This window comes from Meleagris gallopavo, chromosome 1 (assembly GCF_000146605.3).
Source record: "Meleagris gallopavo isolate NT-WF06-2002-E0010 breed Aviagen turkey brand Nicholas breeding stock chromosome 1, Turkey_5.1, whole genome shotgun sequence".
NCBI classification, from domain to species: Eukaryota; Metazoa; Chordata; class Aves; order Galliformes; family Phasianidae; genus Meleagris; species Meleagris gallopavo.
Genome location: NC_015011.2, coordinates 187267172 through 187328774, shown reverse-complemented (window position 1 = coordinate 187328774; position 61603 = coordinate 187267172). Strand labels below are relative to the sequence as shown.

The window sequence follows — 61603 nt, the reverse complement described above, 5'->3', positions numbered from 1 at the left end:
TTCCTCACCTTTATAAAAGTGACAGGACCATTTATTAAGCCACAGATGTGCCCACACAGCAGCTAAATTAATCTTTGATTTGATGTTGCCAAGACACTCTTCAAATGTAAAGAATCCTTTCTGAAGCAGTCTGGACCAAGGATGGCAGCACAGAAGCAGTGGCCCAGTTTATGTTGTCTTGCACATTTCCTTAAGTGTGACCTTAATGTGCTGTTACAAGGTAAAGAATGAGTTTGTATGAACTGATCCTCTTGATCCCTGCAATATTGATATTTAGTGGACATGGCCCTTTCTGCAAGCAGCCATCCAGACCTGATGGTGAAGAACTTGAGCCTGCGCTGGATGTGTTCTGGTCTCTAATGTAGCTGAGATAATGCTTAGGTTGGCCTTGAGTCCTGGAACCTCCGGTGGTATGGCATCCATTGGAACAACTCCTTCCCCTCCCATGTCTCTTATATGTGTTCAACTCATAAGTGATCTGGATGTTCTTTTCTTCAAACAGTTAAATCATAGAATATCTCACGGATCATTGAGTCCAACTCTTAGCTCCATACAAGACCATTCCAATCCCAAACCCAGTGTCTGAGAGCACTGTCCCAACGCTCCCTGAGCTCCGGCAGCTCAGGGCTGTGCCCATTGCCCTTGGCAGGCTGTTCCATGCCCACCGCCCTCTGGTGCAGACCCTTTCCCTCACCCCCAGCTGCCTCTCCCCTGTCACAGCTCCATGCTGTTCCCTCTGGTTATACAAACAGCCTGGATGACTGTGAGTTGAGCAGGCAAATCGTGTTTAAATATTACCAGTCAGTGTTGGAAGAGTCTGGTCAAATCTCCTCCCTTCTTTCAGATCCAGTTCCCCGTCATTGGTTCATCAGCTAAATTCGTTAGCTCTGGAGTAAACATCTCTTTTGTTCTCAATATATAAAAAGCAAAGATAAGCAAAATTTGGTGTCAATTATGAATAAAAGTGAAATTCCATCCGCCTGCCACCATTTCTCATCAGCAGGTAACTAACATGGAATCTTTTTTAGCATAGTAACGCTTCAGAGTACAACTAGGCTTTAAGGATTAGCCATAATTGCTTCTGTGCACTCAAATAATTGAATATAAATCAATTACCACCATTTTAGGTATTTTAACAGCCAAGCCTGCTCTACAAAGAAAAACCTTTCTTTCCTGTCTAATAGCCAGACCTTCAGCTTCTTTGTTTATCCTCCTATCTGGGACAAGTGATTCAAAGTCAGTCATTAATTAGTGATTTTATCAAGATTTTCCTCTCAGGACTTAAAGGTCAGCACACCCTTGAAGTGCTAGCAAAGCAAATGATTTACACATGAAGTCAAGGCTTGTGAGGAAGAAGCCTCATAAAATGACTTTAAGAACAGAGGTTTAATTTGGGGCGACAGCTTAGGAACATGCCAAGCACCAGCGTGATGGCTAGGTAGCTTGAATTTCATCTTAAAAGACTTCAATCCACATTTCTTTAAAGGTTAGATTAGCCCCACGGACATAGAGCCAGCTGACAAACACCAGGCACAAGGTTAAAGTAAAAGGAGCACCAAAGGAGCATGACTCTGACCTTGATGTAATTTATTTGTGCTGCATTGTTCAGGGACCCTTTGCTTGGTTGAGTGGTGGGCTGGCTCCTGGGTGCTGGGGAGCAGCTGCTGCTGGCTGCAAGCTGCGTGCTGGCTTGGCTGATGGATGGCCACTGTACTGGAAGCAAGAGTATGTCATCTTATGGGGCAAACTACTTGACTAATCCAGGCCAGTGGATGCAATGTTGTTAAGCAGGAGTGAGGGAACAAAGAGAACTAAAGGGTTTTTCCTGGCAGTGGTCCTTTGGATAGCAATCAATTGCTAGGCTTAGCATCACGTTAGGGTGCTGCAGCAATCCTTGAAATAGTTATCAACATTGCCACATTACTTTGTGCCATTTTTATCACTGGTTTCAAGTCAGAGCATTATTTTTCAAAGAAAGAGAAAAGGAAGAACTGAGGGATAGAGGATTTGTTCTGTTGCTGTTAGAAAAAAGGGGAACAGAGAAATCCAAAGCGATCTGCTACAAATATCCTTGCATTAGATTAGAGCACAGAACACAAACAGCCAGTAGCTTCAAGTCCCATGGTATTCAGCTTGTGTTTTTCTCTGACTGATCGGATCTGCTGTACTGGTTAATGCATCCCATGGAGCAGCCACGCAGCAAGTTCAGATTTTGAAGGAGAGTCACTCTACAGGAGTTTTTTCTTATCCAGGAAGAAGTGCTCAATGCCACTGCTTAAATTTGAGACAGAATGTGATGTACTGCTACCAGTCCATCTCAATGAGAAAAACACTGCTGTTAGAAGTCCTCTACAGCCCTCAAGTGGCTCCCTGTGAGCCCTGCACACCCAATGATCCACTGCAAATGGTCAAACCAGAGCTATTCACTTTTCTCTTTTGCAGTACTCAGTTGGCCCCATTTTCCACCTGTTACCGTGTCACCATATATTAAAACTGGTTTGTAGCAAACATACACAAATACTGCAGCTTCTGTGGTATCTGCTTCATAAAAGAGACCGTGTCATACAGAGATGCAAAGATGAGAGGGGACTCTATAGCAACACCCCCCTGTTTCTAAGAAGATGCTTAATGACTGAGCCAGGTGCGCCATGGTGCACAGTGGATGGACAACAGAGGATAGGCACAGGGAAGGTTCAGAGCTACTGTCAGGAAAGCTTTTCTGCCCTTAGGACAGGCCAGCACTGTGACTGGGTGCCTTCAGAGAGTATGGGGTCCCTGTCCTTGGAGGTTTTGAAGAGCTGATGGACACAACCCTGAGCTCTGCCCTGGTGTAACCCGCTCTGGTCTCAGAACTGATGTTGCTCTGAGCCCTGCTCTTCTCAGACCAGAAGAGGTGGCTCAGTGCAGCTGTAGAGAACCACAAAGCATCTGTGGCTGCCTGCTGTGAGCTTCTGCAGCATTTCAGACCTGCCTGTGCACTGGCTGGAGGGGCAAGAAAGCAATGGCAGCTGATGGGACACATGTCAGGACCTGTGATGGTGAGTCCTCCCCCACCTTATGCCCCCAACTCCCTCCTGTGGCTTGGCCTTGCACACAGGGCCATGCACTGAGACACAGCAACAGTACTGATAACGCTCTCACAAAGACAGATCAGCAGCCACAAATCTGCCTCATACTACGGGGCTGAAAGAACTCAGCAGACACCTGTTTCAACAGCTGGGAGCCAACTGAGCATGCACCTAAAAACCAAGCATGACTATGAGTCAGTTACCTTACCCTATAAATAATGAGCAGCCCAGGAAGCTCCTGAGCTGGCTGAGTTGCATGATAGCATTTCCCCATGAGCAGGGATGCCTCTTGAGTTTGCACCTGTGCAGAGATGCTTAAACCTTAATGCCATGATGCCTTGCTGATACAGATCCTCAATAAGTGACTAATTCACCGAGATCACATCTTAGACTGATTGTAAACATTGTCATCTTAGATTGATTGTGCACAGGCATAAACCTGCTGTCACAGCAGGTCCAGAATTACAGAATTACAGAATCACAGAATCGTAGGGTTGGAAGGGACCTCCAGAGATCATTAAGTCCAGAGGGCTGGAGAACCTCTCCTATGAGAAAAGATTGAGGGAACTGGGCTTCTTCAGCCTGGAGAAGGGAAGACCAGGTTGGATGGGCCCTGGCCAACCTGATCTGGTGGGTGGCAACCAGCCCACAGAACGGGGATGGAGCTTTAAGGTTCCTTCCAACCCAAACCATTCCTATGGTTCTTTGATTCTCTGACAGGATGGGGCCTGGCAGGGAAACAGGGAAACAGTGCCTTCTGCCAGCAGGAGACAAAATTGGGTCTGCCTATACTGGCAGTTATGGACTTCTGCTGGACAGAGAAGGGTTTTCTTTTCCATGATCACCCCTCTTCTCGTGGCTCTGGCAGTCAGGCATGTCGCCTCTGGGGACAGGTCTCTGGCCCCTGGGCTCAGACACTTGCTAAGAATTTGGGCAGCTGTAGTGTCCAAATGAGGTGGGATGGCAGGAGGCTCCTTGAGGGGATGGCTTAGGCCTGGAGTTTGGACGGAATCCTTACTGTTCCCTGGGCACCTGAGCCAGCAGATTGCTTCGGGCAGTGATGGAAGATGCTTCAGAGACATCATTTTTTCAAATTAGGCAGGGATTTCCAGGTGAAAGGTGCTCACTGAGCAGCTTCTGCTGCTTCGAAAGATGGGTTAATGCTAAAGCCAGCAAGCTCTACCAGTGGGAAGTTTTCTGCATGGGCAGCCCAACCACTTGCTGCCTTTGCTGACAAGAGAATCCCGTCCTGGCCATGCTCTCACCCAGGGCTGCCCTCTTGCAGAGGCCAAGGACCATGGATTCAGCCACATCTGGCAGAAAAATGCCTCCTCACGGTGTATTTCTGGCTGTGTCATCTTTCCCAAGGACACAGGTTTGGTACTGCAGCCCCTGGCTGCCTGGCAGGCACTTGGAGGAGCCAGAGGGGAAGGGTCCCTCAGACTCTGGGTACACTATGGAGAAGATGGGAGCAGCAGGGGTAGAGGAAGACACTGAGAGAACAAGGAACACAAGAGTTGGCTCCTGGCTGTGCCTGTACACACAGCTGTTGCTGTAACTAGAGAATTGCCTTATCAACCTGCAACTTTTCTCACTGTTACCCATCTGATTCTCTCACCCACTCCACTGCAAGGGAACAGGTGAGCAGCCGTGTGGGTCATTTGCTGGGGTTGACTGACCACAGATGGTGACATCGTTCCTGGCTGACCAAAGTTCTGGAAGATACAGCAGTGCTCTGTGAGATTCTTCTTTTTGATAAGAAGTCATTGAGCATCTCTTGTTGAGGAAATGAGCCACATGATTACTTTCTGCCTCTGACCTTCCCTGGAAAATTCTGCTTCCTCTTGTACCTGCCTCTGTACAGACTAAATGTAGTGTTTTCAAATCTGGAGAGGGAACACCGATATTCATGGTGTCTGTGGGGCTTTAAATGATGGCAAAAGCTGCAGTGCAGACTGGAATGGACTGGAAGCATAGCCTCTCTCTCTCATCAGGGTACTGACTTCTCAGTGTGGACTCTATTTTGCCTCCTCTTGATATGCTCCCACAAAGAAAAAGCAGTGCCAAATAATAATAATAATAAAAAAGTACTTTGATTCAATTATTTTTATAATTCCTCAAGCCTAATATTCATTTTATATCAGCAGTGATATGGACCATGGGAACCGATGGAAAAAATGAGGAAACAGTTCTCACAACAACTTATACATCTTGTGTCTGCATGGCTGCAGCAGGCCACGTGTAATCATCCATAACGAAGGAATCGTAATCAGGACTATAAACAAGCTGTTTCACAAAGGCTTCTTTGTCTGCTGGCTCAGGGTACCAAGAAGCAAGACCATGCTTGTAGGCCCAGTTAACAATCTGCAAAAAGACAAGCAGCGTGAGCTGATGAAATAACACTGACACATTATGAAGTTGAAACCAACTACTGTTCAGCCCTGGTTGCATCATCCAATTTCATTTTTTTCCCCCTTCAAAATCATATCCCGTTTTGCTTATTATTCTTCTGACTCCCAAGCTGGCTGCACTTCATCCCTTGGGAATGCAAGCTGCTTGCAGCTCCTGTGTTGTGCAATTGAGGAAGGTGAGCAGCCCTTCAGCCACCTCCACTTGTACTCTTAAGCTCCCAAGTTACAATATGCATCTCTCAGTAACTCCTAGCAGGCCAATGTGATTCTCAGTGGGTGTCCCCTGAATGAGAGTTATAAATTTGATGTACACAGAGCATAAATCCCATCATTAGATAACAAGCCTAGATCTGAAAGAATATTTAGGTGCTTAAGTCTCCATCAAATTCAAAAGGAGTTGCCAGAATCTTCTGGCAACTTGATACATGTTTGATGTCAATCCTAAACCTGATTTTTCAAGTGCTGAGAAGTCTCACAGCTCCAAGCAAAAAAGGAGATATTTGAGAACTGTGAGGCATTCAGAATCAAGAACAGATCAAAGCAGTAATTCTGTCTGGAAGAACTCCTGAGAAACATTGATTTAGGCTACAGAATGAGATGGATTAAAGAATACACAAAACAGTAACAATGCCAGGGCTGGTCCTGCCCTCCTTATCACAGTGAAAATAAATGAGCACTTACTTTGACAGCGATTTTGAAAGATACCTCTCTGATGCTGTTCAAGGGGGGATAGAGTCTTCCCTCTGCAAGATTCTGCTCTGTCACCTCAGCAGCAATAGACTAGAAACAAGAGGAAGGCAGTTTATATAGATGGTCTCAAGCATGTGCCACTTTTGCTAGGAATATACAATACATGGTTGAAACCTAAGCAGCAACGTAACCTGCAAAATTATTCAAAATATGTGTGTTTATGCACTTCAGTATAGACTTAAAACTGGAGCCCAGGATGATAGAAATGCTGTGCAATTGAGGAAGGTGAGCAGCCTTTCAACCACCCCCTGTGGTTGACCTGTACAAGAGTACAGGTAATAAACAGAATCACAGACTGATTGAGATTGGAAGAGGGGTCTGTGGAGGCCATCTGCTCCAACACCTGCTCCAGCAGGGATACCCAGGGCAGAGTGCTCAGGACTGTGTCCCAGTGGCTTTTGGAGATCTTCAAGGAGGAGACTCCCTGGGTAAAGCTCCTAGAAAGGGGAGCAGCTGTGGTGATGGAATGTAAATAATGTAATGAGGGGAACTTTACTGCCACTCCTGTAGATGCATGATACAAAGAAGCATGAACTTTTTTTGAGACTAGGAATAACAATGACTTTTTTTCTGATGCTGTGCAATTTCCCCAAGCCAATTTCTCGAATTGCCCCTTATAGCTTTTTTAAAAAGTTGTCATTAGCCCATTGGAAACCTGTGCTGTGATGAGGAAGATGTCATCAGAGATGTGCCGGACTCCACAGGCTATGACTCCCAGCGCCACTCCTGGGAAGACGTAGGCGTTGTTTCCTTGGCCAGGGAAGAAGGTCTGACCATTGGGCAGGGTAACCTTTGAGAATGGACTCCCACTGGCAAATATACCCCGGCCCTGAGCAAAGAGAGAGAAAGAGGCATGAAAATTCAGAAGAGCCATTTTATATTTCTGCTGCTCTCCATGGTGTATACTCAAGAAACTCCAGCAATCAGGTAGACAAATCTCTGGGAAAGCCATCCCCTGCCGTTGATACTTAGGAAGGTCTGGTCCCCAGAGCCACACATGAAGTCATGAACAAGGCCACTGAGCACTGAGCAGGTGTTTGCACTGCCCAACTGCAAGTGCTCTGCAGTTGCTGAGAAGGCATTTTTCTTCCTATTGCTATCAACCATCTATGGAGCAGAAGGGCTTATGTATGGAGTGAAGATCTGGGGGCTGTGTAACTACCCCAGCCAGCAGCACTGAGACAAAGAAGCAGCAGGTAGCAGTGGGGCATAGGGGAGAATGAGACAAGGCCTTCTCTCTCACCCCAAATCAATTCTTGTGACAGTTCTTCAGTGCTACTGAGCATGAGTTGGCTGACAGAGCTGTTACACAAACAGATAAGGTGGCAAAGTGCAGGGGACAGCAGTCTGAGAGACGAGGGCATCTTGTCATTGTGAGCTTTATAGGCTCACAATGGATAGGCTCACAATGTAATTCAGGCTGGTAGGGACACTAAGGATATCTATAGTCCAAACTCATGGCAGGGTCAGCTGTGAGGTTGGAATAGTTCTCAGGGCTTTATCCAGTCTGGACTTGAAAATCTGCAAGGACACAGACTACATGAGCTCTCTGCCCCCTGCTCCTCCTCCTCACAGTGTGGACAGTTTTTCTTTATGACCAGCTTGAACCTCTCTTTGTTCCCCTTATACTTACTACCACTTGTCCTCCCACCATGCCCCCTACGGTATCAGCAGCATGCCTGGAGCACCCATCCTCCCTGTGCTGAGACCTGGTACCTCAGTGAGGCGATAGCACTGCTCTGCTGTGCACTCTGCTTTACTCGTGGGGTTGCTCAGGGCAAACACGATGGGCCTCTCGTTGAAAGCTGCCATGTCCTTCAAAATCTTCTCAGTGAAAGCTCCTGCAATGGCTGCGACACCTAAAACAACAGCAGCAGAGTGAGCTGGTGCTTTCTGACATCAGAGCATTGGACTGATCCCTCTTGAATGCCTCTTATCACTTAATGAACCATGGGAGAGAGCCGGGATCCATTTCTAGAGATGCAGGTGCAAATGTTGCTTTGTTATGCTCTGAAGAAATTAGAAACCTGCCTCAAACTGAAGCCCCTTTGCTCCTCCAGGTAGGGAGGTGGTGTCAGTGCTTGGGCTCAGTGCTTTGCCTCACAAAGTCCTGCCTGAGCTGCCTGTTGTCCTCATCCTGCCCTGCTTGTCTGGGCCCCAAATTCTGATGCAGTGGCACCTCCATTTGCAGCTCATCTGGGAGGGCTTTAACAGAGAGGAAGACTCCATCCCACGGCTGAAGGGAATGATGTGGAGAATTCAACTATGGGCAAAAGAAACCCAATAAACTCATTGCATTTTGACTCTGAGAACAAAAGGAGGCCCTGGAAGAAAGATAGGAACTCTCCTAAAAATTGAATTGACATGAAAAGGTCATGTTAAGGGAACTCCACCTATAATTGCTGTCGGCTTCACTTTCTGCACAACCTCTTCTAGTGTGTTCACACTGGGATGGTCCTGGGCAAACATTTCTTTCTCATGGTTCAGGTGGCTCCTGCCCTGTGAGGGAAAAGAAGGAATCGAACTTTAGGGTACTGGCAATAGGTAGAAAGATATTGGAGTAACTCACCAGTTCATTTCACCTTCCTGCCCTTCTTCAAACAGGGATGGGGGCAGGTGCCCCAAGGACACAGGTTAGTGGGCATGGTGGTGATGGGTTGATGGTTGGACAAGATGATCTTAGTGGTCTTTTCCAACCTTAATGACTCTATGAGGAGCTAGGGAGGGCAGAGCAGGGCTGGTCCAGGCTGGATCACCAAGCTGTTGTGATGTCCCATATAAGTGACATGCACAAGTTCCAGCGTTACTTGAGATTGATGCCACTGAGACATCATCCTACAACTTCAGGGGTCCATAGCAAAGTGCTGCCTTTGGGACAGCCAGTGCTGCTCATGCTGTTACCATGTTACCATGTTACTCATGTTACCATGAGATCCAGCTCTCTGAGCAGGAACAGCTCTGCTGACACCAGTGAAACAACAGCCTCTGTGCCAGAGCTGAGCAGGGTTCAAGGTGTCTGCCTGCTCTCGCCTCTCTTTAGCTTGCAGGAGGTGCTGAGGAAGTGGAGATAGCTTTGGAGATGAATTTACCTTGACTATCAGTCCCTTGGAGTCCACCATCCATATTTTTTGATGGCATCTGCTCGTGAAATTCCTTCCTTTTCCATGGCCATGAGGATGAGGTGAGCTATGCCCATTGCAGCCTGGAATACAGTAAATAATCATTTCATTGGGGTATCAGCATCTTATGGGGGAAGATTTTAAACAAAAGATGTATTGGGTCACCCCCCAGCACCGCTTAGAGCAGGAAGAATTTCTGCTCTGTGTACAATGGCACATATTGCCCATGGGCCTGCAAGTGAGAAGCTGTTGAGACCTGAACCAAGTGCACAGTCCAAGCTTTAGGTTTTTCTTCCTCCTCTCACTTTGTGCAAAGCACCAGACAGACACTCTGACTTATGCCCTGGAGGCAATGCAACTGACTGCATAAATTGAGGTCATGTTCTTACAGTTCTTTAAGTCTAATTCCTTTTGACTATGTCATTCAAGAGGGTCTGGTTTACCTTAAATACAAACCCTGAGGGCTCAAGCCAGCCTCACGTTGCCTCATAAGGGATGTCCTATTGACACATGGGCAGCCTTGGAGCATCCATGCCACTTGAATGCTGACAACTTCTGTGCAGCAGCAAAGTCCACCTGTGGGCCCACTCCTGACCAGTGACAAAGATCCTGCTTCTGTGCTTTGTCTTTGGGAAGCCAAACCTTGTAGGGTGTTTCCTAGTTGACTTTATTTCTCACTTAATATTAATTTAGATGGTATTTAGGAACAAACTCAAGAACATTCTTACCTCTCCAGCTCCCTGGAAGACAAACTTATGGTCAGAGAGCTTGTTCTTTGTGATCCTTAAAGCTGCAAAGAGGCCAGCGACTGCAACAGAAGCAGTGCCTGAAAAGAGAAAACACTGTGTGAGTGTCATCTTAGCAAAGGGATTCCCCATCCTACTGATAGAATCACAGAATGGTTTGAGTTGGAAGGGACCTCAAGGATCATCAAGCTCCAACATCAAGCAGGCAGGGCCACCAACCTCCACATTTAATACTAGTCCAGACTGCCCAGGGCCCCATCCAACCTGGCCCTGAACACCTCCAGGATGATACTGATAGCTGTTATAAACCTTGTGGAAGGAACCGTGCTCTTAAATCTTTGGGTGTTTGGCATTATTTTCTATCTGAGATTCAGCGTCTCTTTGACTCTGAGAAACCAGTATTCTCCTGCCTTGCAGATGTCTTCTGAGAATTAGTATTTCCAAGTAGTAGTGTTCATGTGTAGTGTTAATCTAATGTCCTATCCCGGGTGAAGCACAACAAGAATTCAAGTAAGGCCCAGGCTAGTGAGACCTCAGGCACTGCTGGTGCCTTTTAGGCTAAGAAGCCTGCTTTCACCAGTCTTCCAGTGTCTCCTATGATCCTGGCCATTTAATCAGGTTTTTAATCAGCCAGCAGCCTGGGAGCAAAAGGAGAGCAGCTCAGGAGCAAAGCATGACCGTGAGCAGTGAAACCAGCAGATGGTGCTGCTGCATCTGTTGAGATTCGAGAAAATGAGCTCTACCTGCTCCTTTTCTTTAGTGCCACAGCCACAGCTGAAGCAGAAATTTACTGGTATGTCACGGCGGTGGGGAATGATATTCTCTCTCATTATTTCCACGTAAACACAAAACCTAGTGGGAGCACAATTATTCTGGAGGAGAAGTAATTTCTATTGACATGAGTAATTTTGCATTAAGCTGCACAGAAAATCTAGAAGTTTTTGTCGATACCGTCATCTCACCACAGTTTTGCTTTTAAAGCTCAGATGAGTTCAGTTCTCCAAAAAGGAGTCATAGCTGCTACCTAACAGTGACTCTGCTTTAGCAGAGGTGGCAATGGCCACATCCTTGTAGCAAACGATGGCACCATGGTGTCACACAAGGCACCCAGGTGCAGAATGGCAGCAGCGTTCTCTCTTATTTGTGAGGGCATTGCAAGCATCCATGCCTCAGACATGGACTAATGGACAATGGACTAATCTGGTGGTTTAATGTTACAGTCTGTGGTTTCTTAAACCTCTTTCACTGAAACTTGCTTCAGCACTAAGGATGAGGTCCTTTTGTTAGCTCAGAAAACAATTTATTTCCAGGCTTAGACCAGCTGGGTCCAGTTAAAAAAAAAGGAGATGATGGGGAGGGAACCAGTCACAGAGTGCTCTGCTGCTTCAGTATTAACGATTAACAACTCAGACAACTGAAGGATGTACATGAGGAATTTCCTCTTGCTTTCCCTGCCTCATTAAGCCATGTGTACAGTGACATATTCACCTGGTAAAACGCCATGCCATCTAAGTAGAAAGATTGCAGGAGAAAACAGTGAGCAGCCAAGGAATTGATAGGAACAATAGATAATGGCATAGTTCTTAGATTTTGCTTTTTTTCTGGGTGTCCGTGCTCATTCTCCAGATTTTGGAGGTCTGCCACCAGCAGAAATGCTCAGCTTCTGCCATGCCACTGCTAGAGGTGGGACTCCCTGAAGAAACAGGGCTGGACCCATGCTAAAGTCTCAGAATCGTTTGGATTGGAAGGGACCCTTAAAGATCATATAGTGCAACCCTCTGCAATGAACAGGGACACCTACAGCTCCATCAGGTGCTCAGAGCCCCATCCAGCCTGACCTTGGTGTCTCCAAGGACGGGGCATCCACCACCTCTCAAGGCAACCTGTGCCAGTGCTTCACTAAGTGCATCCCAGCAGTGTCTGTGCCCCCACTGTTTTCAGAGACAAGATCACCCACTCTGGCAGACTGAACAGCAAAGAAGAGGGGAGAGTTCAGGGCCCCACATTCTCAGCAATACCAAGCTTGAGATATCTATGAGGATGTGAACACACTCATGCATGCTCATACACTATATCCCAGTCTCACTTTGAGAAATCCCCTAATCGCTGTGTGGGTGATCAGAGGAAAAGGTCCAAGAGTGGAACAATCAGAATGCAGCAATGTGTCAGGTCAAAGCGTGAGCAGCAACAGATGCCTTTAAAAGAAAGCATTTAAAAGAAAGAAGCATAACTGGAGAAATATTTTGTTTCTCTTGGTTCTGACAAAGGGAAAATTGCTTTCTATTCTGTGATTGCTGAGAAGGGACAAATGGTGTTGGCAAAACCATTTAAAACAGCAGGAAAATGTTGGTGGGACTTCCAGGAAAGGTAGTCTGTGTCAAAGAATCATCAAATGGCTTGGGTTGGAAGGGACCTTTAAGATCATGTAGTTCCAACCCCCTGCTATAGGCAGGGACACCTCCCTCTAGACCAGGATGCTCACAGCCCCATCCAGCCTGGCCTTGAGTGCTTCCAGGGAGGAGGCATTCTCTACCTCACTGGGCAACCTGTTCCAGTGTCTCACCACCCTCACAGTAAAGTGTCCTTTTAAAGGTGCTACATGCAGGGATTTGAGAAGCAAGGTGTACAGTGGACACTGTTTCAGCAGTGTGCTTTGCAGAGCAGAGCCTGGTGGGACAGGGTGTGCCTTTGCTTGTCCTCTGTGCATACATTGCAGAGAGACCAACAGCAGGGCTCTCCTCAGCTCTGCTCTTCCTAATCCTCCCTCTCTCTCCCCGCATCATGCTTCCAGTCCATCCACATCTTCTGAACTGCATCTCAGCCCCATTACTCAAGTAACAAAGTTACAGTACCTTGGCCTCAGCTCAATAGTTGTCTTTGATAATTACAATTTCTGAGTATGTAACAATAGAAGCATCTCTATGCAGGCGAGTGCACAGCTGGTTTGCATAAGGGGTTGGCTAATCATAGAATCATTGAATCATTAAGGTTGGAAAAGACCTCTAAGATCATGTAGTCCAACCATCAGCCCATCCCCACCGTGCCCATCAACAATGTCCCTCAGTGCCACATCTCCACATGTCTTAAAACATCTCCAGGAACTCCACCACCTCCCTGGGCAGCCTGTGCCAGTGCCTTACCACTCTTTCTGAGAAGAAATGTTTCCTAATATCCAAACAATCACAGTGCTTCAATTCCAAAAAGACCACAAAGCGAGACGTGGAAAAAAACCCCCCGTCACTACAAGTTGTGGCAAGAGAAAACCAAGTACCCTTCAACACATCAGTCAATCTGTTTTTCAAAGAGATTGAATGCTGCTATTGCAGAAAACTGCTTCCTCAAGTAATTAGCAAGAGCCAGCTTGGCTGGTCTGTATGTGATGTGAGATAGAGAAGGGCACACAGAGGAAAATGCTCACAAAGCATCCCGTCTGTGTGAGGCTCAGTGGGTGATCTGCACTATATCACAGGCCAGCGAGCAGCCCTTGGGAATCTCTCTGGGGACTCCAGACAAACAGGGCCAGCAAAGGAAAGAGCATCTGAAACTGTGGTGCGTTCAGGAAAATGGCTTTCACAGTAGGAATTTATCTCTGACACTCAGGCATGCTGAAAATATTGTAAACATTAGAGAACCACTCTCCTGAGGCTGATTTTCTGCTTGTTCTAGTGTAAGGCAGAACTAGCCCCATAGATGTCAGTGGAGCTGCACTGGAGCAAATTGGAGGGAAAGGATTTGCTCCGCAGCTTAGCAGAGATGGAAAAGGCAGAAGCACCTGGTGATGTTATCCTGCCTCCAGAGCAGGGGCAGCATACAGAAGTGGCACAGGTGCAATGAGAAAAGCGCTGCCAAGTGCTGATGCCAAGGCATCATGTGCTTGGCCTCTGGGCTGAACCCAGGCATTCTAACAGGAGAAGTGATCATAGAATCATAGAATCATTAAGGTTGGAAAAGACCACTAAGGTAATGTAATAGATTCTATGTAGTCAACTATTAACCCATCATCATACCACTAAAGCATATCCCTAAGTGATAGCAGCAAGCAGCCACACTGCTGCCCATTTCTCCTTCTGGCATCCGTCCGGATGGCATTGCAGTGATGGAAAGGATGGCCAAATTCAGCCCTGTCTTCCCATTTTTACCCTTGCCTGCTTGCCATTAAAACCATGCCAAGTGTTAGGGCCCAGGCAACAGCAAACACCCATTCAACAGCTCCAGTGAAGGGCAGCCAAGAAAATATATTTAAATTTATGGATGCAGAGGAAGCACAGAGCTTTTCCAAATCCTGGTTCACATGAACATTCAGCTTGTTTTCGGAAAGCAGAGCAGAGATTGTCCAGATGCACTCCAAATGCATAATAAAGTCAAATACAACAAAGCTGAAGCAAAAAGCTGTTGAAGCATTTGCAGCTCAATGCTTCACCCTCGTGTCTGCTGGCTATTGTTATCCTTCTCCCATAGGGTCTCTGTAAGACATTAAGAAAATAAATCTAGAAATGGCATGGAGCAAGTCATTGAGAACAGCAGTGAAATGCAAAGCATCAGTGCTCAGGGAAATAATTCACATCCTCCATGAACAGATCTAGGACACTGTCGACCCACATCTCTGGAGAAGGTAGTAAGGGTGAAAAGTCATAATCCTCAAAATAATGTAACATAAGGGCCAGATCTTTAGGGCCCTGCACTTCAAAGCCCAAGGCACTGAAGTCCATTCCTACCCAGGAGTTTGGACTGTTCTGATCTGGCTTGTTTTGCAGACAGTGAGTGATTTGGGATGAGAGATAATGGCCTTAGGATGAGAGGTAATGGTCTTAAGTTGCGCCAGGAGAGATTCAAGTTGGATAGTAGGAAACATTTCTTCTGAGAAAGAATGGTGAGACACTGAAACAGGCTGTCCAGGGAGGTGGTGGAGTCACTGTCTGTGGAGGTGTTCATGAACTGTGGAGATGTGGCACTGAGGGATGTGGTTAGTGGGCATGGTGGTGATGAGCTGATGGTTGTACGAGATTATCTAACTGGTCTTTTCCAACCTTTGTGATTCTATGATTCTATGGTTTTGTTATTCAGACACAAGTCTTGGAGCTGGCCCTTGAATAGTTAATGTAGTAGCAGCAAGGGAAGATACAGGAGCCTCTTCTGCTGCAGAGCACAGCAGGTCCAAAAGGCCTTGGCAATGGTGAGCCCCCAGAGGACTGAGAACATCTTCATGTCTATCTTCAGAGTGGGTGAACCCCCATGGGGGGAGTGTGCTGCTCTGGAGCTGCCTGGCAGGACACAGCCTGCTTTGTTCTGCATCAAAACTTCATCCAATGCTCCCTTTCTATTGTGCTCCCCCCTCCATAGTTTCCTGTGATAATTACTGATGCATTTTCCATGCCAGCTGAAACAACAAAGTAAGATACTGCGACATTTTAATCTGCTGAAATTTGTCTTTGCCTTGCCAAAAACTAGCCCTGCTTCTCAAAACACAAGGAAATGTGCAAAATGGGCCCAAATCTTTGAAGTTGCTCAGATTTGCAGTGCTGGAGTCAGCCTGTTCTCAACCTCAGCTACGGTAGTGAGCAATGTTCCTCCAGGCTGAGGCACTGCTGCCTGAAGGGTCCTGGAAGGCTGATGCTACGGGTGCTTAGTGGGTTAAGAGATATTTGGAGTCATACATTCAAGACCAGGTTAGATGGGCAACCTGATCTAATGCCTGATCTGGTAGTTGGCAACCCTGCTTGCAGCAGAAGGGTTGAAAGTGGATGATCTTTGAGGTCCCTTCCAACCCAAGCCATTCTCTTATTCTGTGTTCCAACAACAAAGGGGAACCATTGCTTCTACAAATGGGAAAAGATTGAGAAGTTCTCTGGGAAGAAGTCACTGCTGTGCACAGCTTATGGATCCCTCTAGTTGTGGAGGGACATTAAGGTTGGAAAAGACCTCTAAAATCATCTGGTCCAACCATCAACCCATGCACACCATGCCCACCAACCATGTCCCTCAGTGCCACATCTCCATGGTTCTTGAACACCTCCAGGGACGGTGACTCCACCACCTGGGCAGCCCGTGCCAGTGCCTCACCACTCTGAAAAGAAACTTTTTCTAAAATCTAACTTGAACTTTCCCAGACAGAGTTTATGCTTGCTTGCACTCAATCAGCCCTGTCCAGAGGAGGGCCATCAATGTGACCATGTTTTATTAAGCTGGAAGAGAGTAAAAGAGGGCATCTGATTTCTGTCTAAATCCACCTCCTGGAAGGATGTAGAGAAGGTTGGCTCAGATTCTTCTAGAAATGCACAGCAAAAGGATGAGGAGCAATGAACACAAATTGCACCTAGGGAAACTGCACTTTAGGGGAAAAATGCACAATGAAGATACATAAACTTTGGAATAGGTAGCTCAAAAATAATAGAATAGAATAGAATAGAATAGAATAGAATAGAATAGAATAGAATAGAATAGAATAGTTCAGGAATCTCAAATCTCCATCCATGGAGATACTGGAACTCATCAGGCTGGGTGAACCTGACCTAAAGCCAAAGTTGGATCTAACTTTGAGGGGTTGGATTGGATGATGTCTAGAAGTGCAATCCAAATTGAACTGTTAAATGGTTTTATTAACTTCTTGTATGAAGTAGGAAAGCAGAGGATGCCTCAGGGGTACACAGGGCTTGGCACTTCTGTTTTCAGTTGCCTACTTTCTGTTTAGAGCTGGGCACAATTTAGCGGAGCAAAGTTACAAAAGGAGCACAAAGAGCAGGATTCAAGGCAGTCTCATGTCCCTCCAATTTCACACATGCTGCACTGCCTGCCCTGGTACTTCACAGGGAGAAGGGACAATCAATTTTCTCCCACATAGCTGAAATTGAAGCTGTTGGCCCTTGCATGAACCCAAGCAAAGCTGGGAAAGGACTGATGTCATCACCCCACAGAGGAAGGAGAGCCTCTTCCTTAATGGGGAGCCCTTGTGTGCAGGCACTGCAGGCCAGCTCCTGCTAGCTCTCAGGCTAATGGCTTTCAGAATGAGAGCAATCACCTCGTCCCTATTTGTGGTACCTGGCAGGTGTCCCAGTCAGCATCAGGCAGGCTTGGGTTGGGTTGAGCTGGGAAGGGTCTGAATCATTTTGACTCTGCTGGGTTACGATAGATTTGGCAATCCGGTCGTTTGTGTGACCCAAAATAAAAAAAATTAGGCTTTAATATTTTAAACTGCTTTCTGTTTGTGTAAGGCCCTGGGACAGCAAGAAGGAGGCCTAAGGGAGATGAAGTGGAGTAATTTATCTTCTCTTCCCACATCTTGCCTCTGTGGGTGGGTGTTGGCACACTATATATTTAGAGTCCCACAAACCAATGGATGAGGACTTCAATTAGTACAGCTCAGGCCTGATTTACTTTGCATTGCTTGTGTCTAAGAGATGTTTTTAAGTCAAAATATACAGTGCCAGCTCAGAAGCTGGGATTATTCAGGCTTCAGGAGGTCTGCTCCTGTCTGACTTGAGCAAAATAAATGCAAGGCTTTGCATAATTCTCATTAATCATTTAAAGCACAGTTTGCATTGAAGTCTCCCACTTTTTTACTTTTTTTTTTTTTTAAGTTTGACAAGTCATGAAACACCAACATGTTAGAAAAGAGAGAGCCTGAAGGAAAAACAAAGAACAGGAGGGTGTAAGAGACAGAAGGGCACTGGCTGACTTTCTCTTATCAGCTAAGGATACAGAGGGGTATATTAGTGTGGGTGAAACAGACTCATCCCAAATTCAAGTCCATTAATGTCTGACATGACTCCAAGGCAGAGTTAACTGAGCAGATCCAAGTTGTATTACCTTCCTAAAGGTCCCCCAAAACTCATTCCTGACCATGCCTCAGTGTTCCCTTTTCTTTCTGACAGCTCAATAAAAAAGCCTCAAGCAGTGCCTTGCTTCCCCTGACTCCTCGTTTGTCAGCTCAAAGGATCAGAAAGATTTCTTTCCATACCTCCTACTGTGAAACCAGTGCCAGCTAGATGCTTTATCTGAGAACACAAGGGGCTTTAGTAAGATGTAAAATCCTACTGTCCCCTCAAGAAACCTACATCCAGCCCCACAGATCTGCCTCATCACCTGGCTTCTTTTAAGTGATGAGTTCCCTTTCACCCACATAGAGAGCAACTAATGCAAAATAAGCTTTTGCACTGTCTGCTTCATATTCTGGGGCTCCTCTGTTCATCTCCTGGAAAGTTTGAGTTCCTGGCACTTCCATTCAAAACTTCCATTCAAAAATGTATGCCCTGTATTCTGTTTCTCAGTGCTTCTCTGTCCACTGAAAGCCTTTCTGGGTAGCAAGAAAAACTAGCAAATCTGCTTGTACAGGAATATATGCCTCACCTTCTATGAAATGCTTAAACTCTGCTTCTAAACCCTCTTCATGAAAGTGTTTTTGAATGGGAACACACACCCCACCACACCATATTCCCACAATCCAAGTCTCACTCCCAGAAGAACTGGTTATTTCTAGTCACTTGGGAGATGCTGTCTCTGTTGGATGGGCAAACACAACTTCCAGTGGTTTAAAGCAAAGTGAGCACAGGCAGGAATGCCACCAATGAATCACCTGCATGTCTCTGCACACTTCAGCAATTCTGCTGACAGCTGAGCCTCCCCTGGCCTGGGAGAGATGCTGCTTCTAACCCCAGCTGTGATGGTGTCGTTGCTCTTTGGTGCTGATAGAGCAGTGTTAACCACTCTAGGGATGTTCTCAGATTACCCCAGCATTAGCATCCACAGTCAGGAAAGAAACTGGTTTTACCTTATCATTTCTGCACGTAATGGGGAGGATAACAATAGAGGAACGTTGCCAGGATCAGCTAATGACCACCTGGAAACTGGAAGGCTTGTGTAACCGCTAGAATGTCAGTATTGTTTTAGATAGATTATAAGAAAATTAATGGGACTCTCGAAGTTATCTTAACAACCTGAAGCACACGATCCATTTTCCCCAGAGAACAACATAGCTGCAGAGAACAACTAAATTATCAAAAGCAATGGAGACTCATTTTTCAACTTAACCAGCTGTGGTTTTGTCTTTTTTTTAATGCTTGTGTGTAAATGCTAAAACTTATCACACATCTGAGTAATGTGTAACAAACACTCCTGTGATCTTCATCACTTTCCTCATAAGAAGGTGAAGTTTGCACTTTTCTACTGTACTCACCCTGAATATCATCATTGAACGTACAGTATCTGTTGCGGTACTTGTTGAGGAGACGAAATGCGTTAGCATTGGCAAAGTCTTCAAACTGGATTAGGCAATTCATACCGTACCTGCAAGATAAGGGGTTATTAAAAATGCATGAAGATATTTCCACAACCTAGAATAATATATACACCTTTTACTGGGATAATGCCACTAGTAGAGACTCAAGCGCTGAGATGAAAGTGTAACAGTAGAAATGTACCATGGTAACATCAAACAGGATCACATCCTTTCCAACTTGCACACACTTAGAAATACAGAATCTCTAACTACTAGTTGTATTCATAATTTGCCTACTCAAGGGACACGAGGGGCTTCTTAATATATCCATATATATGTTTGTATATATGTGTACATATTGTACACATTTTTGGACTATCGTTATAACAAATTTTCAGTGGTATCATAGAATCATAGAATCACTTGAGTTGGAAGAGACCATTAGAGGCCATCTGGTCCAACCCCCTGCAGTGAACAGGGATACCTACAGCTCCATCAGGTGCTCAGAGACCCGTCCAGCCTGACCTTGAGTGTCTCCAGGGATGGGGCATCATCACCTCTCTGTGCAACCTGTGCCAGTGCCTCACCACCCTCACTGTAAAAGACTTCTTCCAATCTATATCTCCCCTCTTTACGTTTGAAATCATTTTCCCTTGTCCTATCACAACAGACTCTGCTAAAGGGTTTGTCTCCTTTTTTCCTATATGGCTCTCCTTTATTATATTTTGGTATTTTTGAAAATACTTTTGGTATATTTAGCAATGATCTTCTCAAAGTATAGGAGATGCTTTTTTGCCATGCTGCAATAGAGCAAATTTCACTGCACAAACAGCCAAGTGCCCACTTAACCTGCAGATGACGAAAAGATGAGAAAACTTGCTTGTAAGATTACATGAAACTGAGCACATTGTTGTATGATTTCACAGTCACGTTTTTGTGCTTTGGAAACACATTTGCCTTCACTGCAAACCAGCATGCAATGAGAGCTAGTGATCCGTATAGACCAAAGGCAGGAAATTACTGCAAACCAGCCATAATTATCCAGTAATAGCAGAGCAAGCGTGTAATCTCTAAAAACTGGGAAATTGGGAAATACTCAGACTGCTCCTTACCTACATACTTCCAGCACTTGCGTGACACTACGTTGCATGAAAGCTTTGCTAATAAAATCCAACTGGGCCATAAATAATCAGTTCCTACAGAAGCACTGGATGATCAGAGGGAAGGAGCAACACACCTATTAGCAACCCTCAGGCTGCAGTCCTGCAGAAGAGCTTTCAATAGCTGCACTCTACTGGGGCCCTGAGTCTCTCTGGGACTGACAGCAGTGCAGAGGCAGCATCACCTTACAAACGTCCCATTCAAACTCAACACCTCACTCTAGTTAATATCTACAAGGCAGATCATTTAGGTTAGATATTAGAAAGAAGTTTTTCACTCAGAGGTGGTAACACACTGGAACAGGTTACCTAAGGAGGTTGTGGATGCCCCATCCCTGGAAGCATTCAAGGCTCTAGGCAGCCTGGTCTGGTGGTTGGTGATCCTGCACATAGCAGGGGGTTGAAACTGGATGATCATTGTGGTCCTTTTCAACCCAGGCCATTCTATCATTCTATGATCATGCCAGAGCAGGTGCTTTCTTCCCAGTTAACGTGAAATACCGTGACCAAGGCTAACTTCAACTTATCTCTTGTGCTGTCTGGGGATCATCCTAGCACCTGGGTACCACCAGAGATGGGCTGCCATGCTCAGTATATGGTCTCCCCTCTTCTGAAAGAGATACAGCACAGAGGGGTTAAAAATTGCTTTTGAGATGGGTCTGTGATTATTGTGAGATCTTACTTTTGGAGATACATTTACTCCACACTCTGCAATGTCAGAGTGCAGTGAAACTTTTCTGGGCAGATGGACAAACAAGACTAGTCATACTGGCCAGCAAGACAGCAACTTCTTGTCTTGCTGGAATGAGCAAGAGAGAGCCCTGTGCAATGTCCCTGTTGTGGTTACACCCCTCCTCCCACCCTGGATACATAGATTTAAGCTTGGATTTTCCAGGGCACCAACAAGCTTTGTAAATCAACAGGATCTAGACACTAAGATGGGGAAATTCCAACTTGCCATATGTTAGGATGGAAAAATCCTAGGCTTTGTGCCATTTTGCAAAGGATCAGCTCAACAGCTCCAATTGGTTTTATGACTCTGAACAGGACAAATTCTTTCCTGCACCCTATGACAGGCTGTGTTATACAGCTCAAAATCATACAGTCATGGAATCACTGAGGTTGGAAAAGACCTCTCAAATCCTCTAGTCCAACTGTCAGCCCATCCCCACCATGCCCACTAACCGTGTTCCTCAGTGCCACACCTCCACGGTTCTTGAACTCCTCCTGATATGGTGACCACCCCCACCCTGGGCAGTCTGTGCCAATGCCTCACCACTCTGAGAAGAGATGTTTCTTACTATCCAACCTGAACCTCCCCTGATGCAACTGAAGGTCATCCCCTCGTCCTATGGCTGTTACCTGGAAGGAGAAATATTAAATGGTGCCTATTGAAAATTTTCATAAGATACTCTTTAATTGCTCGCAGTCTCCTGCTAACTACCAGTTACACTGAGAATATCTGAGGAACAGACTGCTTATGCAATTTAAGCCTTCTCACTGCAGATTCTGGAAGCTATCAAGGAGTCATCCAGTAGCAAAATTTCTTCTGAGATACTAAGCAACACTCTGAAGAGCAATGCATGAAGATTCCCAACTCTCTTTCTCTCCATAAAGTCTTGGAACTCAAAATGAACGCTTTGAATATCCAGGGATTTTGTGCAAAGAAACAATACAAAAAGGACCTCAGAAAATCAGTTTTCTAGTGGATGGTAACAGTGAGGAGACCAACCATTTAGAACATCTGCAGCCATCTCACAGCAAAGCATTAGCAAATCTTTAAGCAACTTCTGTTGCTATAGAAACTACTTCTCTAATGTCTTATTACATTGAGGAAATATTAAAAAAATTGGACTTGATGAATAAAATCAGTGACCTCAGCCAACATGAATGTGCATGTGAGCAGCCTAAGGGGAGGTGAGTGGGTTGCCTTGACTAGAGTCATTTTTATAAGGGTATTAATCTCAATATTACTTTCAGATTTGAGTAGAGAATGCAGTTCTTATTTCCTATACCTGCTCTGCAGCATGAGGCAACACTCTGAGTTCTATCTATTTTGTATTTCATTGTTTTGATTAAGCAGAACACCAGGAAAGCATGGTGACCCATAAACGTTTCTCTTTGTGCCTCTCAGTATGATGGGACTTGTGCTGGAAAGCAAAAGCTTTTCATTGAGATATTTTTTGAAGATTATTTTCTTTTTCTCTGCCACTGAACCTCTTAAAGTGCAAACCACATTTCTGAGCCTTGTTTTGTCATGTGAGAACTCAAGTTTTCATTGATAAAAATTACAAGTTGATCATGGCAAGACTCCAAGACCTGATACTTTATATGAAATGCGCCCAGTTGAATCATGGTTGAAAACTTTGGGATCATGTTCAAATTCAGGTCCTCAGGGACTACTCATCTTTCTTGGGTTTTGAGAGGATTTTAAAGAAATTGTGCTGCTCTGGGTCACTGAAGTTAAACATGAAGTTACTGAGTTTTGTCTTCAAAACCGACGGTTCATTCTTACTGCTCTTTCCTAACAGCACTTGGTGGCTGTGTGCAATGCTCCTCTCTAGGATGACCTGTTCAGCCTAAAGACAAATTTAGCAAGGAGCACGAACAAAACAACTGTTGGAGCCATTTGCAATAACATCCTCCCAAGTAGCAACACGGTGAGTCAGTTCTACTGTCTGTTCTTCATGGCACAGCAACTCTAGGCTTGTGTAACCTGCCTCATCCCACAGGAATTTAGAACACTCTACCAGTAGTACTTGAGTAGCATCCAAAAGTAAATCGTAGCTAATTTAGGAATGAGGGACAGAAGTGCTTTAATAGGCACTGATGCTATAAAAACATCCAGCTTGGGAGATAAGGTGGAGAATAGTTGTTACTACGAAGGGAAAGGGTGGTCAGAGAGCTGCTGCTTGTACAGGAATCCAGCCAAGAAAAAGCAGTGCAGAGTGGATTTTCTTCACTACCTTTACGTAGCTAAAAGTTGGCTGAGTAATGCTCAGCTAGATAACGTCTCAAAGGAGAGAAAGAGGCACATCCAGTAGCAAGTTGTAGGAGCTGATAACAATTCTAGAGACGTTTCTTTTTCCACAGTCTGTGTGAATACATTCTAAAATGACCAACTTAAATTTAGATGTCTAACTTTATTAAACACCTACATTAGGAGATATAACCCTCACCGTGTTATCTAATCACCACTGCTGGTTTGAAAGACCATAAAACTTAGGTCATTGGCTTATCACACTTTGTACTGCAATGCTTTGGTTTCCTTCAAAGCCTGTCACTACTTTCTTTATCTCTAAAGAAATTGCCCTGCTGTATCTTATGTGTATGGATATCCACATGGTGCCCTGTCAGGGTACATGGAAGCACTTTGGGGTGGAATGAACTATATCAGCCAGTATGTGACCTGCTGCCACATTTTTAAAATGGAAACTGATGAACCTTTGTCAAATTATTGTGATTCACTTGAAAAATTGTCATTTCCCTCCAAGTCCTGACTCCCAGTGACTCATCCCCTCTACCACATCACTTTGTCTTGGCATTCTGAACATTAGTATTCAAACACACTTTATGTGAAAGAAAAACTCCAATATCAGGTTGTCAGACTGACAACATACATGGAATACAACTAGTGCCCTCTCCAATACTCTTTATTCCATCTCCCAGCTCTTTTTCCCCGTTTTCAAAAAAGCAAAGCTTTGGTTTTTGACCTCCTGATTGTGGATTCAAATCTGTTCCTGCATGCAGATCCCTTGGGATCTCTGCAGTCCTACATTTCCTTCTGGAACTGAAGCACTCCACTTAGCAGGAGTAACCCTTATCTTTTCAAACTGTGGTAAGGGAAGCATGGGCAGTTAATTTCTGCACCTCTCTGACATGAAGGAATTAAGACATAGTGGGGGTAAATCAAGAGATACTATAACAACAAAGTGTTTTATGGACACTACATGTTATCCAAGTTGATGTCTTAAGTCCCCTTTCCCATGCATTTTTCAGCAAAAATGAGACCTTAGGAGTTACAACTCTGTCAGATAAAGCACTCAGTCTAATTCCTATCTAAAAACAGTTCCTCACTTCTGTCCTCACTCTGTCACAGCCACAATAGTGTCAGTAACGCATCTGGTAACATTACAAAGTCATTATTTATTTCATTTACTGTGTCTCCAGCTTCACTGTTGGCTGCCAGAGCACCATGTGTGGACTTGTTCTCTGCCCTCCCTGGAATTCATTTAGCTGTGTTTTAGAATTGGAAAGAAGATATACTTCATCAGTTCTTCCTCGTTAAAATAATAATAATAATCGTCATCATCACCTTAAGTCTTTCACAGTAAAGATTACGTTGCTGTCTAATTTGTTTGCATTTTTTTGGGTTTTGTGCCATAGATGACTGTGATCTAAATTCAGGCTTCCTCACACACACCTTGCAAAAACCTTCCTGTGAAAACAGCCTCACTGAGAAACGGTTTATAGAATGGCCCCACACATTAATTTCCGTTGGCTCTCCAGACCTCGCCAAGTAGATTTTGCACAAAACTGGATTTTTGATGCAATAGTATACTGTTGATCAAAACTATGGTAAGAGATTGTCATCCTAACAAAGGATGAATCTAGGAGCTAAGCACATACAGTGATACAAGTTTATTGTAAAAATTACCATCTGAAACTGCTTATTAGGAAATTATTCTATTTCCTGAACACAGGAAGCACAGGATTCATGCTATTGTTTATCACTGCACTGTTCTGGTACTGCTACAATCCACCTGCTGAATCTCTGAGCTATGCTAACTCAAAAGATCTGTTAGTAAAATCTGTAGCCCCTGTAGTGGATGACACACATCTCTTCTGGATGAACACAAAGCATGGAAACAAGAAAACACGAATCCCAGAGGTGGGAGGCAGATGTTTTCCTGAAGACCTTATTTTTAGCTTACTTTTAGCTTCATTATTCAAGGGATTGCCTGAACAATCTCATTATGCAACTTGTTTCTTTCATCCCTGTGTGTATGTACCTCTTCGAGTTCATCCAGCCTCAGTCTAAGCCATGAGGACACAGAGGAAAAAATTGTGAGACTGCACCAGTTGCAGTTTGAGAAGCATTTGACTGACTTGCTCAAGTCACAGCTTCAAGGGTGGCCTGACGACCTGTGCAGCACCTTTGCCAACCAGTATGAAAAGGGCATTTTTGTTCATTGTGAACAGGGGGTATAAGACATTCCAACACGTATCTGTATACACACATATAAAGTTATTTCAAAGAAGAATCACAAGGAAGGATGTTCCAGTCCGTGTCTAAACTTATGATTTTATAGCATTGCTTTCACTCATTCATGACATAAGGCTTCGATGCAGTACAACTGCTACTCACAGTCTTATATAAAACTAGGCAGAAGTGAGCTCAAAGTATCTTTGCCCTTGTTTTTGATACTGTATTACTGCTGCTTGATATACCAGCAACCAAAGTTCTGATTTCCAAGAAAACTCAAATTGTCTGTAAAAGAGCCCATCATCACAAGAAAATCAAGCTTGGGAAGTAATCATAGAATCACAGAATCATGAAGGCTGGAAAGACCACTAAGATCATCTAGCCCAACCACTGAGCTGTTACCATCATGCCCACTAATCCATGTCCCTCAGTGCCATGTTTCCTTGAGAATCTCCAGAGGTGGTGACTCCACCACCTCCCTGGGCACCCCAGATGGGCAACATTGGTGGTAGGTGGAAGGTTGGACTAGATGATCTTAGAAGTCTTTCCAACCTTAATGATTCTATGATTCTGTGACTGTCCTTGTGCATTAATAAGAAGCACTGCTGCACATCTGCAGTGTTACAGGGGCTGCCATGAGCATGCCCAGGTGGGTAGAAATGGGGGCATCCAGAGAGAGGAAAGGAAAGTCATTTCCATATGGTCTTTGGAAAATGAGTTTTCATGAATAGAATGGTAGAAGACTAGACTTCTATCCCATATAATTCCATGGTTGACCTTGACAGAACCAGATATGCATTTATCTACATAAGAATAAGAGATCGCAACAGCAGTCCTATATAAACAAACACTGGTGCCAAGCTAAGAGGCTTAGAAGGAAAAAAAGTATTATTCATCCCATGTAAAATGGTGCAAAGACCATGATCATTCTTGCTATTCCTTCACTATGAGTCTTCAAATGGCAGCAGTGCTGTGGGTTCTTTGTAATAACAGGGTAGACAAAACTATAAACATGTCCCAGAAGGCTCAGCCTTTTCTAGTGTCATTCATGTCTGGGAAACATCACTTCAGGACTGTAGTGTTTGCATATCTGCGTGTGTTTCTGGCCAGGAAGAGGAAACCCAGATAGGTAGAGACAACAGAGAGATAGGTTTATTACTTAGAGGCAGAGGGCCGGCAGTGCGCTGCTGATTCAGGCAGAGTTTGTCTGCCTGTGGTCTGCAAACCATAGATAGTACATTTAACATTAAAAAAAAGCCTTCCACTTTAACATTTCCACATAGCTGAGATGAAGAGAAGTTCTTCCATTTAAAACATTAAAATGAAAACTAAAATTTTGGTGAATTAAAGTAAAAGTTGATCTTCTGGTTCTGAAAATCTCAGCCAATATTGTGATGTTATTTTACAGCACAAGTTATATCACTCAAAGTAAAGATGAAGAGATAAGTTAGAAAACACAATCTTATCTGCTATTTTACATTGAAATGGAAACAACATGAGTCAGGTTTGTAGACTGTCAGGTTAATTACAGCACAGTGAAAGCTGGACCACATTAAGAGGTCATTAAGCTGGATCCACATTATGAAGCCATGATTGTTACAGCAGATGAAGCAGTAACGACAGTTATCACTGTGAAACAAAAATGTGGTTGATTTTATGCTAGAACATGAGCCAACAGATGGCAATTTGGCAAAATTAGGCCAGTTGCAGCCAATATAATGTTTAGAGCCCTAAGTCTTGGGTTTAGAAATTTCGCTCCAGGGAGCTGCATCACAAACCCAACAGGAACTATCTTCTTAGGCTGTACAATATTTCTAACATTAGAATCTCACTAGGTTTTTCCACCAACGTAAAGACAGCCAGCATGCCCTGAGGCACAGAGCCTGCTGTGGATTTGAGTGCTAAATCAATGGAAGTGACCCTTGAAGCACGAAGATAACAGGAAATCCCTGAATGTCCTGGATCTCAGATTACTGGAAGCTGGGGAGTATGCCAAGGATGTACCATGGCATGCATGCCTGCTCTTAGCTGTATCCCTGGGCACCTGCTATCAGCTACTGTTAGATGTAGAATATGGAGCAAGGCCGTGGCAAGCTCAATCACAAAGCCCTTGGAAAAAAACTCTTGAAAAATCAAAGTTAACATTCATTATAGTCCTTAATGCAAAAAAAAAAAAACCCAAACCAACATAACAAAACAAAAAAACAAAACAACCCAGAACTAACCCACCCTTTGTAGAGCATGTCTCACAGCTTCCAAGCACTAAGAGCAGCACTAAAGATGCCATGCCAGTCCTGTGCTTTTATGCAAAACGATTTTGTGGTCCTTGCACCGGGTCTGCAAAAAGGCTGCAGCTGGAGGCACAAGGCTTCTTGTGGACAGGGTGCGGGTCTCCTGGCAGACACACGTCTGCTGAGGGACGTCAGGTGCAGTCAGTGTTACACAAGGGCTTTGTGAAGGCTACTGGTGCCTACAGACTTCAGTCTTTCAGTTAACCAAGTTAACTACAGCACCTGAATAAATAACATAAGGGAACAGGTGATTTTGTTTCTGAAAGGTGCTGGTGAATTTGTGATGCAGGGTACTGGAGAACTGCTCAAACAGAGGTGGTCTGTTGTTGAGCACACTCTGCCTGTTGGAGAGCACAACTGACCTGAGAGTGTGTTTGTGAGGAAAGCTACTGGAGAGCAACTGGATAAAAAAAATCAGGTATAAAAAAAAAAAACAAGCCAAAGAAAAACAAACTCAGCAGAGCTATTTTCACTCTCCTCCCATTTTGAGAAGCTGAGCATCTGATCTCCTGATGTCTTCTGTGCTGGCCATATGGCAGAGGCTGATAAAAGAGAAAGCTTCTGTCTTGCCGGTCACCCTGTTAATGAGCACTGATGGGAAAGGAAACAGGAGTGAAGTTAAGACAGTTTAATGAGGCTTCTGGAGCGTGGTGTCTCAGCCTCTGGCTACGTGCTCAGCATCCATCAGCACGCAGCCGAGGCCAGCATCCAAAATGGAGCCAGGAACTGGGGACAGGATGTCCATCACCACCTCCCGCCACTTGGAGCCACCAAGCTGCACTGCTCATATATGATGGAACTACAGGAGTGACTGGAATAAGCTCCAGCACAGCAGTATCTCCCATAAAGTATTGATTTCAACCTTAAATTGCTCATCATAGAATCATAGTACTGTTTGAGTTGGAAGGGACCTTAAAGGCCATCTAGTCCAACCCCATGCAATGAACAGGGACACCTGCAGCTCCATCAGGCGCTCAGAGTCCCATCAAGCCTGACCTTGAGTGTCTCCAGGAATGGGGCATCCACCACCTCTCTGGGCAACCTGGTGCCAGTGCATAACCATACTTAGTGTAAAAAACTTCACCTCCCTCGGCCTGCTGGCCACACTGCTTTTGATACAGAACAGGATACGGTTGGCTTTCTGGACTGTGAGGGCACAGTGCTGGCTCATGTCCAGCTTCCTATCCACCAGTACCTCCAAGGCCTTTTTGGCAGTTCTCCATCCTTACATCCCCTAGTTTGTACTGAACTGGGAGTTGCTGCAACTCAGGTGCAAGACCTTGCGCTTGGATTTGTTGAACCTCAGATATGTTGGCCTCAGAAATTCTGCGGGTTACTCTGATGTAATCCTTGGACACTATGGGTGAACAGCTATTCCATCCTACAAAAATGTGTCTGTTCAAGAATGAGACTGCCTTAACTGCCTTACCCTTCACCATGGTAACTGAGAATCAGAAAACAGAAGTAGTGCATATTCTCCTACAAAGCCTATTAGTCACTGCGAGAGATCCACAACTTGCCACACTGTTTCATTCAGTCAGAGGGCAGGCTCAATGGGCAAAGTTTGCTTGTGCTTGCCTCCCAAGAGGGTCAAAACGCACAATTTGGAGCTGTTATTAGAGAGCCCAGTCATTTTATGTATTTTACGTGAAACAGTAATGAATGGAGATTTAGGCACCATGCAACAATTTATCCAGGTGTTTCAGAAAGGGCTTTTCTTTCTAAAATTGCCCAGAAGCCAAACTTTATTTCAATATACTGTAAGTGCTAATTCTGAAGCCTCTGACACATTCCTGGTTTCCTTATAAAGTGGCTGTAATGAGACTAGGAGCTCTTTCTGCTGACTGTAGTGGTCTCCAGCTCTAGAAATTTGACATCTGCTTAATATTATTATTCCATTAGGACAGTAAATCTTCAATCCCCTGGCTTTGTTATGGGCTTGGACACATTCCATGTCAGTGACAAACGTCCCTTGAGCCGGCAGTGATTTGGCGGTGTGGGCGGCACTCCTGCAAAGGAACTGACAAATGGTTTCTGTGAGAAGAAGTACCCTCAGAAAACAGAAGTTTCTTCACGAACACCAAGCTGCAAAGGAGACTTCCAGATTGCAAGAGGTTTGTGGCAATCCAAAAGAGGAGGAAAGACATAATTGGATCCCCAAACAACTGAACTTGCGTGTGGTATCATCGATGTGTGGTACAGGCACAACAGACTCTTTGCTGCAGTCATCCTCAGGTATTCTTGAATGCAGCAGGCAGGGCTGTATGGCTGTGTTTACATTCACAGCTGTAGCGCAGGCTGAGGAGAAGCAATTTTGCACAGTTTGTGGTTACCTGCAGCTGGGAGGGGTGATGTACTGGCCTGCTGTCATATAGGGCATGTCTACATCATGATGCTGAGCAGCAGACATCACAGAATCATAGATTCTCCCATCCTAACTGCAGCACTGCACGTGCCCACTGTGCAGCATAATGCTGCAAGGAGCGATGACATCATGATGCCAAAATTCTCCATGATGCATTAATCTCTCAAAATTTGGTTCATTAGCTGTGGCTGATGGTCCTCAGCACTGCAGCCCCTGTTTCCTACATCCCTCCAGATGGGCGGTGAGATCGTATGTGAAGACGTGCTTCTCAGTGGATGGGAAGAGGCTGCCATTAGACACTGGGCATTCTGCCTCCTACCTCAAGGGACACTTGATGACCTGAGTGCTGATGACACATGTATCACCCACTCCCTTGCATTTATACAGGAATGCACACATGCTGCCAGCTGGAAAGACAGAACGAGGGAAGATCAAACATAGCTCCTTTGGCTGTGAAGGAAAGACCCTACAACACACCTACAATATGCAGATGAGCAGCAGCCCATGAATTAAGCACAGATACAGCTCTCTGCCACTCCTGACCAGTGTTCTCTGCTGCTTTAGGAAGGGCAGAAGCTGCTCGGGAGCTTGGGGCTTTCCAGTTATTATTTTCTTTTTTAAAGAGCAGTTCTCACTTTCTTCCTTACGGTAACCTCTCCACAAAGTCATGCAGATTTTAATGTGTTTTCCCTTCTTCCAGAAGGGAGAATCAGTGCAGTGCCAGAGGTGCACACACAGCACTGAGAAGTGGCTCTGCTCCTTTCACATCAGACTCCCTGGTACAGCAGAGACCTCACATCCCTGTGATACGATAGGAATGGAAACATGCATGCAGTCTGTCCCACCATGAAAAAGGCAATGCTCAAAACGTGGCCTCATCATGTCATCAGGGAAGCTGCTGTTTTTGCTAAGTGACAGACAGGCTGCTTGCAGCTCTCACAGATACCATCACACTCAGCAGCACGCCATTTCCAATTAGATCTCCCCCATAACGGTGAGAGCTAGAAACTTCCTGTACAAAACATAAACAAAGTGAAGTTTAGATTCTGCTTATGCTGAACGAGTCTCATAAATGCATGATGGAGACCAGATACAGCCCACGGGGCATATGTTTGACACCTCCAGCCTATATGGACAGGAAATGGTTATAAATAGTCAGTCCCATTTCAGTTCTCTGAAGACATAAATAATTTTGATGCAGAGTGCTCAAGCACAAAGAGTCATTTGTAGGCCACCCAGGAGACCTGCATTTAAATGACCCTTCTTTGCCTGCAACCATCCATCACGCTAATGTTTATTTCAAGAGTTGCAACATTTGTTCTTAAATGGAAGCAGCTCAGAGCAGCCATGTATGTAACACCACTTACTTGTTGGTAACCGCCTGCATAAACTCATCAATCAGTTCGTCGTATTGTTTCCCACGGACCCTCTTGTGTTTCAGTCCAATATAGAGTGGATCACTCAGCAGAGCCTAGGACACAAAGCAATCCTGTTGACAGCATCTCATCCACAGCTGGGTGGAGATTTATGGCCCAGCCTACCTAAGGAAGTCTGCCTGTTGTGGTCAAATTACCGTTTTACTCACTTGGCAGTGAAGACCAGACCATGTAGCTTTTTGTGAGCAGGAAGTGTAAGAAGTTAGCGGTGCTACCAACTGACTTTTTGTGGGAATAAAGCCAGAGAGGTGTGATGCTTCTGAACTGCAGTGGGCAATGGAGCTCTGCATCCCCCTCGCAGCTCCACCATGACTCCTTGCTGAGGTATCTCATTTCCAGTGAAAAAAGCTGACTTTGTGAGAGGAGTCTTTACTGTCAAGTTAGCACTTGATTTTGCACTGGGGGTTCCTGGGAAAGATGTTGTGACCATAAACAGTAGTTTGAGCAATGAAAATCATCTGAAGTCATGACTGACCCAAAATGACTGGGCAAACTCATCAAGCTGTGGATGTTCCTGTTCATTGCAGGGGAGTTGGACTGGATGACCTTTAAAGGACCCTTCCAACTCTAAGAATTCTAAGATTCTACAGCTTTTGCGTGCTAGCCCAGAGCAGACCAGAACCTGTGATGGGATGCTGAGGTGTGCCCAAGCTCCTCACCCAGCTAGCACTCCACTCCAGCTGTCAGCAGTTGTCAAGGCACATGGGACTTTCACAACAGATTCATTCATTTTTTTGGTGCTTGTCGCGAATACAAAAGCCTCCAAACCAATCCACCAGGTGGTAAATGAGGATTCTCAAGCCATCTAAAAAGGACTGACTCAGCATGAAAATAACAGATATTTTGGGGAAAATCACGGGGCAAACAGTGACAGGACACAGGTGGGCCAACACCTCAGTGAGTCACTTGCAAAACAACCCAACTTCCCTTCTGATTTCAGGAACTGAATCATTAATATGAGAAGGGGACAAGCCATTGCAGACCTATTGTCCTGCAGCCATATGGCCCCAAATATTGGCAGGTGGGCTAAAATTAGATCTACTTTTATAGCCACAGATGTTTCCTTAGAAGGAAAGATGAGAGAGGTTTTCCTCTGAGTTTGATGCTTGATTCTTCGGGGTCACAAAGCAGAGCAGACCCATTTGCATGGTTTTGCTGATTGTTCTTTTAGGACTATGGGACTATTCATGGAGTATAGAATTCCCCCGATAGCAAGCTGAGAAAGGCCAAGCTCTGAAAAGACTGATTTGCTGACAGTCTACAAAGTATTATGGACTGTCAGAAAGATGAGCTGGGAACTGTTGCTAAAACATAATATATCTGATGTACTTACTCTGTTCTTCCTGAGGTGCCCCAGGCTTGCTGTATAGCAGTAGGCAGAGAAGAACAGGATGAATGCCAACAGGAGGTGGCTATTTCTACATTGATAAATGAGTTTATTTGTGGGGCAGGATGTTACTAGAATGTAGTTAGGGTTGGGTTGGGCTGGGTTTATAAGAAAGCTGTGAAATAATTCAATTACTTTTATTGCAAGTAAATACATTGATTATATTGCTGGAAAGCAGTAACTTCTATATTTTAATCTCAGCTGTGAAAACTGCTTCCACAGAGAATATTCAGGACATACAAGCTAAACTCGTATGTTCTTAGCCAGAATAAAAGTGCCCAAGAGAGTGATTCAGGCAGTGCCTTTCTCTGACACCAGCTGACTTCTGGAGATGCCTAAGAAATCAGTGGTGTCATTTAGAATTGTAGTGTCCCTCAGTGGATGCTACGATTGAAACAGGTTGATATGTATGGTCAGAAGCTTCCCATGGGTAAGGAAGCACTTACACCCACGTGCCTCTGGAGGGGAGCTCAGAGTGTGCAGCACTTGGTGGAGTGCAAAGCAGGAGGCAGGAGGAGGGGGAAGAAGAGATGAAAGAATCAAGCTGAAGTGCACTCCTTTATGGAGTGGGATTGCCAAAAAGTGAGAAGAGTCCAAACTCAGAAGGTCCAAACACAGAGATTCCAATTTTCAGGAAAGACTGTGGATCAGGCTGAGATGCAATACATCCTAAGTTCTACCAGTCTGTGATAGATCACTATGCCAGAGGGATAAAACAGCCCTGAGACTGAGATCAAAAAGCTAACTGTCAGTCTCAACTTACATGTCATCTGTGGTCATCTGCCGTCTTTCTGTTCAAATTCTAGTGAGCACTTCTGAAAATATCAGGCACTCATGCTAGCATCATGGTAGCATCTGTCTTCATAACAAGCTTAAAGCTTTTACACCTCAGATTTCTATTTCTCTCAAGAAACACATGTTGTTTCCTCAGGGTCAGTGAGGCACAAGTACGATCAGTGAACAAAGCCTGGCCATCACATATATTGACAGTATGTTCCTTTTAAAAAAGTTATCCTCACTGATGTCCATCCTGGCATTGCTAAAATGTTGCACTTTCTGAGCCAGAGTCAGAAGGCAAAAAATCTGCAAACAGATGCAGTCCTCCTGTCTGGCTATCATGTGTAGCCAAGTGTGCACGCTGACAAAACACTGCAATTAATCATTCCCAAATCACCCAGCAGGGATTCCCTGTTTTCTCGAATACCATCATCTCTGTGCAGACGTGGGTATCTGTTTTCTCACAATTATCACAAGAAGAATAAATCTGGAGCTGATCCTTCAGCTCCAAAAGGCAATGCTCTTCTCTCCAGGGGACCATGAGGCTGTTCATTGTTCATTTCAGTTTCCAATAAAAGCAAAAGTTTCATGAGCATCAAACAGCAATGCAACCTGGTCACTTCCCTGCAGTGCTGGTCTAGCCATCATCTCATCGTGGATGTCTCTGGCTTTGCTTCCACATTTAGGGAACTGGCCTCAGCTGAGCATTAATCAATTCCTTCTCTCCCCAGCAGGTTTATGAAAATCTCTAGGTCTTACCTCATTGTCTGTGCCAACATCCAGCAGGACAGGGAGACACTGCTGTGGGTGAACTCCTCCACAAGCGGTGTACAAAGCCAGCTTCCCCACCGGGATACCCATACCATAACTTCCTAGATCTCCTAAACCGAGAATTCTCTCTCCGTCTGTCACCACGATAGCCTAGGAGGACCAAAAGACACTGCTGAATGGAGTTGTCAAGGCTCAAACAACAAAACCAGCACCATGATTTTCACATCAATGCCATTTTGCAGTTGTATTGTGCAGTGGATATTTGTTCCTTCTACATAACACCACATGATATATATGACAAAAGGTAATGGTCTATAGGATGAGAAGTAATGGTCTTAAGTTGTGCCTGGGGAGGTCTAGGTTGGATAGTAGGAAACATTTGTTATCCGAGGGAGTGGTGAGGCATTGACCCAGGCTGCCAAGGGAAACAGTAGAGTAACCATCCCTGGAGGTGCTCAAGAACTGTGGAGATGTGGCACTGAGGAATATTGTTAGTAGGCATGGTAAGGGTGGGCTGGGGTTGAACTAGATGGTTTTAGAGGCCTGTTCCAACCTTCGTGATTCTATGATTCTTTCTTAGCTGTTAGTGATACAGGGCTGTTCATTTAGGGATGGAGATAATGTGGCTGATGGGTAACTGCTCTCAGTGTGGGAGAGCAGCAGCTCTGCTTGCCAGCACTTCAGCTCTTACATAGCAGAACCCAACAGGCATCGCTCTTCATGCATCCCTGCTGCACAACCCGCAGCTGCACAAAAGAGATCTGGCTTTGACTTTCTTTTTTGCCTCGAAAAAGAGCTGTGCACAAAAGTGCCTGTGCTTATGAAATGCCTCTGTGAAGTAACAAATTTATGCCTGCCCACTCTTAAAGACTTGCATGGAGTAGCCAGCACAAGAAAACTAATGTAAAACTCATTACATCTGGGTCCCTTTGTCTCTGGTACACCAAGCTACAAGACAGAAGCCATCAGCATGGGCAAACAGCATGGGTTGAGGGATCCCACACACTACATATTTAACACCAGATATTTTTGCCATCCAGCTGGGATTGCCATTTAAGTCTTCATGCAGCCCATTTCTTGCATTTCAGCAATAGTGCAATGTGCTACCCCTCAAGAATCTCTGTTCCATAACTTCCTGTTTTTCTCATTACTGTATCACTTCTTTGTGACAAGAAAAAGATAAAATAATAAAGATAAAAATAAAAGCATGCTTACCAAGGTCCAAATTAGAAGCCCAAAGCTGACCTATTCAACCTGCCCTGTACAGCACTGGGGCCTTAGGAAGTAAAGGATCAAGCAAGTCACTAAGCTTTATAAATTTTAGGCTAAGTACTCTATTTGTCAGTTTTGTCCCCGGGTTCTGGCACTTCAGTGGGCAGTTCAGAAACACAGCCAGAACGGGATGACACTGCAGTCCAGTTCCATAGTGAAGAAAAGCTGCAAATACCCCAACAGACTTCCACCACTGTCCCAGCACTTCAAAGTGCTCACATCAGATTGACTGTGGGCAGCTCAAGCCTAGCTTGGATTTCAAAGCAGAAGACTGCAAAGAAGCTTTTAATTGAAGATCTGCAAAGTTAATGTTAAACTGAAGACACATGCATGTGCTGTATTAGGAAATAGGAAAATGGGGCATTAGTTGCTACCTCAACAGATGGACTTCATTTTTTGGGTGGGGATAATACAGATGTGTTGCTTTAATGCTGGGACAGCAAAGCATTTCCTTGTTTAGGAATGGAATAAACCTTTTGCTGCACTTTTCTATTTCAGGAAGATGCATACTGATTTCTTTCAGTGTCCTTGCCCTGCATATTTCAGATGATTAAAGGGAGAAGCCATGGAAGGACTTTAAGTTGTGCACGAGGGATTCACAATGAACAATCACACTCTTATTCAACGTAAATTATGTGCACCTCCCAAGGCTATTTTCTCCCTTAACCTAAACCAAGGTTTGTAGCAGACCAGAATTACACTACATTACGTAGTTCAGGAATAAGCCTGAGGATAAACTAAAAATACACAGGAAACATCTATTCTGCTTTTTACATCTATTTTGCCCTTCAGCCAGAAAAGCCACTCAGTTACAGGGTGGTACTGTGCATGACAAATTCCAGGATTGTAATGCACACAGGAATAGTGACAACCTCCACGTAATAAGGATTATTTTGAAATCCTACATGCAGAATGGTGTTGTCTTGTTGCCAGTCCATTGTCAGTAGGACTTAGAATTCCTAAAAGTAATTGAAAATTCAGTGAAAAGACCATTAAAACCAGAATGACTAAAAACCTGCTGGGCCAGAGGCTGAACGAGCCCTGCCATGGGAAATTCATGATCATAACAACGATTCAGACATTTACCCCATTTTTGGGACATTTTCCTATTTGTTTTTCCTTCTGAGTCAATGTGAAGTGTTAGTGATGGGAAAGACTCTTTTTGGGTGGGCTCCATCTGTTTCTGGGTGTGCCTTCACTCCTTCACCACACCCTGGATGCAAATGGAACCAGAGGGCTGTATTGGGAATAGCGAAAGCAGCAAACACATGCACTGCTACAGGTTCATCCAGAAGCTGATGCAAATTACATTAAAGACTGTGAAAATTCTGACCATTTAGAAAAGCCTAAAAACATCTCCACTGCACTTATATGCTTGTGAAACAGAGAATATTTCTTCTGCGTTAGATGTGCTGCACCAAAAATCTCCAAAGTAACGCTGAAAAATACAGGAGAACAGAAAATATAGCACAGAACAGTTTCAGTGCTGCTTGTATCACCCAGGGGAAACCAGCTTCTTGGTTATTTGTGGATCTTTGAATTAAAAAAAAACCTAAACAAACTATAAGCAAGCTTTAGTGGATACCTGATACACAAGCATATTAAAGTAATGTTTTAATTGCTTACATCCATCTGATCAAAACTCCACAAAGACTCAACAAAGAGGACAGTAATCTCTGACTGAGCAGGGCAGATCCCTCTAACCGAACCACAGGTTTAACAATGAGACTGATGAGAAACTTGCTTTCTACTTCCAGCTACGCTACACGTCTTCCTGATGACTCTGGTCGTGTCTTTGGCTAAAAGCAGTGTTGAGTGCACTTCCCAGGGGAAGCCCCCTATGGAAGGAGAGACAGAGAGAAGGAAGGAAGGAAGGTAGTAAGGTTGGTCAAGTAGCTTGCAGCTGCACACTTATCTGGGAAAGGGAAGTTTCTGTATTATGCTCAGCTTCAGGTAAAAAGACCGTTAAGATCATCTAGTCCAACCATCAAAGTTGGTTTCAGCCCATAGCTGTTGTAACACCCTACCACAACACTATCCTGTACAATTCTCTGTGTTCCTCTTGCTCCACTTGGACCAGTGTGCAGAAAAGAGTATAAGGTTAAAGAAACAGAGAAAACTAACAAAGGGCTGCCCATATTTTACCCAGTGCTTCCTCATGGACAGATTCATTAGCAATCCTGGAAGAGACACAAAAATCCCACGCTCCTGCATGAATGTGCTCTGAAAAGACTTCTTGCTTATTCTGCTTCTGGCACTTTGGCTCCTTCAGAGCAGCCCAGCTTCAGCAGAAGAGCTGGAGGTGGGACACACACTTCAGAGCTTGGCTGAGGCTTTGCTAAACTCAGCGGAGCTCTCTTCCAGCCCTTACAGAGGACCCAGGCACACAATTTAACATTTCCCATTGCCACAGTAAATGCTGTTGCCTTAAAGCTCTAAGGTGGCACAAAGTATGAAGTGGGATAGCACCTCCACATGTTTCTTCACTGAAAAGGGCTTAATGGTGTTAGTGTTTGGTGTGGTCTGACCTGTTCAAGCAAATGGGTCCCACCAGGGACTTAGGTGCAGTTCAGGTACTTCCCTACTTATCTCAAAATCTCAGGTGTGTAGATGTCTACCAGGTCAGGCGTAGCTAAGTCTGTGTTCAAACACATAAGGAACCCTGCAGTCCAAAACTGATGCTGGTTACTGCCTTCATGGTCTGACAAATCCAGAAAGCAGTGTCTGATTCTCCTTCATGGAATACTGCTCTTCCTGTCTGTTTTGGGTGCCAGAGAGGGATATTTCAACAAGAGTTTGATCTCTCCATGCTGGTTTCCCCATCTGCAAAAACATACCTATTGGCTAGAATGAGTTCTGCTCACAATCCTGATCAGAAACAAATGGAAATGCTGATGTTTTTGGACAGAATCTGGATAAAATATCTAGTTTACATTTGTTCATTGTGGTTGCAAAGACAAGGAATAGGATTACATTTTCTGGAAGCATTTTAAACCCTCCTCTCCCCCCCCTTTTTTTTTTAAAAAAAGAAGGAACATGGTTGCAAGCTTTTCACAGCTTCCCAATCTCTGTTCCTGAAAGAAACAGCTGACTGATAGGGAACGGAACCTCTGTCAATAGTCAGGGAAATTCTCAGGCATGTATACTTTCAAATGGATGGAAGAAGGTGATTGACATGACCTGTCTTAAATGTTGACTGTGTTTTACGCCAGGGACTTGCCCAGCCCCGAGCCTTACTGAAAAACACTTCAAAAGATTACTTTCTGGGTGGGGTGTCTGTAATTTCTTCAGCTTCTGGATATCAAATGTTACTTGCAAAGTTGGCAATGCTGAATAGTGCATGACTCGTTGGGATAGGGAAGGAGTTCTGCAAGCAGCTCAGTTACAGAGATACCCCAAAGAGTTTTGGTACATCTAAGAAGTTGTGAATGAGACACAGCATACTTCGACACTCAAACATCTTCACTAACACCTTTCTGTATGAATTTATTATCATGCAGGCTCTTTTTATAGACCAAGGTCCTGCTGGCTTTAATAAAGATGTTCTTGACTGCATACACACATGACAGATTATCTCAGGTTCAACACTAGCCTGGAAACTTTCTGAGACTGGGAGTACTTCTTAATTGTCTTTTAAAATAGGCAATTATGTAATTATTCCAAAGAGTGCCATTCAACATCCCATTGTACATCCAATTGCTTTTAATTTCCCAGCCCAAAGAAGACATGATACATACCTTAATGTTTTCCTCAGGCCAAGAGTTTAGCATTGTTGCAATATGGCCTTTGTCATGGATGGTGATAAACAACCCCCTAGGAAAGAAAAAGATTTGTATTAAAATTAGTTACTCCAAGAAAACAACAACAACAACAACAAAAAAAACCAAACCAAAACAACAGGTGAAACTCAAAAATTCAAAGAAATGAGCTACTGAGCACAAGAACAGGGTATTCACTTGCATGGAAACGAGACCTGAAGGGATTACTAGTATCAAGTTCCATTCTCATTCCAAAAACCTAAGGCTCAAGATCGTTAATGCAAGTTCACTCAACAGCCACTAGTGTCGCAGATTTCAGCCTTATGGAATGTCTTTGTTTTGGGGAGTAAAATTTGCCTTAATCCATAAGAGCTTTCTTGTTAAAACAGTTTTGGTAGCTGCAGAGGAGGCTGACGGTTTTACCTCAAGCCTTGTTACGTGTTCTTTGATGAAGAGCTTATTGCTGGCAGTTCAAGAGGTGAAAAGTGTGATCCTTCTCATCCAGCTACCAATGTCAACAGTTGTAGAATCATAGAATATCCCAAGTTGGAAGGGACACATGAGCATCACTGAGTCCAACTCCTGCCAGACAGCAATCTTGATGGCTAATGCAGAGCTAGATATTTTGGGTTCCCTTTCTAGTCAGTGGAACCCTAAAAACGTGTAAACTCTTCAGAAGTTTGATCACCTGACCTATATGAGAGATGGATCCAGGATGGAGCTGAATTGTTTTCCAGAAATGCTTGTATCAACAGGCTACATCAGGAGGCCAAACAATGTCTTTTGGTATTAACAGCTCTGCTGTAAGCAACTACAGTTAGATCCAGCCTAAAGCAAAGGGCACCTCTGTGGGACTGGGGTTCTCATCAACCCGCACCACACGATGCCAGGTGATCTCAGAGAAGTCTGTTTTGCTCCCAGCAGCAGTATCCCCTTTTGCCCTATGTCTCAAGGGACTGTAAACATGACAAGGGAAGCTTGGCTTGCTCTGCTCATCTAGCCTGAGCTTGTACATAGCTCTGGCCTTAAGGCTACATCTGACAATACCTTTAAAAAGGGATCATATTTAAGAAGTGGAAATTCTGGCTGTCTATGTATATATGCATATACAACTTCACTCTGTAACTCACTGCGGTTCCTCAGCTGTCACTGTAAAATCAGTGGTCACAATGAATCCATGTAACGTGTGGTCAGTATTTGCCATGGTGATTAACTTGACAAGTCACTTAGCCTTACATTGCCTTATTTTTCCTGAATATCTGACACTGATTTTTGACACTTGTATTCAACAAATCCAAAACAAAAGAAAAACATCCAAAATTATGAGAAACAAAACAAAGTTAAATGTTTGGATGCAATCTTAGTATGAAGTATCTGCACCAGCAATTGCATATCTCATTGCACTAAGACTAAACACATCTCCACATAAAGTTCACCACTGTCTAAATTAAAATGGCTTCTTTTTAATAAAATTAGGAACTGGAAGATAGCATTCAAGGAACATATTTTTAGACTTGTGGTTTATTTTTCTCCTCTTTGATGTTATTACTGAAAACAATATTCACATTGACTGATCTCTGCTCAGATATTTTGAGATTTTTTGATGCTCCTTTTTAGCATCTCTAGCCCCAGAGCAGCAGTCTCCTCCATATGTCTTGGGGCAAATTGCTTATGCTGCTCATATTATCCTCTAATCAGCACAAATCAGGGGCTCTAACTTGATGGCAGGTCTCTTGGCAGGCTGAAGCACACATTTTCTTTGCCTTGTTATCTGCTCACAAAAGCAAGACTTGTACTACTGATTGGCATTGCATCTGGAACAATGGAGAAATACATTATTGCTACTTACATGTCCCTCCTATTGCTCAGCCCCTGAAAGTTCAGATCAGGTCACAGTTTGGGGTTGGTGAAATATTAGCTAGAAAAAGTCGTATTTTTAGAGGAGACTGGAAACAACTTCCATTGTACATCCACATGAGTGATGAATAAACAAACATAATTGGGCTGCTCTCTCTGGCAAGGACTTCTCTCATACAACTCTTTTGGGAGGGCAGATATCTTCCCACAGTCTACTGTGGGAATCCTAATGAAGAGGAGGATTACTTTGAAGAGAAGAAAAATGAAAGTGCTGACTTCAACACTGATCAAGATGCAATCACATAAAAAGATCAGAAATGCAAAAAAAAAAGAGGAAACTAATGGTTCATTTATTCAGTGTAATTCTTTAAAATGGTGCCCAGTAACCAATGAGCTAATCACATACACATGGCCTATCTCAAAAGCATTATTCACAGATGTTAATCTTCATAAAAAGGGGTGCTGTACTGCTGCCATCCACATTTAGAAAGGAGTTATCAACCAAGACTTGAAAGCACTAATTAGTGACATCATTGCAGATACTCCAAGTTAAGACATGATTGTGAAAAGAATGGCATTGTTTCAATGCAGCATTTTCCATAAATAATAAAGACACCTATTCTTTCATTGTCTAGTTGTGTGCCTCGTAAATTCAAATCCCATTGGTGCTGAAGGGTGTCCACCAGCTATTTAATCTTAGAAAAACACTTACTGCTTGCAGTAGAACCTGAAACCCAACTGCCCACCCACCACCAGTCCTGCTGCTGCAGCATATGAAATGCAGAGGGCAGTGGGATGGTTTCCAGTCCCTCCAGATATGGGAGAAGGGAGTCTGGGTCTTCTGAAATCCGTTGACTGCTCTCAAAGCATTGCTTGGGAGTTGTGCCCTCAGTGCTATCACCTTGGCATGTTCTGCCTGAGGAAGGGCTGGCTTGGCAACAGTAGTGGGGCTGGTGTCTGAGAACCAGGCAGGGAGAGGCATCCCTCTCAGAATTTGCATTCCCTTTCTCAACAATACAGTTAAGCAGGACCTTCTATGATGAACTCCACCGATCCTTTTCTGGAAACAAAATGTCCATGGCATAGATTGACTCTGCATCCAGGCTGTGACAGTGCACCATGTTTCTAGCTCTAGCTGCTTTTCCCTGAAGTCATATGCAGGGAGCAATTCAGATGAAAAACTGCTCAATATTTTACTCCAAACTAAATTGGATAGCTTAATTTAGACTAAGAATTAATGGCTTTGAAAGGGAAACCTCCAGGAGCAAAAAGGGCCATGTATGTGGGCCCTCTCGCTGAAACAGCCACATGGGGAACTGGGCACATACTTAATCAGGCCTCTTATTCCCTCAGCGCTGAATCAGAAAGCCGAGGGCCCAATTTCAATAAAACACAAAAGTTTCCAATGCCTCGAGGCACCCAGCTGGACCTGAACCTGGTCCAGGCACTCCGGACTCCATGAGGTGTTCAGGCATTCAGAACGTGTCAGACTTTAGCCAAAAAGTTAAAAAGTAAGTGACTTGCTGCACTTAGGAGTCCCAGGTCAGTCCCCATTCACTGAGGACCCCATGAAGGTCGTGCTCTCCCAGCTGGCAGCAGTGGTACCCACAGAGATGAACTGGCCAACTTTACCCATTGAAATAAAATGCTTAAAATTGGCTGAGGGTAAATCTTTCATAAAATCCCTTCTACAAGCCAGGCAGAAGGAAAAAATGAGCTCTGCAAATTGTACTCAGCAAAAGGCTTGTTGTTGACTGAACAGGAAAGATTAGCAGCCAAGTTTCTTTCAAGGGCAGATAGCTTGCAGGAGAGGTAAAAGCTTATTTATACTTTGAAGGACAGCAGGTAGAGCTCTGAATACTGAGAAATACAGGCCAGCAGTAAATAAGAAACATCCAAGTGGCAGAAAAATCAATTAACTTGATCTTTTTCTGAGGAAAAGATGCAGGCTAAGCATTCTGAAAGAAGAATGCAATGTAAGCAACAAATTCTGCCTTTATCACCAGGCCTTCTCCATCTCTCTTGGGATGGCATTTGATAAATTGCTTCAGAGAACATAAAGACAGTGAGGCTGCTTTACATGATCACACTTGGGACTCAATAAAAACAGTCTGATTAAAATAAAATGCTAAAAATATAAGTGGTTTCAGTCAGGTTCCTTAAGGTGGACACTGCGTGAGGCACACGCACAGCCTAGTTTTCTGAGCCATAAAAATCACCTGTCATTCACCTGTATATCACCTGTACAGCAACCCACCATTCTACATGCATTTATCTGCTCTCTATCTCCTTCAGTTACAGTGGAATCATAGAATCACAAACAAAACTGCACGACACCACTGCTGAACAGCAGTGTAGAAGTTGTGAGAAATCCACAGCGAGATACCACATGTTGTAAAGGGCTTTGGTTTGAAAGAGACCTTTGAGGATCATCTAAAGCTCATCCTTGAGAGGCACGATCTTTTGAATTTGGTTGCATTATGCCTCAGATGACTGCTAGATATTTTGGGTGGCCACTACTGCACCAGAGACAGACAGGAGGCAGGGAGCAGTTGATGGCCTTGGCTTTTGTTGCATGCCAACCACAGAAAATTGCCCCTGCTTTGCCAGAAGAACACGTTAGAGGATCCACTCTGTGTATTTAAGGCCCATCTGTGCTAGAGATGTGGTAAAAATGTGGTTCTATTAAAGCCCTACATTTGGATATATTTATTTACACTTTCAAGACAAAATTGACGGCTTGAGTAACGTGAGCTTCTAGAGACTTCCACCACCTGTACCCTACTGCTGTTTTTTTGGCTCAGGTCTCTGTCAGAACAGAAGACCCTTCAGGAATAACAAACTTTGAAACTTCTCAGCTCTTTTAGGGAGCTTGAGATTCTACCTGCCTGAGGGCTACAGGCTTTGGAGAAACTATATGTTAGCATGCACTGTTTTGTCTAAATACAGTACAATTAATCATCACATTGGACAAAATCTACATGGTGATTCATCAGTTATTCTTACAGATTTGTTTATAATAAAAGCCAGAAACTTTTTGTTGTTTTAAGATAATTTTCTTTGCAAATTGTAGGACACTGAACAGTACAACAAGGTTCTGATGAAAATGTAAAAGAAACAAAGCGCAATCAACTATTAATGTAATCTACACAGAGATTTATAAGGCAAAATCCTATAATATGAGTAGATTTAATTTAGATTAATCATGATCTGTGAGGTGAATGGTTACATCAGCGTTACAAATGTCCCTAAAGTCGTCATCAGGCATTCTAGTCAGGAAAACCAAAATTCAGAGTGGGAGCCAGATGCAGGCTCCACGGTACAGTAGTGAAAGAATCACTACCTATAACAGCCCCCTAAATCCACACAGGGAAACCTCCATGATCCCAAGGGATGGCGAACAGTTTAACCTGTAGGAAACTGCTGAGTATCAGGTCTCAAAGATGCTTGTTCCAACGCCATTTATGGAAATTGCTGTTGATATAAAGGAAAAAGATAATGGGGTTTGTGTCCCCACTTCTCCGGGGAGGGGAACACAGCCTTTCCTCTGACAATTATTCTGACAGCTTGCCACCGAGATAGCAGCCAGATACAACATGTGTTGCTTCACACCTCATTCCTGCTGAGCCCTCACTAGCCCAGCCCTGTTAAAGAGGAAGAAAAAGCTTCCTACAGGGGAAAGAAAATGAAAAAGAAGATGGATACAGGGATCTGAGGGTCAAAAATGTATTGATTGGGAAAGAAAAGGAAAGAATCCATGGAAAACTGGTGAGGGAAGGGGAGAAACATGAGCTGGTGTGGGTGGCTGCAGTAGAGCACAGGTGGATATGGAGAAGGGATGAAGGGGGTGTGGAAAGGAACAGAAGGTACTGCACATGGGAGGTGTAAGGGGTAGTGGGCAGAGGTTGAGAGGAATCCTAAATTCATTGGTTTTGCTTGGAAACAGCCTGGAGAATAGACAGTTCTCTCTTTCAGTCCATGGAACTCTGATTGAGAAAGATCAGGAAAGAAACTACTGGTAGTGGCCACTGTGCAGCAGTATGAGAATGCAGAAGGTTGGCATGCAGTCCTATTCATCACAGCTGAGGAAGTGAACAGACCCAGACTGCTTCTGGTTTATCTCCAACTGCTCATTCCTTTTGGATTCTCAGAACAAAAGGGTTTAAGCAGAGGATTGCCATGTCACAGTGTAACTCAGAATTAAGTCCTGTTTGTATTTCAAAACTTCAAGAGAATAATTATTTCCACACCATTTTCAAAAGCACTGGTATTTGAGACAAGCACTGAGGAGGTCTGTGTAAGGATTCAGCCCCTGGAGCCAAGGCTGGGTGAGCTAACCAGGAGAAAGAGGGAGATGCTAGGATGTTCATAACTACTTTGCCATGCATGTGTCAATTTACAGACATGGGTAAAAACCAGGATTTGAGGTGAGAGAGAAGATCCCACCACCCAGGGATCCTAGCCACCAGCAATGTGGGCATGTCTCAAACACAGTATCCTTCACTCCATTTAAGGACATTGTGCTCAAGTGTCTTGAGACCCAACCAAAGAACAGCTTCAAATATAGGCAAACCTGACTCAGCCCTGGCCTTTTTCTGCCTTTTTGTAGGCTGAGTTCTAAACTAGCCTGTGTGTTGGATCGTGGCAGTATGTTAGTAATTGAAAGAGTACCGGGTTACAAAGAGAACCATGTTGAGATGAGCAGTCAATGCTGTTGCCCAGAGATGTTGACCAAGGAGCTCTTATCTGTTTTAACTGTTAAACACATAATATCAAGTATTCTGTTTTACTTTATAGTCCAGAGGTTAAGGTGGGAACAAAACTCCCTGGGAAGCTAAATTAAATCCTACTCTCATAACATTTCCTTCCTGTGCTGTGAAAATTCTTCCAAGACCCACATTTTGGCTTTTAGAGTACACTGCAGGGAACCCCAGGATCGAACACAAAGTGAAGACAAAGTTTGACAAAGAAAAAAAGGTGTTATTTTGACAATATCACATCAATCAGCTTTCAGATAAAATTAAATGTAACCTAGCACGTTCTGTCTTAATGAATATAGAACCTATCAGCAGCTTTTACAGTAAGTCTCCCACAGCCACAGACTGTGAGTTGCCTGCTGTCAGACTTGCGTTTTCACACAGAATTTTCTCTTTGCTGTTAGCAGAAAGGCAGTTCTAAAAAGACAGAAAAAAAAAAACAACCAGGAAGGGTAAGAATGACAGCATCAAAGCACAGAACCCCACACTCTCTGCAGTGCCGATGAGGAAGTCCTTGGCAGATGCAGAACTGCTCTTCTTGATTTCTTTTCTCTTTCAGACATGGATGCCCTGCTGCGAGGAGATGAGGGTGCTACCTCTGGCATGGCCAGATACAGCATGCATGATACAGCAACATGCCAGATGTCTTACAGCTGCTTTGTGGTACTGTATAAAATAAAAACTCAATAAAAAATTGTCAGAAAAATGTATCATTTTTATATATCAATACTCCATAAACTAACGAGGTGAAGAAGTGTTTCTCCTCACTCTGTGGGAGGCTTCTCTATAGCCCAGTAAACATTGCTGTCTGTGGTTTTCATGCTGGCTGGTGTTATTTCCCCTCCAATTTACATCCTGGTATTCAATATTCTAAATAATTCTTCTCCCTCCACCCTGTCTGGGGCATTTTTTGTTTAAGGTGTGGTTGTTCCTTGTGGCAGCTGCACAGAATTATGCCAGATTAAATGTGAACATATTCTCTTGAATTTCCTTCTCCAAGTCACCCTTTTCTCTGGCCAGCTCCACCTCTCCCTCTGAGCTTCAGCTAAATCAGGGAATTTCAACAAACTCAAACCATCTCTGACAGTAGAGGTATCTAGATAGGCTGTGCTGCCCTCAGCAGCCCCAGGCTCCCTTTCTGCCAGCTGGTTTCTCCTCACCTCCTCTAGCCATGCTCTTCTTGCTTCACGCTTTGGTCTCATACTTAGGAGTGCCTCTCAACTGCAAGCTCTTCCAGCCTCTCGAGGCTCCCTACGTGCTGTCCCCCATGACCCCGTTCACAGATCCCTTTCTTAAACCTAATACAAGACCAGGATGCTCACAGTGATGTTACATACACAGGGATTATAAAACACACCCGGCTTCTACACTGCTTCCAGCGGCTCCTGGCAGAAGGCTGAACCTTGCTGCTGGCAAGAAGAGATGTTATGATACTTGATGTTTCTGCAAGAATTAGAGATCACCTAAAAGGATTTCAAAGCGCAAGCTTCCAGACAATTCAAAACCCAATCTTCTCCCTTGCTTTTGGTCTTCACTGGTTTATGGAAGAGAGAGTGCAGACAATTCAGTGGCCAGTGGCAAGTCTATGGAACTTACCCTGTATATTCTAACTTCCACGTTTCATAGAAGCATAGAATGGTTTGGATTGGAAGAGACCTTTAAGCCCATCCAGTTTCAACGCCCTGCCATGGGCTGGTTGCCCCCCACCAGCTCAGGCTGCCCAGGACCCATCCAAGCTGGCCTTGAGCACCTCCAGGGATGGGGCACCACAGCTCTCTGGGCAGCTGTGCCAGGGCCTCACCTCTGCTCTCAGTGAAAAATGTCCTTCTGAAATATGTCTAGAATGAATATGAATAGAATAGAATATGTCTAGAAGGTAACTTTCTTTCCTGTCACCCTGATTGTATAACAAAAATAAATAAATAAATAAATAAATAAGCCCTCAGCAGAGCCAGATTTGTTGACAAGACAGTTCTGCAGACTGACTGATGTTTCACTTGCTCATTTTTCATCAGGACAAAGATCGTTATTCTGTCAGGCTTAATTTTAGCACCATCTGCATCCTGTTAGCTTTCATTCTCTGGGTTCCACTTCATCTCAACACATCTTGCATTGTTCTGCAACCAGTCCTTGAGGATATTCAAATCTCCGAAAGGAGAAAGAACCTAAGCAAGTTTTGTCTGTGCCCATGGCTTTCCTCTGGTGGTGATGCACCAACATCTTCCAGTCCTGCTCTCAGGATGCCAGAAGCTTTTGCAGAGCAGCTGACAACCATATATTTTCAAATACCAGAATGGTCAGGAAGTATCCAGTGTCTTGAGAGGCTATGGGTTTATGCCATTATAATAAGCTGTTCCTCACTATTAAGTTATTGTTATGCCCAGAGAGGCTGTGAATTTCCCATCCCTGGAGATATTCAAGACCAGGTTGGATGGGGCCCTGAGTAACCTGGTCTAGTATCAGATCTGGAGGTTGGTGGCCCTACCTGTGGCAGGGGGGGGTTTGAACTTGATGATCTCTGGGGTCCCTTCAAGCCCAAGCCATTCTAGGATTCTATGACTTTAGGATTACACAAGAACTAAAACTGATTCCACGCTCTGAGATAAGTAAGTTCCCTTCTCTGCTTTCTCTTTGTGAAAAAAACTATGGAGTCTCTTTTCAGAGATAGTGTCATGATTAAAAAAAGATTTTCCAAGCTGAAAAAATACCTTTTTAACTGCAATGCATATGTTCAGATCTGTGCTGCATAAGAGCACCGACAGCATTCACTGTGCACATTTTACATTGGAAAAGAATGAAAAAGCAGAAGAGGAAAAGATCAAGGTATTACTATGCACTTTCTTCATTCTAAAGTCACAAACCACGGTCTTAAAGCTTTCAGTCTGGTAGAAGCCTTTCCTAACACAGCGACTGTGTTAAGGGGATCAACTAACTGAAACTCCTCCTCCTCTTCCTTGTTTAGAGTCTCAGAAGGTTGCAGACTCTGCTCCATTACATTTCATTCCCTCCCCCTACCAAATTTTTGATGAGGACAAAGGAACCTCAGGCTTTGAAAAGCAAACACTTCCAAGGCCCATGTTCCTTAGTACTTAACATAGCATCTCCGTTCCATCCAGCTACAGAAGGGCATCACAGCTGCTAAACATTAGCAAACCTGCCCTCCATGAGCCTTCAGCAGCTTGTTCCAGCTTCTGCACATCTCTTTTTCCCTCGCCGGCACAACTCTTGAGAGAAAACCAGGGATGGATGTGTGGCATTGCTTCCTTCAGGTTCTGTGGCAGTTGGTGACTGGCACACTGTGTGGGGGCCTTGACAATGGCCTTCACAGTGTGAATGCATCTGCATCCCCTCACAGTCTTTCCAGAACTTGCAGATACAAATGTGACTGAAGATTTTCCTAATACAGCTACAACCCTGAGACCCTGCAACACCAGCTTATAATTATAGAATGGCTTGGGTTGAAAAGGAGACTTCAAAGATCACATCGTTTCAATCCCCTGCCATGGGCAGGGTTGCCAGCCACTAAATCAGGCACCATCTCAGGCTGCACAGAGCCCCTTCCAACCTGGCCTTGAATGCCTCCAAGGAAGGGGTAGCCACAGCTTCTTTTTTGTACTGCTAAACAGAGCAAATCTGTGTTTTCAGACTGTTGGCTCAATGGCTTTTCAAAAGAAAGGAACAGCAGTGCCAGATGCCATGTGGAGCAGGTGATCTGCTGATACCTGCACAGGATGTTGAGTGCTGGTGTGGGAGGAGAGCTCCAAACACCAGCCCCATACATGCACAGGTGAAAAAGCTGGTACACAGAGATCAGGAAAGGTAAAAGAGGCACTGAGTTATGACAGCAATGTGCAGTAAACAAAACCTGCAGCTGTGCCAACACTGATAAACACATTCTGATGGGAGAAGCCCTGCTGGACCTTGCAGGAATAACTTGAGATGCTCTTGTACAAGATTTGCCTTGTAAGCAAGTTACTTACGCCTTAATGTTACCACGTTCAGCCTTGAAATATAAAATCAAGCACTAATGGGACTAACAGAGATCTCAACACAGGGAAGAGGCTTATTGCATGCACGGGTCACTAATTTCTGCTGCTGAGGCTGCAAACAGACTGCATAATATTCTGCAGACTTCCCTCCCCCCCATTAGCTTGCTATATACAAGTCAAACCATGCTGGTGCACCGTGGGATATTTTAAGCTGAGATATCTCTCATCTCCCCCGCCTGATCAAGAACATTAAATGTGATGGTTTGGATGAAAAGGTAATTGCTGCAGCAAACATTCCAAATTTCCAAAGAGTTGAGCTGGGAGGTTTAGTGAGATTTTGAATCACTGAAGAGGTGATCCAAAACCAACAAGACAAGGTTCCCAGCAGGACACAGAGCAAGAAGAAATGCACAATTATAAAGCTGCGTAAATCTGGTGGAGTAATCGTAGCAAAGAAAAGATTCATAGTGTGTGCTTCAGGAGACACAGAGCCAACGGGGAGGTGACCTGGGCAGGGCAGCAACAGTCCCAAGCAGGAAAGCTACCAAGCTGAACACTGATCCAGTTTCTGCTGTGAAAAGGTTATCATAGAGATGATTGAATCTGCAGACATCATTTAGGTCAGACATTATGGGAAAAATACTGTCTACTCGTATGAGAGCTAAATACTGGAATGGTTTATGTAGAAATGCTTTATTGCAGATTTAAAATAAAGTGTAATCAGTTAATGAACAGGATTACGATGAAGCTTCCTGCGGCAGCAGAGCAAAACTGAGCAGCTTGGAAATTCTCCCCAGCTCTAGCTCCAAGAGGGTAGATTTAGGTAAGATATAAGGAAAAAGTCGACCGTGAGGGTGGTGAGGCACTGGATCAGGTTGCCCAGAGATGTGGTTGATGCCCCATCCCTGGAGACTTTGAAGACAAGGCTGGATCAGGCCGTGGGCAACCTGATTGAGCTGTGGTGTCCCTGTTCACTGCAGAAGAGTTGGACTAGATGGTCCTCAGAGGTCCCTTCCAACTCTAAGGATTCCATGATTCTATGTTGTGCACTTCCTAAAACAACTGTGAGATACATCAGGATGTAAGGTTTATGTGGCGATCATTTTGTTTTAAAAGCCTTCTGATGCAAATAAGATTGGGTGAGAAGAATTGCCTTCACAGGCAATCAGTGCAGTGTAGGGGAACTAACATGCGAAGAACTAGAAACTCAAACTTCTCTTAATAATTCCTGAGCTCCCCAAATCTTCAGGTCCCAATGATTTGAGCAAGAGGTGTTGGCATGCTATTCTGAGCTAAGCTTCTTGCAGGCAAGCTCCTGATGTACATAATGCACTCCAGGGGAAAAGATATTTGCTGTAAGACAATAAGACACAGCTACAAAATAAGCACGCACGAATGCTTCTCATTTTAATCTCATCCCTTTGCACGATATAATAGCTCTTTGCTTTTTGGAACCAAACCTCTAGTTTGCTAAAAAAAAATGTTTGATTAAAACCAAACCTGACGCTAGGCTGAAATTCACTCTCAGGAGGGACTCCCTGCCATAGGAAATTCAGTGTGCTAAGGGTGTGATAGTCTGCCCTTTACTTCAGAAGACACGGCTGCAATCCAGAGCAGCTCCAAGCCTGAATTCAGCAGTAAAACTCTCAAACTGTGAGAACAGATGTTCTTACTGCACTGGTGAAATAACGTGGGTTGAAAACATGATAAAAAAAGTGAGTTAGAGAAAGGGGAATTCTCCAATAGCAATGAATGCAGAAGGACTTGAGCATACAAAGACTTTTCTTCAGGATAACAGCATGGCTGGGATGGAAAAGAAGCAAAATCATAGAATCATGGAATCAGAGAATGGCCTGGATTGGAAGGGACCTCAAGGATCATGAATCTCATGAAACATGCAGGGCCACCAACGTCCCCATTCAATAATAGACCAGGCTGCCCAGGGCCCCATCCAATCTGGCCTTGAACACCTCCACGGACGGGGCATCCACAACCTTTCTGTGCAGCTGTTCCAGCACCTCACCACTCTCTCTGTAAAGAACTTCCCCCTGACATCCAACCTAAATCTTCCCTCCCTCAACTTAAAAAAATTTCCCCTTGTCCTGCCATTATCTCCCCTTTCAAAGAGTTGACTCCTCTCCTGTTTATAGGCTCCCTTTAGGTACGGAAAGGCTGCAATGAGGTCACCCCACAGCCTTCTTTTCTCCAGGATGAACAAGCTCAGCACCTTCAACCTGTCTTCACAGAGGAGGTGCTGCAGTCCCCTGATCATCTTTGTAGCTCTCCTCTGGACCCTCTCCAACAGCTCTCTGTCTTTCTTGTACTGGAGGCTCCAAAAGCCCCAAATATTGTTAGAATGTTTTGCAAGGTAAAGGCAAACTAATGGCAGAAATGATGACTCAGTGATCTCCTGAGGTCCCTTGAAACCCTTGTGGTTCTGTGGTTCTGTCCTTCTCTGAATTAAAATGGCTGTGCATAGAACTGGGGATCAGAAATTGGCTTCTGTGTGTCTTGGTTGGCCATCTTACCCATATTATGTTATTTATCACCTGTTTACACAGCCTTTGCATCTCCAACATCTGTCTCATGGTCCCCACTGTGACCCTGAGTTATTCAGTAGAACATGCCTCAGTTTCCCCATCTATCCCACTACTTTCAGCTGAAACCACAGTTAAATCCCATGCTTGTGAAATGCTTTTAAAATAGTATTGCTCTATTCCTTTACTATGTATATTTCCACATCTCAAGCAAAAGTGTTTATCTGCTGACTGGTACATTTCAAGGACAAAAAAAAAAAAAAGGGCTTGCAAAGAAAACTGAAACTTGCTGCTGAATTTTCAGGACAGACTAAAACGTATTTTAGATGCTAATGAGAGGCTTATCTAAACAATAATCGTTAAGAGCAATTATGCAGAGAAGGCCCTCCAATGCCGTGCACAGCGTTTAATGTTGCATCAATTACTCAGGAACTGTTTGGAGCGGTGAGGAAGGTACTGACGCAGAGCAGAATCTCCTTTGAAAACGATTTTTGTAGGGTGGTTTGTGGGAAGCGCAGAGAGAAAATAAAAATCAGCACAGTGTATCCCAAATGCAGCAATTACTCAAAAGCCAGCACTGCAGAAGGGCTCTGTGCTCCCAAGACTGCAGCAGGGGAATGGGTGCAAGTATAAATTCAGAGGCATTTGGAGCTGGGCTACAGACTGCGCAGTACTGTTGGAGAACAAAACCATTCTGTTTACTGTTTATAAGAAGAAGGCAGAGTTATTCTTAACTCCCCAGCTCATCATCAAGCATACACATGAAGCTGCTTGATAGCCCATCTTTTGATTAGGGATGAAGTTTGAGATGTTTCGGGGCACCCACATCAAGATGGACTGTTGGCACAAAAGCAATATTCACATGAAAGAGGGGGCAAGAATGGTCTTTTCACTCACCGTGGTCTCCTGAAAGCCAACCCATACTGCTGACACGCCAGGCCAACCGTTGGGGTGTAAACGATGGGCATGAACCTCTCGATGTCGGAGGTCAGCACTCGGTAAAACAGCTTCTCATTCCTGTCTTGTAATGTCATAAGAACAATATACCTTGAAAGTAAAATAAAGCAGATATATATCAGCACTTATGGATGTTGGCAGTTTCATAAAGAGAAACAATTGGCTCCCTCTGCATGTACTCAGTTCTACAAAGCCCCAACACTCCTAAGTGCTACAGCATGAACAGCGCTACATCATCCTATGATTCTGTGATCCTGAACAGACACTTCAGGCAGAATTTCCCAGAAGACCTGACCAGTTCTACTGACAGCTTATAGGGTCAACAGAGCTGGAAATCAGACCTATGCATACCAGCAGAATTTTTCTGCATTAGAAAACATGCAATGGAAATAGAGTGGGACATAATCCTGTTCATCAAAATCTTCTACGCAATCTGCATGGCTGTATAGACCCATAGCCAAATGTAAGCATGCACATTTCAGAGCACCATCTTATTGAAAGTATTTCTGCAAAACCTCTCTCCGTTATCCCACTCCCTCAGTCACAAAGCACAGGATGATAGCTAAATCCAGCATTCCAAAAAGAACTAACACAAATAAATCAATGCTGTCAATACACATAATTACTTCTGGTTTTGTTATTTCAGATGTTGCTTTTGTTTTCGCTTTCTTTTTTCCTACCAGTTGGTTGGTTCTTTCTGCTCTTCCCTCCATTATTTTAGAATATATCCTAATGAGTACACAGATAGCTGCATAAAACATGAGAGCTCTGGGTTCCTTTTTGTTGGGCATTTGAACACAAAGGAGAGCGATCTACCAGGTTAATGCCACAGCTCTCCAGCAATATGCTAGTAGAAGAAAGCAATAATAGCAGTGCTATTTTGGGACAGGAATGGCATGCAAATGACAGCAGACAGGCAGGAATAAACATTAAACACTACTGATGGGTGGAAAAAGAGTGACTCTGAAGGAAACCCCAGTGCTTCAAAACAGGATCCTCAAGTCTTCCAATGGACTTTAAAGAACCATGACTTAAAGGGGAAAGAAGGAGGAAATGAGATGTTTTTGACTTACTTGTCTAGATCATTCGTTTTGTTCTCATAGTTTTTCATGACACGGAGAACCTGAACATCTTGGCTCAAGAAGCAGGGAGGCAGGAGGCCATGAATTCCCAGCTGCAGCCTCTCTTTAAGTGTGAAAGCCATTCCCTGGGAAGAAAAAAAGGGAAGGCAGGATCAGTCAGCAAATACACACTGGCAGATACACCCCAATTAGAAAAGCTGAAGGGATCTGGTGAATGTGTCCTCATACTGTCAAAATGCTCAGTCCCAGACAGTGATTCCCCTCTATGATGGCAGACAGCACCATACAGGTGCAGGTATGTCTCCCAGGAATGTTCACTCCTCAGAAACACCACAGCTCCTGAACCACCAGAGCTGCAGTCTCCAGGGGGACCTCGCTGTGTCTTCCTAGTGCTTAAAAGGAGTTTATAAACAGGAGGGAAATCAACTTTTTACATGGGGAGAGAGTGACAGGACAAGGAGGAATTGCTTCAAAGCAAAAGAGGAGGTTTAGTCAGATATTAGGAGGAAGTTCCTTACTCAGAGGACAGTGAGGCCCTGGCACAGTTGCCAGAGAGCTGTGGTGCCCATCCCTGGAGGTGCTCAAGACCAGGTTGGATGGGCCCTGGGCAGCCTGAGCTGGTGGGCGGAAATCAGCCCATGGCAGTGGGGTTGGAACTGAGCGGGCTTAAAGGTCTTTCCCAACCCAAAACATTCCATCATTCTATGATTAGCTCATACCTACTCGTTTCAATGACCTGAAAACTCCGCTACTACAGTTTATCTTTGATAAATATCATGCTTAGATTTAGACGCTGAATACTCTTACCAAACTCATCTGCTTCACATAGTTTCTGTGTTTCCATCAGCCATGCATTTCCATGTCACAACACCTATTAGTGGCATATTAGGAGCTTGGAAGACAGACCTGGTGTGTAGGATGCTTTCTCAGTGCCAGTCTCATTGTCCACTGGCTCACTTTTTGAAGGAGCATGCAGGGTTGCCATACATCCTATAAGGATGCTCATCCTGCCCACAGCTGAAGATCAAACTCTAGACTGCATGGGAAATCCCTGCTTTTAAGGGACAATTTGACCTTTCTTAAGCAGAAGCCTGAGTGTATCCCACTCCTACATGTGTGTTCAGAGGAGCAGCAGCATCCTGCAGCAGGCTCAGTCCGCTGAGCAGCAGTGGCAAATGCATTCTGCAGTCTGGGAAGAAGATTATAAAAGCTCTTAGTCTTTAATTAATAGGATTTCTGCTATTCTTATACCAAATTAGACAGCAGGATAGAAGGAAACATTTTCAGAACTCTGAAGAGCTTTAATCCTAATGAAAACTTCACTCATAACTAACCAACCAAGTTGTATCTTGATGAAGAGCTGGCAGTAAATTATTCAAAATCAGTAATCATTGGTACGTCTACTCAAGCAAATAGAGAAATGCTTGAAAAAAATCCTAATGAGCAGCTTTATGAGTAAATAGCTGTTAAAATGCTGTTTTCCTCAGGGCTCCGGTGTTAATCTACAGCAAATAGCTGTTATTAGTGCTGCACAAGACAATCCGAGGATATATCTGAATGAAGTTGTTTCTGGCAGCCTTCCACCACCTCCCGTTGCTTGTTCCTGTCCCCGTGCCACCCCAACGCGTGTGCCAGCACAAGCATTTGTGGGGTCGCATGGTTAATGAGGGAGAGGAAGGAGCGGGATTAAAAATAACCAGGTCATTGAGCTGTGAGCAGCACCCCGGGCTGACACACACAGTCAGTCGTGGGAATGGGCTGCTGTGAGAGCCGTGCACTTGTCCATGGCACAGCTGCTGCTGAGAACGTGTGCCAGGCCATCAGCAGGGACACAGCAACCTGGCAGAGGCTACATGTGATGGAGGGAAGGGCCAGAACTGATTCTCCAATTTGCCAGATCCACGGCTTGTACGTAGTGTGACACTTCTCCTATTGCTAAATGGTGTGGTAGCACAAGTTAAGAAAAGTTCTTATGGATTTCATAGAATCATAGACTAGAATCATAGAATCATTAAGGTAGGAAAAGACCACTAAGATCACCCAGTCCAAGCATTCACCTACCAGTATTGCCCATGTGCATGAATACTACATCTGCCCTTTCCTTAAATACCCCCAGGGACGGTGACTCTTCCACTCCCCTTGGCAGCCTGTCCAGTGCCTCATCACACTTTATGAGAAGAATTTTTCCTGATAGCCAACCTGAACCTTCCTTGGTGCAACTTGAGGCCATTCCCTCCCATCCTACTGCTGTTACCAAGGAGAACAGGCCAACCCCATCTCACTACAGCCTCCTTTCAGGGAGCTGTAGAGAGCGATGAGGTCTCCCCTGAGTCTCCTCTTCTCCAGACCAAACAATCCCAGTTCCCTCAGCCACTCTCCGTAAAACTTGTGCTCCAGATCCCTCACAGCTCCATTGCCCTTTTCTGAACACACTCCAGGGCATTAATGTCTTTCTTGTAGTGAGGGGCCCAAAACTGTAGACAGCACTCAAGATGCAGCCTCACCAGGGCCAAGTACACGGGGAAAGAACATTCAGCCTCTGGGATATCTAAGAAGAAATGTTCCTTATGCCACAAGCCTTTTCTTAATTTTTCTGCTCTGTATCAGGCCAGAACCAAGCACTTCCCAAATCTTTGATGCAGGACCACAACAAAGAGGAATCGTTCCCACTGGCTGAGTAGCAGTGAGCAGATGTGTGGAGGCAGCACTCAGGATTTCCATGCCAAATCCAGGGGCAGCTCCACGAGCCCTGTGCTGGTAGATGGATGTTGCACCGGGACGTGGCTGGTTTTGCTGCAGTGTCTGACATTTCTGATGCAAATTTCCTTCCTGGACCTGAGAACCCTTTCTCCTAAAGAGCTTCCCAGCAGATCTGGTATGTTCCCACAAGATAAAGCTTGAGTTTTTATGAGTCATCTTTTTTTTTTTTTATTAATTTTTAAAGTAAAAACATTCTCATCAGAAAATTTGCATTCATTTCTATTCTCCAGACCAGAGATTGCTGAAATACCAGACCAAGATCAACACTGGACATCAGCTCTAAGGCACTGCTTGGCTTTGAGCTGACACTACTGTATAGCAGCAGGGAAAACACAGCTACTGTGAATGTCAAAGTTTATCTGCAATGAACAGGAAAAAAAAAAGATAATCACAATTTTAAACCATTTGCTTCCTGCAACCTTTGAACCTGGAGGATAGATAAGAGGAGACAGAAATATTTGGCACTAATACTCCACTTGCTTGCCCAGAGAGTCACATCACAGCAGACCTGGCCACAGCCTGATCCTGCAGCAGCAGTGAAGCTCAGCAGAGCTGTGCTGCTCACTCTTCCAAGAGGGAAAGGGATAGAAAAGGTAGAAACACAGCATCCTAGATATTTCTGTCCCCAGCCACTAGAACTCATCTTATAGCCTTTTTTCATTATGTATAAAAAGGCCTTTCAGTTATTTTCCACCTATTAAAATAGCGTAAAGTTTCAATATTTCATCACATGTTCACACACTTAATACAAGAAGTTTCCTTCCCAGTTAATCTCAGCACATCCCTATTCAAAATAATGCTATGGTGCCTTACAGAAGCAGCAATCTGCATGCCTATCAATACTCTTCATAAAAATTTATTGTATGTTTCACAATTGGTTGGGCTCTGTGTGAACACCTCCTCCGAGGCTGTGCAGCCAGGAGCATCCAGCTCTCCTTATCCAGGAGTAAATGTGAGAGCTGCCGTCAGTGTGCAGGTGTCATGAAGGTGGAGTGCCTGTATTTAAGCATGTGCCCTTCAGGTCTGCGGGGCTGTTTTCTCATTCTTTGGGGCACTCGCCAGCACGCTGCTCCAGTTTCAGATCCGGATGCCCTGACTCGTTGCATTCGTCTAGAGACAAAAGGGCTAAAAAGTGTGCAGCAGTATTGGGAATGAAAATAATAATTCATATCATTCAGTAGGTTCAAAAGGGTTAGCACCCCTGATCAGTCTGACATCTGACATCACCACGTCACTGTACTTCTGCACTCACTGCATCCAAATGAGCAGTGCCAGTGGAAGTTCTCTCATACTGAGGCAACTGCAGCTGTGTGCGATGAGGAAGCTGCTGCCTTCCCAACCACTGACATCTCTGAAATGCTTTTACATACAGAGTTGGTCCATTGCAGAACAGCTCCATGGCTGGGAGCAGAGCTCTGCAGGTCCAGGAGCAGGACTCCTGGCTGAAGCCTAACATTCATTGGAACAGCACAGCGTGAAATGAATTTGGAAACACACTCTGCCTCAGATCAAAAGCTGGAATTCATGGACCTCTCGCTATGTTTAAGATTAAAGCTTTCGGGGGTTGGATTTCTTTTTTTTTTTTTAAGGCTGCCTGAAAGCCATATTGTACCACTCTTTTTCTGGTCTTGAAAGGTCTAATGATTAGAAGGTGAGCCACTGCCCTGCAGAGCTAACGCCAGGTGCTGAAGTTCATTTATAAATGTGTGGGGAATGAGTTGTCATGGAGAGGGCAGATGCTATGTCATTGACCAACAACAAAGGCCAAAATATCTGCTGCCCATCAAGCTTCATGCTCTGTGGAGGCTGAGTAAGGGGTTTTGCGCTGAAAAAGAACCTCAGATGCTTCTGGTTTCTTATCTCTGACAGCACCAAGCCCATAGGTGGCAGCTCTCTCTTTGCAGCTCAAGTCTGTTAAAAGCCACTTATTTCAGAACCTGAAGGCAGAGCAAATTCTCAAACAACAATTAGCATTATAACCACTTGCCCTCTCCAGCAGTGAAAGGGGCTGATTCACTCAGATGAACACAAGCAGGAGGGATGCAAGCCTGGCTTAGCTTTATCTTTTACTCACTGTAGATCGTACTTCCATCAGTGGGAACAAAGATACAAAATCATAGTTTCTAGCACATCAGGAAACCGTAGTTGAGGTGGTGGGGCTCAGGGAACTTAGAGATTCTGGAAGAGCGTGGCAGAACCAGGAGGTCCTCGTGCTTCTTTTTTAGTCTTGTCCTATGTAGCATTTCCACTTTGGAAAAGCTGTATTGAAAAAATGTGCATAAAAAGGAAGGGAAAGGAGTAACACTGGAAGGGTGAACCTTTATCTTCTCATTTTAAATGTCTTGTAGCTTCTTACTACCTTTAATTTGCAGGTGTGTGTGCTCTTATGCTTGGAAAAGAACCAAACCCACAGTGCTTTGGGGTACGTGGAAGACATCACCATGTCTTATCTGAAACCTGGAAAGATTTCTCCCTGCACCTTCTCTGCTGTTATTGCTGTGCAAATCTTTTGTTGACTATGATTTACAAAGTCTTCATATAGTGCCAATCCTTCTTTATGGGTTCAAAGTCAGAAGCTGAAAAATCCCACGCTCTTGGCCATCTACTTTGTTACAAAGTGATATGATCATGGATTTCTAATCCTTTCATATCCTTGTTCCTTCCTCTCCCACAGAGCTGGAGAATGCTAAAAAAACCCCTTCAAGACAGAGATAATAAAGAAACTGAATTCCATGTTTGTTTCAGTTCCTGGAGAACCACCTTCAGCGCACTCTACTACCAATGGAAGCTGCCCCTACTATTAAAAAGGTTTCACCAGTATGCGTTTTGCTTCCTCTCGATGGATTAGAGCAGTATATTTTCATTCCTGTTCTCATTTTTATCTCATCCTGCAACAGTGACTCTTGTAAGAGTGACCAGAACAAAATGGTTTGCCCAGAGATGTGGTGGATGTCCCATTCCTGGAGACACTCAAGGTCAGGCTGATGGGGGTTCTGAGCACCTGATGGAACTGTAGATGTCCCTGTTCATTGCAGAGGAGTTGGACTAGTTGGCCTTTAAGGATCCCTTCTGTTTCAAACGATTCTGTGATTGTATGTTTCTATACCAAAGTCCATGTGCCAAACCCCTTACTGTACAGGGACCTGATGGCTGCAATGGGCATGTGGCAGGCTCACAGGCAAGAAACAGCAGAGCCATGGCGTTCCCACATGTTACTGGAGGTTTATCTCAATGAGTAAATCTCATAAGCAGAATGTCTTCAGGGCTTTATTCATTAATTCATAGGAGCAATGTCAGCACGAAGCCCCTCGCCGTGTTTTCAGACAGCAGGGGTACAGCTCTAGACTGAATTTAGCAGAGAACTCATTACTCTTTCCCACAGTTTGCCAGCCTCCAGGGCACTAATTTTTCCTCCACAGAAAACAAAACAAAAAAAAATCCATATGCTAGAAATTATGTGTATTTTGTCTGCAAACAAGAATCTGTTGCTCTGAGTGAAAGATTTTTCAAACTGAGCTAGACAGACTTCCCCAAAGAGCAGCTGGTTTGGATGAGTGGTTTTGTTAAGGCTCTGTAACTTCACAGGTAGTTAAAAATAGCCTTGTTTTCTTATCAGGAAAGGTGGAGATAGCTAATTAATACCAAGTAAGACATGATACAGTTGTTGTATTTTTTTAATAAGAAACTCAAATTTGGGGTTAAACTCAATGCCTTGTTTTCTTTCCATAGGAGAAAAATCAAGACCTCATAGTCTTCTGTATGAGTTAATGGGAATACTTCTTTGCCTTGAGTGAGAAATAGATTAGGATGACTTCTTTTTTTCTCTTATTACTAGCTTTGAACACGTCTTTACAAGTATGAAGTGCACTGATAAGGGAGAAGAGTAAAGTCAGTGCATGGAGGATAGATAGGACCACCATGCTACAAAAGGACTTG

General features: G+C 44.2%; 1 protein-coding gene across 1 annotated transcript; it reads right to left on the bottom strand.

Moving 5' to 3' along the window:
• Positions 1-5156: 5156 nt before the first annotated feature.
• ME3 (malic enzyme 3) lies at positions 5157-55052 on the bottom strand. The gene is given in 14 exon segments (XM_003203535.4): positions 5157-5432; positions 6161-6259; positions 6885-7058; positions 7946-8088; positions 8623-8728; positions 9319-9353; positions 9356-9431; positions 10077-10174; positions 19264-19373; positions 31695-31798; positions 34687-34848; positions 39708-39783; positions 53766-53915; positions 54899-55052. Coding segments are annotated over 14 exon segments (1626 nt in total). The 5' UTR covers positions 55030-55052; the 3' UTR covers positions 5157-5270.
• Positions 55053-61603: the final 6551 nt, after the last annotated feature.